Source organism: Asparagus officinalis, chromosome 3, assembly GCF_001876935.1.
Source record: "Asparagus officinalis chromosome 3, Aspof.V1, whole genome shotgun sequence".
In the NCBI taxonomy this organism is placed as follows: domain Eukaryota; kingdom Viridiplantae; phylum Streptophyta; class Magnoliopsida; order Asparagales; family Asparagaceae; genus Asparagus; species Asparagus officinalis.
In genome coordinates, this window is record NC_033796.1 from 94,686,294 (window position 1) to 94,751,192 (window position 64,899).

The 64,899-nt window shown below is 35.9% G+C and overlaps 1 protein-coding gene across 4 annotated transcripts; it reads right to left on the minus strand.

Moving 5' to 3' along the window:
- LOC109834483 (chloride channel protein CLC-d) lies at positions 33,000–60,636 on the minus strand. 4 transcript variants are annotated; one of them, XM_020402508.1, is made up of 24 exons: positions 60,227–60,629; positions 60,075–60,147; positions 58,654–58,875; positions 58,529–58,575; positions 58,339–58,437; positions 58,165–58,245; positions 52,220–52,294; positions 46,686–46,774; positions 43,238–43,378; positions 43,084–43,154; positions 42,897–42,976; positions 42,604–42,753; positions 40,775–40,834; positions 40,600–40,674; positions 39,390–39,541; positions 37,312–37,447; positions 37,111–37,242; positions 36,939–37,016; positions 36,800–36,855; positions 36,571–36,651; positions 36,337–36,493; positions 36,150–36,251; positions 35,977–36,015; positions 33,000–33,375 (listed from the first exon to the last, which is right to left on the minus strand). In XM_020402508.1, exons 1-24 carry the CDS (start codon positions 60,380–60,382, stop codon positions 33,358–33,360), a joined length of 2,370 nt encoding a protein of 789 aa, XP_020258097.1. In that variant the 5' UTR covers positions 60,383–60,629; the 3' UTR covers positions 33,000–33,357. The 4 variants fall into 4 exon arrangements, 3 of the variants coding, with proteins under 3 accessions (XP_020258097.1, XP_020258096.1, XP_020258098.1); XM_020402507.1 differs by having other exon boundaries at positions 35,972–36,015; XM_020402509.1 differs by lacking the exon at positions 58,165–58,245 and having other exon boundaries at positions 35,972–36,015; positions 60,227–60,626.

Genomic DNA, 64,899 nt, shown 5'->3' on the forward strand with positions numbered 1-64,899 from the left:
GCTACCTAGCTTGCACTTCATAAAAGATACAATTTGTGAGGATTGTGCCAAAGGTAAACAAACAAAGTCTTCTTTCAAATCCATCCATGAGGTATCGACTTCTAAACCCTTGCAATTACTTCATCTTGATTTATTTGGTCCTATGCGTGTTACCTCTCTTGGAGGCAAACACTATGTTTTTGTGATTATTGATGATTTTTCTCGTTTTACATGGACAATATTTCTTGCTAAGAAAAATGATTGTTTTGAAGAATTTGCTAATCATGTTAAAAGAATTGAAAATGAAAAGGATTTGAAAGTTGTTAAAATAAGAAGTGATCATGGTGGTGAATTTCAAAATGAATTTTTCTATGATTTTTGTGCTCATCATGGTATAACTCATATGTTTTCCGCTCCTAGAACACCACAACAAAATGGTGTTGTTGAACGGAAAAATCGTACCATACAAGAGATGGCACGCACTATGTTAAACTCATTTGATTTACCAAAATATTTTTGGGCGGAAGCCGTCAATACGGCTTGCCCTGTTTTAAATCGTGTTTTGATTAGACCAAAGCTTAAGAAAACTCCTTATGAACTTTATTATGGAAAAACTCCTTTCATTGGTTATTTTCGTGTCTTTGGTTGCAAATGCTTTATTTTAAATACAAAAGATCACCATGATAAATTTGATTCCAAAATTGATGTTGGTATTTTCTTGGGTTATGCACCTCGAAGTAAGGCTTATAGGGTCTTCAATAAACGAAGCCTCGTTGTTGAAGAGTCTATAAACGTTACTTTTGATGAGACTAATGTTGGCTCTCAAGTTGTGTTGCCTAGGAAAGATGATGATGATGATATTGAGGGAGGATTGGACTTGTTGCAAATCAATGACACTCCCTCTATAGAAGTTCAAAAGGATGTGGATAGCACAAACGCTCAAGATCAAGTTGAACCACCTAAAGCTTGGAAATTCACATCAAATCATCCAAAGGAACAAATCATTGGGAGCCCTTCAAAAGGAGTTATAACTCGCTCAAAAGCCTTGAGTGAATGTGGTAATGTTGCATTTCTATCTCAACTAGAACCTAAAAAGGTTAATGATGCTTTAAATGATGAGTTTTGGGTTTTGGCTATGCATGAAGAATTAAACAATTTTCAAAGAAATGAAGTTTGGAAGTTAGTTCCTAGACCTAACAATGCTAGTGTTATTGGTACAAAATGGGTTTTTAGAAACAAACTTGATGAACATGGCATTGTAACTAGAAATAAAGCACGTTTGGTTGCCCAAGGATACAATCAAGAGGAGGGCATAGACTATGATGAAACCTTTGCACCGGTTGCAAGGTTGGAATCTATTAGGATGTTTTTGGCATTTGCTAGTTTTAAAAATTTCAAACTATTTCAAATGGATGTCAAAAGTGCTTTCTTAAATGGTTTTATAGAAGAGGAAGTGTATGTTGAGCAACCCCCCGGTTTTATAGATCATGCTTTTCCTAATCATGTTTACCGGGTACAAAAAGCTTTATATGGGTTGAAACAAGCTCCTAGGGCTTGGTATGCTCGCCTCTCTAGTTTTCTTATTGAAAATGGTTTTTCAAAAGGAACAATTGATAACACACTTTTTGTGAGAAAAAGGAAAAATGATTTCATTTTGGTTCAAATATATGTGGATGACATTATTTTTGGTGCTACTAATGAATCCTTGTGCAAGGAATTTTCTAAAGTTATGCAGGATCACTTTGAGATGAGTATGATGGGAGAGCTTACATTCTTTCTCGGGCTCCAAGTCAAGCAAACTAAGGATGGGATCTTCATTTCACAAAGCAAGTATGCGAAGGAATTGGTGAAGAAATTTAAGTTGGAGAATTCTAAGCATGCGCCTACTCCCATGAGTACTAGTGTTAAGCTTGATGCGGATGAGAGTGGTGAAGATGTGGACCAAAAACTATACCGAGGTATGATAGGTAGTCTTCTTTATCTCACCGCTAGTAGACCCGACATCATGTTTAGTGTATGTGCTTGTGCACGTTTTCAAGCCTCTCCTAAAGCATCTCATTTAATTGCGGTTAAAAGGATCATTAAGTATGTTAATGGAACTTTTAACCTTGGTTTGTTTTATCCAAAAAGCACCACTTTTGATTTATATGGTTTTTGTGATGCCGACTTTGCCGGATGTAAGGTAGATCGCAAGAGTACTAGTGGAACATGCCAATTCTTAGGAAATTCCCTTGTTTCTTGGGCTTCCAAGAAACAAAATTGTGTTGCATTGTCCACTACGGAAGCGGAATACATTGCCGCCGGCCTATGTTGTGCTCAAGTTTTATGGATGAAACAAAGTTTAGTTGACTATGATTTGAATTTTCAAAATATTAAAATCTTTTGTGATAACACAAGTGCCATAAATATTTCCAAAAATTCGGTTTTGCATTCTAGAACTAAGCATATTGACGTGCGCCATCATTTCTTACGCGATCATGTAGAGAGACAAGATGTATCCCTAGTATTTGTTGACACCAAATCTCAACTAGCGGATATATTTACTAAGCCTCTTGGAGAGGATGATTTTTGTCGCATAAGAAATGGTTTGGGCTTATGCACTATGTGACCGTTCTACATTGCTTGCTTGACTAGTTGTATTTTGCATTTAGTATTTCTCTTTACCCCATTTTTGATGGTGACAAAGGGGGAGAGAAATCTCCTCATTTGTTGCATATATTTAGGGGGAGCTCATAGATAGGGGGAGCACCTATCTATAAGCTATTTTATTTTTGCTCTTATATAATGGTTGGTTGTCATCATCAAAAAGGGGGAGATTGTTAGCCCTTATGTTTTGATGATGTTCTTACAACCACCATTATCGGTACTAATGGCTTATTGAGTGTAAATGTAGTAAAATCATTTGTCAAGCTCGTTAGTGCCATTAACGGAGGATGGATGGAATATACGCTAAAACGAAGACATCTAAAGGAGGAGGAGGCCAAAAAGATGAAGCAACGTTATTTCAAGAACAACAAAGGCATATAAAAGCTTCATCCGATTCAAGCTATATCAAAGCTCAAGTATATTGCTCTTTATATGAGGATATTAGCTTTCTTTTATTTTTCTCTCTAGTGCTAGAATGTAGGCAAAGAGTTACTGAGTTTACTTGAAGCTATTGGGAATCACACACACGTTTTTAGACTTGTGTCTTTTAAGCGTTTTTCACAAAACACTATTTTTCACAAGTATGAGTACCTATCTGCAAAATTCTTTTTCCAAACAGTTTGTTTTTAGTATTAAAAACATTTTACAAAGTTTCAGAATTTTCAGAGGTCAAATGAATATCTTGCAAATATTTCAAGTTGGTCAAAAACCTGTTTTCTGGAAAATATCAGAAATCGGTCGACCGGCCCGGTCGACCGATCCTATGACCTTTCCTCAGTATCTTTCCAGATTGTCGTCGGTCGACCGATACGGTCGACCGAATTTTCAATCTTCAAATCGGTCGACCGTTCCGGTCGACCGAAGAGGCTCTGCTTGGTTTTCCAAATTTCTTTAGCTGTCAGCGGTCGACCGAATTTTTCGGTCGGTCGACCGACGGTATTTTCGGTCGACCGATTATTTCTTCGGTCAACCGATTTGGTCAGCCGCGATTTTTTTAAACGGTCGTTTCTCGCCTCGACTCCTGTGCTTTCACTTATTAGTGATTGGCACAGTCTGAGGTCAAAACCTGCAAAGTAGATTATCTTCCTAAATAGGAAGATTGGGTTTTTGTTTTTATTGTTTCAAACTCTTTTATAAAAACCCCCAAGCCTGCTTCTTCTTCTCCAAGCCTAACGTTTGAAAGAGAACCAGAGAGCTCTGTTTCTTCCTGAGAAAATTTTCAAATCAAATTTGTTCTTCTGAGTTCTTGTGTGTGCTTCACTTCCCAGCTTCAGTACTCTTCTCTTTGCTATAGGGGCTTGTGTAAAGAGAGTGTCTTGCATTTATCTTCTGCTGCTGTGAGTGAGATCTTGTGTAGATCGACTGTGAGGGAGTGTGATCTGTGAGATCAACTGTGCAGTGAGAGAGAGATCTTGTGGGATCATTGTGTAGACGAAGTTCCGGCTTCCAAACCGGATGTGTTAGTGGATTTCTCCTCGAGAGTGGGGAGCGGGGACGTAGGTCAGCGGGCCGAACCTCGTTAACACATCGCGCGTCAAGGATAACAATTCCTATCTTTATCTCTTTCTTTATTATTGCACTTCTGTTACTGTGGTTTGTTTGTACTGTTTTTTAATTGCATATTAGAGCCTCTTGACCCTAATCACCCCCCCTCTAGGGTCCTTCACCTACCATGTGAGTCTCAACTATTTTGCAAAGACAGTCAGCTTGTGAGTATTTGATGAATCTGAATTGGTGGTAGCGACCTCATGGGGCAACCAGTTTGCGGAGTCATTCCTATCATACATTAATGAGGTGATGATGTGAGATCGGGGTATCGAATTGAGCTAGACGTGAGTGGTCTCAGAGTATCAGGATGTCTTTCAGGACATACCAGGTTTACATCCAGTGAGAGAAGTCAAGTTTTGCATCGAGTTGCAGCCAGGTACAATACTGATTTCCTGAGAACCTTATCGTATGGCGCCGGCTGAGATGAGGGAGCTCTTGATCCCATTAGATGAGTTGTTATCTCAGGGTTTCATTCGCCAAAGTCATTCTCCGTGGGGAGCGCCGGTCCTTTTCATGAAGAAGAAGGACGGTATCATACAATTATGTATAGATTATTATGAGTTGAACAAGGTCACCATCCAGAATAGGTATCCACTATCGAGGATCGACGACTTATTTGACCAGCTATAGGGAGCGCAGTATTTCGTGAAGATTGATCTTCATTCCAGTTATCATCAGTTGCGAGTTCGGGAGATGGATATTTCTAAGACCGTCTTTCTGACTCGATATGGATCCTTCGAGTTTTTTGTCATGCTATTTGGGCTGACCAATGCACCCGCTGTATTTATGGATTTGATGAATCGGGTTTTTCATCCATACTTGGACCAGTTTGTGATCGTATTTATCGATAACATTCTTATTTATTCGAGATCGTAGGTAGAGCATGAGCAGCAATTGCGGTTGGCATTACAGACTTTACGGGAGCACCAACTATACGCTAAATTTAGCAAGTGTGAATTTTGGTTATCTAAGGTCATATTTTTGGGCCATGTTATCAGCCGGGAGGGCATTGCAGTAGATCCAGCTAAGGTGGAGGTCGTTCTTGATTAGGAGCCGTCGAAGACCGTTACAGAGATTCACAGCTTCTTAGGTCTGGCAGACTATTACAGGAAGTTTATTCAGGACTTCTCGAAGATTATGACGCTACTTACATGCCTTACGAAGAAGGGTATACAGTTTGTTTGGGGCACGGAGTGCCAGGAGGCCTTTGCGACTTTGAAGGCTAAGTTGACTACATTACCGATGTTGATCATTCCGAGTAGTAATAAGACTCTTATTGTCTACATGGATGCATCGTTACCAAGTCTCGGAGGTGTTTTAATGTAGACCCAGAGAGTAGTGGCTTATATTTCAAGGCAATTGAGGACTCATTAGAAAAATTATCCCACACATGATTTGGAGTTAGCAGCAGTGGTTTTTGCATTGAAGACATGAAGACATTATTTGTATGAAGGGCAATTCGAGCTGTTCATAGACCACCAGAATCTGAAGTACCTTTTCTCCCAGAAGGAACTCAACCAGAGGCAACGACGATGGGTCCAGTTTATTGAGGATTATGAGTTTGTGCTTTAGTATTATTCGGGAAAGGCGAACGTGGTAGCGGATGCATTGAGTAGGAAGCGTCGTCACAGACTTACAGCTTTGAGATGCTGATTGTATAGTGATCTTTACACCCTCAGCCATTTTGATTTAGGCTAAAGATTAGCGGGAGCAGCGTTTCCTTAGGAGCTTTATCCGTGCAACCATCTTGGAGCGATAGAGTGGTTAGAGCTCAGCTAGAGGATTCTTGGATTCAAATCCGAAAGGGGGAGATTTCCAAATAGTCCAAGGCTGATTGGACTATTGAAGCAGATGGAGGTCTTAGAATGAAGAGCCGGCTAGTCATGCCGAACAATCCACAGCTGAAGAAGGATTTATTTGATGAGGCGCATCGTATCAGATATACAGTGCATCTAGGCACAACAAAAATGTACAAGGACCTGAAGAGGCATTTTTGGTGGAGAGACATGTGTAGAGAGATTTTGGAGTATGTAGCTAAGTGCTTTACCTTCTAGTAAGTAAAGGCAGAACATCAGAGACCTGCAGCAACCCTACAACCTTTACCTATTCTGGAGTGGAAATGAGCATATATTTCTATGGACTTCATTGTAGGATTGCCGAGATCGAAGAAGGGAAATGATTCTACTTAGGTGATAGTTGATCGGTTGACAAAGTCACCATATTTCTTACCCATGAAGACGACTTATACGGCGGAGACTTATGCGAGGATTTTCATCAAGGAGATAGTTCATTTGCATGGAGTCCCAGAGACGATTGTATCAGATCGAGGCTTAGTCTTCACATCATATTTTTGGAGGAGTTTCTAAAATTCGTTTGGCAGCCAGTTATCATACAGTAGCATTTTCCACCTACAAACAGATGGTCAGACAAAGAGAGTGAACCAGGTGTTGGATGATATACTGTGAGCATGCGTTATAGATTTACAGGGTAGCTGGGAGAATCACATTCCATTGATTGAATTTGCTTATAATAACATATACCAAGCTACTATTGGCATGGCACCGTATAAGACACTGTACGAGTGGCCTTCTAGATCGCCTATTTGTTGGGTAGAGCTAGAGGACAGCTTTTTGCTTGGGCCAGAGCTCGTAATACAGACCATGGAGAAAGTAGCATTGATTAGAGAGTGTATTCTTGCCGCTCAGAGTCGGCAAAAGAGCTACACAGATCAGAGATGATGACCTTTGGAGTTTTAGATTATAGATTTCATCATGTTGAAGGTATCAGCGATGAAGGGTGTTCAGTAATTCGGTAGACGGGGAAAGCTTGCCCCGAGATATGTGGGTCCATTCAAAATTGTTGAGCATGTTGGAGCTGTTTTATATAGATTAGATCTTCCAGCATCGATGTCGAGTGTACACGATGTATTCCATGTTTCGATGCTCAAGAAGCATTTGCATGACGAGGAGTAGCAGAGGGTGATTGATGCACCCGAGATTGAGATTCGGGCAGATTTGACTACCGTTGAGATCCTGGTTTGTATTCTTGCTAGAGAGGATAAAAAGCTTAGAAACAAGGTGATTCATTTAGTAAAAATTCAATGGAACTAAAAAGGGGCTGAGGAAGCTTCTTGGGAGCGCGAGGAAGATATGCATCGCGACTACTCACACCTGTTCGAGCAGGTGACATGTTGATGTTAAGTATGCTTTATTCATTTATGATTATGTTATATGTTCAACCACATTTATATTTAACGCTAGAATAGGGTACTAACACTTAGCTCTTAATCATTCAGAATATATGGTATATACATGTGGGGTTTCTTGTTTGGATTTTTCGTCCGACGTACTAGTTCCGTCTAATTAGGGGTTAAGTGGTAGTATACACATTTTAGATTGTTAAGTTTAAATATTTGCTTATGGTTCATATCTGGGGATTAATGGTATGAGATGTGTATGGGAGGATTATCTTGTCTAGATTACCCCCTCTTAGTGCTTTTCTAGTATTATTAATCTTTAAGATACGATTACGGAATTTTGAGGACGAAATTCTTTTTAGGGGGTGAATGTAAAACCCTACAAATTTGAGATAATATGTGGTTAATTATGATAAATAAATTATTAACATGATAAATATTATTAAATGGTGTATGAGTAAGATAGCAAGTGAATTGAGATCAAACAAGTTCATATATGTGAAAGAATCAAGTTCAAAACATGTACAAAGCCAAAAACAGGCACATCTGAAAATACTCTGTCCGGTCGACTGCCGCACAAGGCTCGGTCGACCGACGTCAGATTTTTCAGAAACCCAGTTGCGGTTGGATTTCGGGTCTTTTGAGACCCAGCTACACACATATGTATAAATACTACTTTTTCACGAATTTTTCACATCTTTTAGTATATCCCATGAACCCAAGCAACCACCATCTCTCTCATAAGCCCTAGATCCAAGTTTTGTGAATTCAGGAGCTTTGAGAAATAATTTTCAACGTGAAGGCGAGATTGTTATCTTGTGGCTAAGGGATCTCAGTTGGGTGTGCACTATCAGCCTTTCAACAAATTTTTCAGGCGAGTTTCATCTCTGCTAACCCTACACCTATGTTTTAAATTGTGATAATGACATTTGATTTGGTTTTATTGAGCCTAAAACCTATTTTCATGCATAAAAATAGTTCTTTTGTAATATGTGAGATAAAGATCTAAACTTTTTGTGTTTAAAGGATTTCAAGTGAATTTTCTGATGTAGATCAAGATCTGAAAGTAATTAAAAATGAGATTTAAATGAGTTTTGATGGTTTTCACGACGTTTTGATGCTTTTGTACATGTTTAGGGTTTGTACAAGTCAATTAATGTAATAATTATTGTTTCATGTGCTAGATGTTCTTCAGTAATGATAATTAAGTATTTAAAATGTATTTTACATATTTTACAACAAGTTAAACAAGTTAGAATCACGAACATGATACATGAACACAGCCTGCAAAACCAGGTTCCAGACTTCTGGCTGGTCGACCGACAATGCATGCTGCGGTCGATCGACCCATATGGTATTATGCTGTGGCAATTTTTTGTGCAAATTGGTATTTAATCGAGGGATTTTCTGCGATCAACCCATATTTGTATTATGTTGTTGTCATTGCTTTTATACACTTGAGATTGTTTGTGAACATGAGATAGTAGATCTGACATATCAGAGATATCATGCACAAACACTTAAGATATCCATGGTACTTAGTTGAGTTTATATGCATAGTCGGGATGCGTAATACATGATCGAGTTAATTGTGTTTGGAATAACACTATAATAAACTAAGTCCGTCAGTGGTGAAGTGCTATAGTGAATTGACATTTTCGCCCGGCAATAAGACCGCGAGTGTACCGACACTTAGAGTTGGACGTTTTCCCGTAATGAGACGCGGCTGTACATACTCAAAGATGATTAAGGTTTTCGAATTGGGCTGATATGCTTACTTTATTGTACATCATATGAATGCATCATTTCAGAATAGGGTGATTTACCTATCTCTGGCACGACGATTGAGTAAGGATGTTGTTTCCACATGATATCGTGAGTACTTACAAGAGTATGCATTATTAGCATATGTGTGTGTGTGTGTGTGTGTGTGTGTGTGTGTGCGTACACAGTTATAGTGTTGATCTCATGTTAGATTACCCTAGAGTAGGGTATATTTATGGATGCTTGGCATGATCTATGGAGATGTTTATGTTGGGTGATATTTTCCTTATGACTATACCAACTACCTGAGGGTAGTCCAAGATTATGATATTGGTTCATCATGGTTGAGGTTTGGAGTTGTAGTATTTCTGGTATGTATTGTTTTTCATTTATAGGATTGGAATTGGTATTTAGCGATTCACAATTTAAGACATGGTATATACATGAGGGTTTCCTTGTTTGGATAATTTCACTCGGCGTACTAATTCTCGAGTTATGGGTTTCTAAATATCAATTTCCACTTAGTGTAGTATCGATGATTTTATATATGTATGTACTAATAGTATTTTCTTATATACTCCAACCCATTCCCCCTGGAGGGCGGTGGAGATGATCTCGCTAGCACTTTGACGCTAGTTGTTTCCCCTCTTTTCACGCGGTGAGTCAGGTGCTCGGAGAGTCGCAGGTTGATGGAGTTGCATCTTAGCTTTTATCTATTTTATTATATTTGTAGTTATTTTCAGAGCTCCACAGTAGCTGTTTATTTTTTCAGACATTAGAGTTTGTATTTTTATTTTGTAGAGGTTGAGCGCCTTAGTGGGATTTCATTTGACTCTTAGGTTGAGACATATTAAATTGATTCGGTTTCAGAGATATTTTATTCTATTTTTAGTTGGGTCTTGATGATGGTTATTTATACACTTCTTCTGTGATTATTATGTTCATTGTACTACTCTATTATTCTTTGCATGTTTTGTACATTCACATGTTTGTTGATTTCACTAGAGAGATAGTAACTGTGATGGTGAAACATATTGTTGCACGGTGTTGGTGCATGACAGGTTTGATATTTTTGGATTCACCTTGGACTGCAACCTTATGTGAACCTAGGGGCGTCACATAAACGCTCATCCTAATTTACAACATCCAAGTTTTAGCATGGGTGAAACCTCATCTTCTAATCAACAATGTCAAAGCAACAAGAAGAATTCTACTATTGTTGAGGTTGATGAAAGTACATCCCCCAACCCAAAGAGGAAAAAAGCGTTTGCTCATAAAAATAAAAATAAAACCACATGCACGGGGAGGGCTAACCAATTATGGGAGAGAAAACATGATGATGTGCTAATTTCTTTTCTTGCAAACTGTGCTAACCAAAGGATGAAGGCCGATAAAAAGTTTAAGAAGACTGCTTATCATTCGGCCGCTACTGAGATCAACAAACAGTTTGGCTTAGGATTTACTGGAGAAAATATGGAGAACCGTATAAAAACTTGACGCAATAGATATTTGACATGTAAAAATACTATAACTTGAGCAGTGCAGGTTGGGATAATGTGAATAAATAAATCACTATGGATAAAGATTGCTTTGATAGATGGCTTGAGGTAGCAAACATTTAACATATTTTGTATTGAATATTAAGTGTTATTTTTTTTAAAGAAAATTAGAGTTAACATATATCCTTAACCTTTCAGGACAAAAGTATTCCTGGTTCAAGCTTAGGGAATACATCAACAAGCCTATGAAACATTTTGAAAATCTTGCAATTATCATCTGAAATGATCAAGCAAGAGGAGACTATGCAGCGGATGTGATTGATAAATTTGATGGTAGTTCACATTTTAATGTTGACGAGGATGATGATGATATTACAATGTCGAAGGACACCCGTAGCTATGTATCTTTAGATGATGATGACATTCCACTACAGAAGGACACCCCTATGGCCTCAAAACCTATTTCAGCTTCTAGTGAGAAGCAATCGAGTCATGATTTGTCAAGGATGCGTAAGGGAAAGGGACAGAAGACTAGTGAGGACACTATCCTTATGCATGAGATAATAAGTGAGGTCAAACAATTCACATAATCTATGAGAGAGGTTAATATGCATTGGATAGAGAAGTTGACCAGAGTTATATTTGCACACGAAGTGAATTTTAGCTTGAAAGTTCTTGATATGTTTTATCAAGAATTGCATGAAAATGAATCACAAAGTAGGCTATTTATGAGGCAACCATCTGTCATTCAAAAGAAGGTGTTGACGGAGTTCATGCAGAGGCAACAGTGAATTCGGTGGAATGATGATTTTGAGAAACTTTTGTAAATCTACGTATGAAACTATCTTTATAATTAACATAAGAACTTGTAATGGCTATTTGGTTTTTAGTCTTTAATTTTCCTAGTTTATGATACACGTATAATTAAATGATTGGTTATATTTTGCATATGATTTGGACTTTTATTGTTGACATATTTCATATGCAATATAGATTGTGTACACATCATCCAATCCAGGCCCGATAGTGATGAGGTCCTCTATGATCATTCTCGACACCATTCTCAAAAAATATCATTTTCGGAGATAACCGATTCGTTAAATACAAGTAAACTATTATCTCCATTACTATTTTATTTACATCTAATAATATATTAAATAGCTATGCAAAGAGGACCTGAGTTAGTCATGGTTGATCATAGTTTAGGTCATTCTCGATGGACACTTGATGATGAGCGTATGATCGCAACGGTAGCACGAGCTGATTTTCTTACATGCTCCAATCTAAGATGGATGAAATTAGATTAGTCGCTTATTACTACTTTGATAGATAGATGGAGGCCAGAGACAAACACATTCCACCTGCACCTTAGAGAATCGACCATTACTCTTCAAGATGTATCAATCATACTAGGTCTTTGTATTGATGGTCCGTATGTTAGAGGCACAAATAATCGTGCATGGCGAAAAGTATGTGACAATTTGTTAGGAGAATCTCCACCCTTGTTGACCGAAGGGTATATCAGACTGAAATGGTTGAAGGAGAATTTCTCCGACCTGCTGCCAGCTGATGCAACTTAGGAGGTGATTGAGCGCCATACACGTGCTTATATTTTGCACATGATTGGGATGATTCTTTTTTTCGATTCCAATAAAAATAATATATATTTAAGTTATGTGAATTGTTTGTTTTAAAATTTTATATAATTACATTGGAGACTTGACCTTGTCTTTGACTATTTTTTAAACATGCCTAGGTGGTTATCAATCATTGAGGACCTGGAAATTTGTGACACTATCATGGGTAGTGCTATTTTAGCATACATGTATCGAGAAATGTCAAAGGTAGGTTTGATTCAAAATAAAGAGCTGAAGGGGTGTCTTACTTTGTTGCAAGTTTGGGCGTGAGAGATACTTGTTCTAAGACTGAGATTATGTGAGGCTCGAGTTTTAGATGGACATAAACTGCTCGGGTGTAGGTAAACACATCTAAATCTAGTCAATGCATTAATATTTTTCAACTAAGAATTATTTGAATCTTGAATAAGTTTGAAATTTATACAGATGGAACATCCAAAAATATTATGAACAGACCCCAGCAATACAGTTGAACTTTTACAGAAACGAGCTTGATCGAATGAAGATTTTCTAGGTTTTTGAATTTAACTTCAAGAAATTCAATCTTAGATGGAACTAACACAAATCTAATCTATGAAATACTAACACATGTAATGTTATCTAGTTTTCCTAGGAGCCATATGATACACTTCCGCAACTACCACTAATCTGCACGAAAGACTAAGGAATATGGAGAGCAAGAGTTTCACTAATATGCTTTGAAATAGTATAGATGCATGTATCAGATTGTGTGCTCAGGCAAATTAGAATGCCGCAACATGTTCCAAAAGAAGTTCAAAAATAGAGAGAAAGATCACGAAAGGAGGTCATCATATAGACTAGGCAAATAGTCATGTGCGGTATATAGAGAAATGGAATGATCGCCATTTTTGTGTTGTACAACTGTTTGATCCACCTCTTTAGGAATCAGCTTACATTACATGGTATTGGAAGATTACTGAAATATGGATTATAAATGAGACTGATCATCCACTCGATGATGATCAACAATGTGCCCTACAAAAGAGATACGTGCCCAGGGGGTCAGATCAGAGAGAATTTGTAAGTTATTTGGATGGTAAGCTCATCACTTGTTTTGTATTGATAAAATTGCTTAAGTGTAGATAAATTCTTTTGATGATATTGAGGCCATTACAAACGAGGGTCTGGCACAATCAGGAAGAGGTCTATCACGACCACTATTCAAAAAAATATTATGGAGAATTCATAGAGCTATGAATCGAACTCATGAGGATCTTCATGATGGTCGAGAGGTGATGGTTCAACCAAGTCAATAGAGATGACAAGGATCTTGTGGGAACGATGATGATGCTGGTCATTCACAACATGTTAGTGGTACATCTCAAACACACCCAACCAGACAACAAACTCGTGCAAAGTCAACTTCCTATAGGATGACAATGAACTTCTCGGGTGACTGGAGCGAGACAAAGGAGATTGAGATGATTTCTAGGTTATGTATTCTCTCCTACTTGTCATTGAGCCATAGAAACAAATCTTGTGGATTGATTACAATTTAGAGCTATATTTGTTGTTTCACAGATCTTAGAAGAGATTATGTAGGTCCACCTACTAAAATATCTTTCTTGACTTAGTTATTAGAGTTCATGATGAGGGGATGACATTAGAACACTTGACTCCTATGATTGTGATGATATGTAGTTTTTTGATACTATAACTTTTTGATTTTGGTTATTTTGTTTTGCTCACGTATTTGTATGCCCTTTCTGCTGATTTGTGTGTTTGTGATGATATGGAATGCATTGAGAACTCATTTATCTAATAGGATGAGAATTGTGTTACTAGATGTTGTGTTATTGAATCTAAGGTTGACAACTCGATCAGTAGTAGCAGCAGCAGCACTCAGAATGATAATCTCTCTTTTTCTTTTTCGATTGTGGTTCTTTTGGAGTTAGACTTGAGTTTAGTTTGTTGTATCTTTAAATTTTAATTTGTTTTTTGATGTGAAATTGGATATGCTTGGATTTATGAGGAGCAATTTTGGGGGAAAAGGCGTCAAACTTTAGTTGCACTGTAGAGAAAGGCACTAACATTGCAGTTGTTCGGTGTTATAAATTTGTAAGCATTGTTATGATATTTGGACTTTGATAATTGAGCTCTTAGATTTTATACAGCAAATATTGCTGGTTATTAGATGATGATATTGTTGCGTTGAGTTTCCAGGAAATCCATGCGACTACTACTCCTATGGATTATATTTCTGCATTTTTCACGGGACTAGTGGTCCCGTTTACTGTGTGTGCTCATTTTTGTGCACACCTAGAAAGTCAACAGGCTACTAGTCCTGTGGATTTCGTTTTCTGTAAAATCTATTGGACTTGCAGTCTCGTGAACTCTCAATTTTTAAAATAATCTTCATAAAAACCCCTCAACTTCACAAATATTGATATTAGTCGGTCATTATCAAATTATTTGCACTTATTTCTTCAAATCCTTTCAAAAAAATTTAAAAAATTACTACATCAAACTTAATATTAGTCTATCAAATCTTTAGAGATTTTGATTTACCCTCCTAAATGTCCATAATTAGTTGAAAGTAGTCACTAAAATCTCTAAATATATCACAATTTACCTCTTAAATTTAAAAGTAGACCCCCAAATCTTTAAACAATTTCAACTTCCTCTCTTAAATATTCATATTTTGAATTTAGTCTCTCAAATGGGTTTATAAAAACTTAAATTGGTCTCTCGAATAATTAAAGATTTGGACTTACTCCCTTAAATCGTTCATAATTACTCCCTTATATTTAAAAGTGGTCACATTTCAGAATTTTTGACCCTCAAATGGTGGATATTCTCACCCCACTTATGTTTGACAAAGATTTTGTCCTATTTGAGCGGTAAGCATACTGTGACCACAACCATGATTTCTTCTATTTTTTAGTTTGAACCAAACACTATAAAATGAGGAAATTAAGTCACACATCAACTATCTTATTTTTTTTAATTTGAACCAAACTAAAAAAGTGATGGAAAGAAATTATTCTCCATGTTTCTTTACAAAACAAACACAAGAAATAATTTTCCAAGAAAGTGAGGAAAGCATCAAAAAGTGAAGGAAATGGGGTTTTGAAAAGTGAAGGAAAGTAACCAAACAGCCCCTTAATGGAATTGATAGCCTACTGCTCAACATTTTGGTAAAGCGTTAAGGAAGGCGGCCAAAAGGGTTAAGGAAGGAGGATGAACGAGAATGATTAACGTTTTTAGTCCATTTGATAACTCGAAGGTTTAAATTATTAATCCATTTAATAAGTTTTCTTTTAGCCTTATTCATTTTAATCTTTCTAGAGAAGTTAGCTTAACCATTCTACATTTGTTATGTTTGGCAAATTATGGAGAATTAATTCATTTTAAATTTTGCATGGAGTTTTTGTATTTGTTTTTGACAGGTTAAGAAAAGGTTAAATCTCTTTATTCTCACTCAAGACGTTACCAAACGGCACCTTTTAGTTTACTATTTTAGCGTTTGTTGCGTAACCATGATGAATAATATCTTAATTTACTAGTTTACCCAAATAATACAAAAAGAATGCAGTTATGTATAAACATCCATCAAAATTGATGCTTGCAACGTTATAAGAGTATATACACGTATTCTTTCCGTTAACAAAGGAGGTGATATTGATGACCAAATCTGAATATCACTGGTAAAAATTGAAGTATTCGAGATAGAAATTTCCGTCTAGAATAGACTAATTTTCATCTAAAATGATCAACCCAGATGGAATTCCGTCTAGGATAGTGGTCTAGTCAGTTTCCGTCTAGGATGAATCATCCTAGATGGAATTCCGTCTAGAATAGTCATCCTAGATGGAAATACAATCCATACGGATAAAATAACCGTCCAGGATGTTTCGGGCATCCTAGACAGAAATTCCATCTAGGATACTTACTAGACGGAATTGCCGTCTAAGTTATTTTGGCATCCTAGACGAAAATTCCATCTAGAATGAGTATCCTAGACGAAATTTTCGTCTAAGATGTTTTGGCATCCTAGATGGAAATTCCGTCTAGGATACGCATCCTAGATAAAATTTCCGTCTAGGATTTTTTTATTTTAATTTTTTAAAATATATTAAAATCTATTCCATATACCAATTAGGTTTTTGCTTTCAAATTCAATCACATTCATATGTATCACATAAATTATTTAAGAAAACATAACATGAACACAAAAATATTCATTCAAAGATAAGAATAATTGCATAAAAAATAGAAAAAATATTATTAAAATAAACAATTACAACATTGAAGTAATTATTCACTCTAAAAATATTTTTCCCTCTTAACAGTACAACTAATCCACTCCCAATTCAGAGATTCTCTTCACAAGCATCTCCCCCCAATAGCCTGCATTCCTAAAGAGTGATTGCTTTATCTCTTTAGAACCCATCAATGCCCTCTGCTCCAAATCCCCGATGAGGTCAGGCGTGAGGCCCCTCGGCCGTAGGCCGGAGAAGAGGAGGAGCACCCCGGAGTAGTCGCAGAGGGAGAGGGAGAGGTGGATCAGGTTGGTAGAGAGGACAAGGTTCCCTCGGAGCGAGGGCAGTGGAGGGCGGATGTACGGTTGACGGTCATCGAGGAGGCAGGAGGGAGGGGAGAGTGAATCTCTGCAGGAGGAGGCCGCATGGCGCAGGGGAGGTTGGTCGGGCGTCGGGGGAGCGGAGGCGAGTTCCGCGTGGCAGACATCGAAGCAGGGGGTAGGTGGGCGGGTTATGCGAGGCGACGGAGATGCACTTCCAGTCGTGATGGTAGGAGAGGGAGGGCTCACCATGGCCGCAGCGGGACAGCTAGACCATCGGCCCCATCCTAGCCCCACCGCCGCCACCGCTCTCGGAGGCCTTAGGTAGCGCGGCGACATGACGGAACGGATGTCATAGTGGGTGGGTTGAGCGCGAGCGAGAGGCATGGAGGCGGAGGTCGACGCCGTGTGGTGAAGGTCGACGAAATTTTGAGATTTATTTGGAGGCGGACAATGTGTGGACATGATTTATTTGGAATGTGTCAGGGTTGGGAAAATTTGGGAGCCCACCCACGAGAAAACTAGGGTTGTGTTTTCAAAATTATCCTTAACAGACTTCCGTCTGGGATACAATTCTAGACGGAATTCCGTCTAGAATAGTAGTGCCTATAAATAATTTAAAAATTAATTATAATAATCCGTCTAGAATAATATTCTAGACGAAAATTCTATTTAGGATAAACATATTCTAGACGGAACATCCTAGACTGATACATTTCGCCTAGAATGCTTGCGTTCTAGACGAAAAAAATTCTGTCTAGGATAATCCATCTAGAATACGTAGTTTTCTACTAGTGTATAAGTATCCATTATTTTTTCAACTAAAAGGAAATATTGATGCACAAACCTGAATATGGTTATGTGACGCCCCTGGTTTCAACAAGGCTGCAGTCCAAGATGAAACCAAGAATGTCAAACTTGTCATGCACTATACCGTATATTAATATGTTTCATCATCATAATTACTATCTATCTAGTGGAATCAACAACAGATGTAGGTACAAAACAGGAAAGAGAGAATATACAAAAGAAATACTAAACAACAGATATTCTAAAGAAAAATCATCACCACTGATATGAATGGATAAATCTCTGAGAAAAAAATATATGAACTGATACAACTGTCTCACAATAGGAATTCAAATGAAATGACATTAAGGCACATCGCATTTACAAAACTAAAATGATTACTCAAATGTTCATAAAGACATCCACTGTGGAGTTATAACATAACTACTAATAATATAGATAAATAACTACTAGAGCAGCTCTATCAACCTACGGCTCTTCGTGCACCTAGCTCGTTATCTGAAAGGGGGGAAACAACGAGCGTCAAATCGCTATAGCGCGTCAAATCGCTATAGCGAGTAACATCTCAACCAACCATAGGGAGAAGGGCTAGAAGGACAAGAAAATAGCTACTAATATATATAAATAAACAATCATCTACTCTGAAATAAAAGGAGGTTTGATATTTAGAAATTTACAACACGAGCATGGTACGTCGAGCGAAATAATCCAAATAAGGAAACCCTCATGTATATACCATATGTCTCAAATTATAAATCCCTAAATACCAAATCCAAAAGCTACAATGTGGAGCAATAATGAAAGACAGCTCCTCTAAATACCAAATATAAACTACAATGTGGAAATATAACTTCATCTCCAACCATACTTTCAAAGACCTGTCATATATCAATACGTAAATCTGCAATAGCTTAAAGTCCAACACGAGGACTGTAGTAGATTATAGTCCAACACAAGGACTTCAATAGCTTATAGTCAAACACAAGGACTTCAATAATTTATAGTCCAACACGAGAACTTCAGTAGCTTATAGTCCAACACGAGAACTTTAATAGATTATAGTCCAACACGAGGACTTCAGTAGCTTATAGTCCAACACGAGGACTGCAACATGTAAATAATATTAAAACCACCATATTTACTATTCACTCTAATATCCCTGTGAATAAATCTAAGACTCATGCCTGTAGTCAACTCATGTACACAAATCTCAGTGTATATCAATCCCATACAACCTAGGTATCTCGCCAGCCACACAAACACATGTAACAACATGCACATGCACAAAAGTGCCCAGCGATCGACTGCCGCCCACCACAATCGACCGCGCAGAGAGCAGAACACTTCTGATCCCCTGCACGCTCGATGGTCGATCACAGAAAACAAAAACTTCTTGTTTCTGTTACGTGCCCGGCGGTCGACCGCCACGGTCGACCGCGCAGGTACAGAAAACCTTCTGCAGGTTTTTCTGCTCTGAGGGTTTTGATTCAAAAACTTTTATATGAAAATATTAAACACTAAAAATCCTACATAGATAATATTGTTCAGCATTTAATATTTCTAAAGCATATGAAATAAAATCTAATCACTATAGATAAAACGAAAACATTCTTGGATACGTGTAAACATGTCGAAACATATAAAAACCAAGAATTTTCATTTAAAACTCTTGTTAGGAATAAATTTTAGATCTAGATCTTCATTTAGAAAATTCGTGGGTGGATTTTTATAAACAAAAACTTGATCTTTACATCATATACTATAGAGATTCAACTTTATACACAAAATAGCATTTAAGGCTCAAATAAACCATGTAAAAACTCAAATAAAATCATTTAAAAAGTGGGTGTAGAGTTGGGCGAGATAAAATTCACTTGAGGGGTATTGATGAACTCCCAAAAATGTGTGAGAATGATCACTCGATGCCAAACGTCGCAAATCCTGCCTTCTCCTTGCTTTTCGCCTCATGAAACTCCCCCGATAACACAAGTTTAGGGCTAGGGTTTGAGAGAGGAGGAGAGGGGCTGCTAGGGTTTGGAACACAGGAGAAAAAATGTGTTTTTCATGTATAAACATGTGTATATATGACAAAAAACACGAAAAACTATAGCCCAAAACCCGAAACCCGAAACTGAAAAACCCAGTCTGACTAGAAACATACTCTTCGGTATTTTGACTGTAACATTTGCATCCGATCTCGGAATAAGGTGATTAAAGATTTGTTAGAAATCTGCTAAAGATAAATACAACTTTGGTATTTTACACTTTCTCAGATTCTAACTGTATCGGTGCGTAAAATATAGAAATTCATAACTGGTCATTATTCTCAGATTTCTCTTTTGGTCTTTGTGCATGTTTTGCACATTTGCACTTATAATTTATCATTATTTATCATAAAATATTTAAATTTTTGGGGTTTTACATTCTTCCCCCCTTAAAAGAATTTTATCCTCAAAATTCCATAACGTATCTTAAGAGTTATTAATATGAGAAAAGTACTAAGAGGGGATAATCAAGACAAGGAAACCCTCTTGTACATATCTCATACTATTAATCCCTAGATATGAATCATTAGCAATATCTATGCTAAATAATCTAAAATGTGGATACTGCCACTTAACCCCTAACTAAACGGAACTAGTACGTCGGGCGAAAAATCCAAACAAGGAACCCCCATGTATATACCATGTGTTCTAAATGATTATGAGTTAAGTGATAATACCTCCATTCTAGTGTTAAATATAAATATGACTATCCAAATCGTTATAAACCATGAGAAAATTATAATCAAATCAATTTACATGTTCAAAAAGGTGTGGGTAGTTGCATATCCTCTTCGTACTCCCAAGAAGCCTCCTTAGCTCTTTTCCGAAACACTTAAACTTTGACTAATGAAATCACATTATTTCTAAGTCTCTCATTTTCTCATAACAAGAATACGAACATGAATCTCAATCGTAGTCAAATCATCATGGAGCTAAATCTCCGACGCGTCTAATACTCGTTATTGTTCCTCAACAAGTAAATACTTCTTAAGCATCGAAACATGAAAAATATAGTGTATACTCGACAATAATGTAGGAAGATCTATTCTATATGAAACTGCTCTAACACGCTGGAAAATCCTGAATTGTCCAACATATCTCAGGGTAAGTTTTCCCCTCTACTAAATCGTTGAATTCCCTAACATGTAAATCTATAACACATGCCCGCAACATGTCCTTCAACATTTGGTTTACTCTCTCTGCCTGCCCATCTGCCTGCGAGTGAAATACACTGCTATAAGATAATTTGCTACCGAAAGAAATTTTGGAAACTCCTCTAGAGATGTGAAGTAAAAACCGAGTCTCGATCTGATACAATCGTTTCTGGAACTCCTCACAATCTTACAGTCTCTTGGAATGAATATTTTCGCATAAGTCTCCTCTATGTAAGTCATCCCCACTACTATAAAATGTGCTGACTTCGTCAACTGATCAACTATCACCAAAACTGAATCGTTTCCTCTTCTTCTATCTTGGCAATCCTTTAATGAAGTTCATAGAAATAACTGCCCACTTCTACTCCGGAATAGGTAAATGTAGTAGGGTCCATGTTCTCCTCTAATGTTTTGTCTTCACTTGCTAGCAGGTCGAGTTCTTAGTTACATACTATGTAATTTCCCTAAGCATGTTCTACCAAAAATGTCCCTTCAAGTCCTTGTACATTTTTTTGTGTTTGGATGCATTGTATATCTGGTGCAATGGGCCTAAAAAAAATTAGACTATCACCTGAAGTCCCACATCGGCCCTAACGGTCCAAATCGGCCTTGGGTTCTTCAGAAATCTATTCCTTCCGAGATTGAATTCAAGTTTCCTCCGACTGAGCTCTAGCCACTCTATTACTCTAAGACGACTACAATGGCATAACTCCCAAAAAAAATGTGCTTGTCCCGCCAATCTTTGGCCTAAATTCAAACTGGTTAAGAGTATGAAGATCTTGACAAAACAGGCACCTCAAAGTCGCCAATCTTTGGCCTAAATTCAAACTGGTTAAGAGTATGAAGATCTTGACAAAACAGGCACCTCAAAGTCGCACTCCAGTATCGACGCTTCCTGCTCGAAACATCCGCTACGAGACGTTCGTCCTTCTTGGATGGTACTGAATTGCGAACTCATGATCCTTGATAAACTCAATCCATCGTCGCTGTCTCAGGCTGAGTTCCTTCTGAGAGAAAAGGTACTTCAGACTCTGGTGGTCTGTGAATAACTTAAACTATACTCCATACGAGTAGTGTATCCACGCCTTTAGCGTGAATATCACCGCTGCTAACTCTAAATCATGTGTGGGGTAGTGCTACTCATGCACTCTCAACTAATGATATGGCCAAGGAATCTGACCTCAGAAATCTAAAATTCATATTTGCTGAACTTAGCATATAACTGATGCTCTCGCAAGGCCTACTAGGTTAAACGTAGATGCTGCTCGTGCTCTCCTCCGATCTCGAATAGATAAGAATATCATCAATAAACACAATCATGAATTAGTCCAAGTATGGATGAAAAATAGCAGGGTTCATCAAATCCATGAATACCGCGGCGCATTAGTCAGCCCAAATAACATAACCAGAAACTCGAAAGACCTATATCGAGTCGGAAATATGGTTTTAGGAATATCCATCTCCCAAAATCATAAAACAACCAAAATGAAGATAAATCTTTGAGAAATACTGCGCTCCCCGTAGCTGATTGAACAAGTCATAAATCCTATCTAATATGGATAATAAACTTATTCAACTCATGAAAATCTTTACAAAATCATAAGATATCGTCCTTCTTTACGAAAAGGATCGGTGCTCCCCACGAAGAAAGGCTCCGGCAAATAAAACTCTAAAATAATAACTCATTTTTCTAAATCTGTAGCTCCCTCATCTCAATAGGTGCCGTACGATAGGATGCTCGGGATATCGGTACTGTGCTCTGCTGCAACTCGATGCAGGACTCAACCTCTCTCACCTGAGGTAACCTAGGTATGTCCTGAAAGACATCCTGATAAACTAAGATAACTCTAGTCTCATACAAATAAGCACTCCGATCCCTCAGCATCACTTCCTCGACATATGCCAGAAATGACTCCAAATTCTGATTACCCTATGAGGTTGCTACTATCTATACAAACCCAACAAATGCTTACTAGCTGACTATTTTAGTAAAACAGTCGATATTAACATGGTATGATGATAGCCAATCTATACCAAAAACAACGTCGAAATCCGACATCCGCAACATGATCAGATCTATGAGAAACTCGGACTCATCTAGACTGATGACACATCTCCTACAGATACTTCTCTTATAGGGATACCTCTCCTAGAGGAGCAGAGACTGATAACAGAACACCTAAAGAACGTGCTACAAGCTGAAGCCTATCCACGAAGGCATGAAAGATAAAAGAAAACAAAATTCCTGAGTAAAACAAGGTCTGAGTTTGAAAAAAAATCACGAAGAAAGCTCTGCTCGCACCATGATCACGTGGTATAGCTATATAGACTCTACCGGTGATGAAAAAATATATGGAACCATCTGTCCCTCAGGAAATATCTTGGATAATGTAAATATGGTCTACCGGCCCCTCAATCCTTGGAATAAGAACTAATACTTCTATTCTCTGTTGCTGGCTGTAATAGTAGCTCTGAGACTGTTGACCCTAACATCTGTCATGCTGGTCTTCTATCGGTGTATTGCGACAATCCTCCGATCTATGCTCTATCTTGTTATAAACATTATATGTATCCGAATTCCTACGCTGCTACAACGTTCTTGAATCATTTTGTGCTCTCTTCTTATACTGTCCTTATGCTGGTGGTAATTGCTGCTGGGGTCTTCTAGATCTTGCAATAGCCCCTTTGCCCTTGGTATCGTTACCATACTGGTTTTGATTTCTTCACTAACTTCAGGCATATCCATCTGCTTCAATTGAACTAGCTCTAACTGCTTGTTGAAGGAGTAGACAAAATTCTCCCAAATAAGTGATATTCGTTGCTCCTGCAAAAATATGAAGTCTTTACTATCCTTTGTTGTCATTCCCTGATGATGTCCTCTATGATAAAAACGTTTAACCTCTGGTTTGGTACTGAATCGATGTTAAGAAATCTTCACACATTCTTTTTATTTATACACTACACATGAATCTAGTGTGCCCTGAAACTATAATACTCTTCGTGTCTGACTCCTTTCTTATCTTACATAACCAAGCCTCCTGCTCTACGGCTCTATCAATAGCTGATTGTGATAGTGGTGTACTCATTAGTATTACCTCTTCGATAGGCACAACTGGTACAACGAGTGGTGGATCTCTAGAAAGTGATACTAGTGGTAGAAATGGATAGTCTCTCGCTTCCCGAGTGTTCCAAAATCTTACTGCAAACAGTATTATGAAGTCGATCAAATACTGTGAAGCTTGTTGCGGCTCGACTCTGCTTACCCAGCTCTCCAGGTATAAGTTTTACCTCGACTATATCCTCGTCCCGATATTTGTAATATCAAGAGGAGAGCTTAAATGACACAGTAAAGGAGATCACAAATATATACGCATATATGACATAACGTATCATAATAAGTATTCAGGAAATTTCTTTTTAATCAAAGTAAGGTAGTCATAATTTTTTTTTTTATAATTTTCAAACATACGTATATAACGTCCTCACTCACTCTAGAAATTCTTAGCGGACTCTATACATGAATCCTAAGAAACTCTATTCTAGCTCCACGACTCGACTCAGGATGATTCTAAGGATACTAGAACTAGAGCTCTAATATCAACTGTGACGCCCCTGGTTTTAACAAGGCTACAGTCCAAGGTAAAACTAAGAATGTCAAACCTATCATGCACTACATCGTACATTAACACGTTTCACCATCACAATTACTATCTATCTAGTAGAATCAACAATAGGTGTCGGTACAAAATAGGCAAGAGAGAATATACAAAAGAAATACTAAACAATAGATATTCTAAAGAAAAATCATCACCACTGATATGAATGGATAAATCTCTGAGAAGAAAACATCTGAACTGATACAACTGTCTAACAATAGGAATTCAAATGAAATAACATTAAGTTACATCGCCTTTATAAAACTAAAATGATTACTCAAATATTCATAAACATATCCACTGTGGAGTTTTGACATAACTACAAATAATATAGATAAATAACTACTAGAGCAGCTCCATCAACCTACGGCTCTCCGTGTACCTGCTCGTTACCTGAAAGGGGGGAAACAACGAGCGTCAAAGCGCTATAGCGATTAACATCTCAATAAACCCCAGGGAGAATGGCTAGAAGGATAAGAAAATAGCTACTAATATATATAGATAAACAATCATCTACTCTGAAATAAAAGGAGGTTTGATATTTAGAAATTTACAACACGAGCATGGTACGTGAGAGAAACAAGGAAACCCTCATGTATATACCATATGTCTAAAATTGTAAATCCCTAAATACCAAATCCAAAAGCTATAGTGTGGAGCAATAATGAAAGACAGCTCCTCTAAATACCAAATCTAAACTACAATGTAGAAATATAACTTCATCTCCAACCATACTTTCAAAGACCTATCATAAGTCAATACGTAAATCTGCAATAGCTTAAAGTCCAACACGAGAACTGTAGTAGATTATAGTCCAACATGAGGACTTCAATAGCTTATAGTCTAACACGAGGACTTCAATAGTTTATAGTCCAATACGAGGACTTCAGTAGCTTATAGTCCAACACGAGGACTTCAATAGATTATAGTCCAACACGAGGACTTCAGTAGCTTATAGTCTAACACGAGTACTGCAACATGTAAATTATGTTAAAACCACCATATTTACTGTTCACTCTAATATCCCTGTGAATAAATCTAAGACTCATGCCCGTAGTCAACTCATGTACACAAATCTCAGTGTATATCATTCCCATGCAACCTAGGTATCTCGCCAGCCACACAAACACATGTAACAACATGCACATGCACAAAAGTGCCCAGTGGTCGACCGCCGCCCACCACGGTCGATCGCGCAGAGAGCAGAACACTTCTGCCCACCTGCACGCTCGACGGTCGATCGCAGGAAACAGAAACTTCCTATTTTTGTTATGCGCCTGGCGGTCGACTGTCACGGTCGACCGCGCAGGTACAGAAAACCTTCTGTAGGTTTTTCTGCTCTGAGGGTTTTGATTCAAAAACTTTTATATGAAAATATTGAACACTAAAAATCCTACGTAGATAATATTCCTCAGTATTTAACATTTCTAAAGCATATGAAATAAAATCTAATCACTATAGATAAAACGAAAACATTCTTGGATACGTGTAAACATGTCGAGACATATAAAAACAAAGATTTTTTTACATTTAAAACTCTTATTAGGAATAAATTTTAGATCTAGATCTTCATTTAGAAAATTCGTGGGTGGATTTTTATAAACCAAAACTTGATCTTTACATCATATACTATAGAGATTCAACTTTATACATAAAATAGCATTTAAGGCTCAAATAAACCATGAAAAACTCAAATAAAATCATTTAAAAAGTGGGTGCAGAGTTGGGCGAGATGAAACTCGCCTGAGGGGTACTGATAAACTCCTAAAAACGTGTGAGAATGATCCCTCAATGCCAAATGCCGCAAATCCTGTCTTCTCCTCGCTTTTCGCCTCATGAAACTCCCCTGAGAACACAAGTTTGTTAGCCCTTATGTTTTGATGATGATTTGTAACCACCATTATCGGTACTAATTGCTTGTTGAGTGATATTATAGTTAATATGAATATCAAGCTCATTAGTACCATTTATGGAGGATTGGATGGAATATGAGCTACAACGTCAATATCTAAAGGAGGTGGAGGCAAAGTGATGAAGCAATGTTTATCAAGAATACTTAATGCAATGAGAAGCTTCATCAACTCTAAAGCAATATCAAGACTCAAGAAATGTATTTTTATGTGAGAGATATTTGCTATTTTATTTTCTCTCTAGTACTTAAATGTAGGCAAGTAATTGTAGATTTCATTTGAAGCAATTTGGGATATCACACACACACACACTTATACATTTTCAAAACTCATATTTTGGTACTTGTGTTAAAATGATGTCTTTCAAAAATACGAGGACATTTTTGCAAAATTTCTTTTCAAACAAGTTTGTCAAAATGTTTATAAACTATTCTCAAAGTTTTATATTTTTCTGAATTGTCAAAATGTTTATAAACTATTCTCAAAGTTTTATATTTTTCTGAATTTATTTGATAATTTTTAACAAGGTTCAAAGTTGATATTTTCAAAGTTTTATATTTTTCTGAATTTATTTGATAATTTTTAACAAGGTTCAAAGTTGATATTTTCTGTGTGTATGTTTATGAGTCGACTCATGAACAGTATTGAGTCGACTCACAAACTGCTGCATAGTTTTCAATTGTTTCTGATAAGTCGACTCACAAATCATGAGTTGACCCATCAGGTTGAGTCGACTCATGCATGTCATAAGTCGACTCATAAACTGTGCTGGAAAATGTGTTTTGTTTCTACTGAGTCGACCCATGACTTCATGAGTCGACTCATACATGATGAGTCGACTCATGAATTTTATGAGTCTACCCATAAGTTTATTTTTAGCCTGTAACGGCTACTTATGAGTCAACTCATAACACTGTAATGGCTATTTTTGTACAGTTTCAGAAATCCTATTTTTTGGGGGGGATTTTGTCTGATTATTTGGGGCTTTGGCTGTTGTTTTCTTTCCTCATAAATACCCAACACCCCAACTACTTCAGACTTAAGCCTTAATTGCAAAACTCTTATTTTCAAGTTTATTGTTTTCAAAGAGCTTCAACTTTCATCCTATCATTCACTGTTTCGTTTTCACATCCCAAGCTTCAAGTGCAATCTCTCTTCTTTCCATAGGACTACTGTAAAGAGAGACTTTTTCCTACGATTGATACTGTTATGAGTGTGATCTCGTGGAGATCAATTGTGTGGTTGTGAGATCTCGTGGAGATCGTTGTGTAGAAGAAGTTCTGGCTTCCAAACCGGGTTGTGTAGTGGATTCTCCTCGAGAGTGGGGAGCGGGGACGTAGGTCAGCGGATCGAACCTCGTGAACACATCACACGTCACTTGGATAATGATTTTTAACCTTATCTCTTTTATTCTTATTTTTCATTTTGTGGTGTATTGCTTGTCATAATTTTTATTGCACTATTGCCTTTAGACCCTAATCACCTCCCCCCTTAGGATCCAACAAAGTTTAGGGCTAGGGTTTGAGAGAGGATGAGAGGGGCTGCTAGGGTTTGGAACACAAGAGAAAAGAGGTGTTTTTCGTGTATAAACATGTGTATATATGACAGCAAACCCGAAGAACTACAGCCCAAAACCCGAAACCTGAAACTGAAAAACACAATCTAACAAGAAACATACTCTTCGATATTTTGGCTGTAACTTTTGTATCCGACCTCGGAATGAGGTGATTAAAGATTTGTTAGAAATCTGCTGAAGAGACCTACAACTTTGGTTTTTTACACTTTCTCAGATTCTAACTGTATCAGTGCATAAAATATAGAAACTCATAACTGGTCATTATTCTCAGATTTCTCTTTTGGTCTTTGTGCATGTTTTGCATATTTGCACTTATATATATTCACAAATATATATTAAATTGATCTCAAATCAATTCTTATCATATTCAAACATCAAAATATATTATTCTTCATCATATAATATATTTATCATTATTTATCATAAAATATTTAAATTTTTGGGGTTTTACAGGTTATCAATTATTTTTTCAACTACATTATAATAGTATAAATAGAATAATATATTAATAAATACTATTAAGAATTATACAATAATTCGTTGAGCAATAAAATAAATAGAATAACTTTTGAATCACATAAATAGTGTAATTATTTTAATAATGTAACAAAAATTACAAATTATACTATTTATTAAGCATTATATTATTAAATAAATTAAATAAATAATTTAATATTATTTTAGAGTACTTTCTCAAAGATTATTATATAATACTGAATAATCTATACTTGGTAATGATTGCAAACTAACCTTTTTACAAAAAATATTTAATATTAATAATATTACTATTAATTGTTAATGATAGAATAATAAAAATTTATAAAATATTTATAGTACTTAAAAAAAATTAAATTAGATAAATATTTTATAGTTTAATGTTGAACTAAGAATTATAATATTAAATAAGGTAAATTATAGTAAGCCGCCATGAACTTTCAACATTTTGTAGTAAATATACCATATGAACTTTCGAAATCACACTAAACTCTTAATAACTTTTGTAGGAAGTCACCAATATCTTTTAGATAAATTTCACCTAACGCCAAAAACTTTGAAAATGCCTTTTTATGGCACTTTTTGGTTCTAATTTATAGGGGTTATCTGCAAAATTTAGAACATTATTGCTGAAAGTTCATAAGGGTTTAATGTAATTTACCCTATTAAATGATTATAATGAGAACTAACTATTGTGATATGTGCTAGGTATCAAGTGTAACTATATAGGGAACATCCGGAAAAAGCTAGCAAAATTAATACATCTTTGAGTTAAGTTAATAATTTTCAACTTGGAGAGGCATATTTAAGAAAACTTATAAATTTGACAGTTTTATTTAAAAACAATTTTAGATTTAGGGACTTATTTAAAAAGAGGTTGCCACTAGGTGATCATTATTAAAAAAAATTTAATTACAATAACTACACAATAATAACTGATTCATATATTTTTTAAGTAATCTTATTATACAATTTTATTTATTGACACATAGTTTTACTATTCAATAAAAATAAATAAAACTCAAACCATGTACATTCACGTGCAAAGAGAAATTAGAACCTTTGATGTCTGATTTCTTGCTTATTTTCTTCAAAAATTTATTGTGAGTTTTTTTTTTAAATTTTGTTCGTACGTACGTGTTGTCTGTGACCTAGTTTATTGTGAATTCATAGTTGTTTATATGTTTGCTCGATCACTTATTGAATTTATATTGAGAAGGATTGATTATGAATTTTTATCTCTTAATTCTCTTTTAATGTGAGTTGCTTTAGGTGTGAAAGATTTGTTCGGGCAGTCTTGAAATGTGGAGGTTATTGGAGGAGAACAGAAAACAAAGCTCAAAGTTGATGGAGCTACGTACATCGGATTAGGATCCTCTACTAAGGCATAGTGTCTCCTAATATCTCCTAATGCATCTCCACCTTTCATTTTGTGCATAAGCACAAAATACGAGGAGATACTATGTAATGAAAGGTGGAGATGCGTTAGGAGATATTAGGAGGCACTATGTCTTAGTAGAAGATCCCAATCTACGTACATCATGAAATGTTTTCGATATGCGTACAAATGTAGCGCTATGGACGGTGGGAAGTGTTCCAGCATTATCAGCATTGGTTCTTGGCTCCTCCCCCAAGTTTTACTAGCAAGTTCAAAGTGATGAGAAGGTAAGATAATTGCTATTGAAACTGTTGAATAACTGATTCAAATTTGTTATTAGGTTGTTATTTTGTTAGTGGAGTTGTTGCTAATTAGTTTAGATTTTTATGGGATTAAGTTGTTTTGTAAGCCTATATAAAGGCACTTTTAGTTGATGAATTATATAGCAAAAAAAATTATCTCCTCATCTACTCTCTAATTTCCAACATGGTATCAGAGCTCCAAGTTTCTTGGGTTTGTGAGGATTTTAAAAAAAATATAGAGTGATGTCCTCTTCAAAAACGAGGAGAGGGGGGATAAAAACCCTAGCCCTAAAATCAATGGCGGAGGCGATGATGAAGAGCAAGGCAGCGGCTTTAACCGTCGCCGAGAGATGCAAAAGCATTTTGGGTGCAAATTCCCAAGCTCACCTCAACACCATCAAAGTCGACTCCAAAGGCAGCAAGAGTGAGATTCACACTTCGAAGGTGCACTATATTTTCAAGAGGGGAAAGCCTTACCTCTGGGTTCATGAAGGAGACTTGCATAATACCAACATAATCATTGATGAGCGAGGTTCTCTTTCTGTCAGCAATGTCGTTCCAGGTCCACTTACAGGTTTGCTCAAATCTATAAGAAAGCTGCCAGCTTGTGCTGCTTTAGCGGGTGACGTTATACCTCTTAAAAAATAAATTTTATTCTAGGAATCATGGTGAGATGTGCGCCATGGAGAGATTGAGAGAAGTGCTCCTTTAAGAAATGTTGGTGATTATGTGCGTCAACAAGATTGAGATGAGAAGTGCATCACAAAGTGGAGAGAAGTGCTCTATGAAGATTCAAGAGGAATGACAAGAAATTTTGAATCAAGGGGGAATGTTGAATAACTGATTCAAATTTGTTATTAGGTTGTTATTTTGTTAGTGGAGTTGTTGCTAATTAGTTTAGATTTTTATGGGATTAAGTTGTTTTGTAAGCCTATATAAAGGCACTTTTAGTTGATGAATTATATAGCAAAAAAAAATTATCTCATCATCTACTCTAATTTCCAACAGAAACGCAGAAAAGAGAAGAAGAAACTCGAACTTTTTTATTGCGACGAAAGATCCTCCTCCAAGAATAATTGTCCGATTCAATTCTAATAATTTAGGGAGAGGGAGAATGAGATCCTTGTCGAGGCATAAGTTTCTAGAGGATGACTTCGCACAAATATCGACTATTTAAAGAGAAGAGAACAAAATTTGAGACACAAATTTTTTAGATAATGAAGATGATGAAGCAGAACTTGAGAGATACAGTGATGATGACGGAGACGATTCTGATGTTGGGTTAGATGAGGAGCATTTACTACCTATCACTATGTCTTTAGTTAAGAGAAGAGAGAGCCTTGAACATGCTGACAGGATTTATATTGAAAATGAAGAAGTTGTTGACAATGAAGTTCACTCCTCAAATGATAGCAAAGATATTTTAGAAGAAGAAGATGAAGCCGAGGTAGCGGCTGAGGGTAATAATATGTTTGACACAAAATTTGAAGACCCTATGTTGGTCCGTGTGGCCAAATTTGCTAACGCAGATTAGCTAAAATATTGTATTAAACAATATTGGATTTTATAAAGCTTTGGCATCTTCGTGGTATGATTCTATGTTATTATTGATGCAGAGGAAGTTCACAAAGTTGGTGATGATAGAGGGTGGAGTATATTGAGCAAGGTTAATTATTCTGAACGGGCTTCATCCAAAACTTTCAAAGTCGGATAAAATTGGTTAGTTCTTTTTTTTTTTCCTTGTGATATTTGGAGTTTATATTTGTCTTGATTAGTAAAGACTTACTTGTTATTGATTCTTGTCCTTATTTAAGTGTGTGTTTTCCTGAATAATTTCTTCTCATGTTAGTTGGTTAATATCTGAAATAAATATTGTGCATGGAGTTCTTTGCTCCCCATATATCTTTTTGTTTCTCTCAACATATCCATCATTCAGGAACATAATCCTAAAAAACTAATACCAAATATAGCATTTTTTATGGTTTCAAATTTGGATTATTTCCATAGCTTCTCAAATCACACTTGTCTATTATTTTATAGTACACTGAACAATTATAATTCGTTGCAAATACAAGTATTATTATAGTCAATAATGTCAAAAAGTACCAGTCTACTTCTTTGATCACAATCATCCACCGTAAATGGTTATGATCCATCCCAAATGTTACACTTACCACATTGTTCATTATTTGAACCCGTTAACATTTTTGACGCAAGACTAATTAGTAGTTTGCTAAATAATAGATGGTTGTGATTAAGAAAGTGTGCTCTTTATTGCTTATTGACAACAAAGAGGATCCAAATGCCAAATTATAATTGTATTTCTCCATGTAATCCTACTTTCCCTCATGCAGTATCTGTATACAGCAAGCAGTTCCACAATGCGCTGCAAGTAAACAGAGACGACTACCTCTCTTGCAGCACGAACCCCCCCATCGCAATCTACACAACCGGTAACGACACAATACCCGTCGAGAGATATGGCCGTTACTTCTTCATCTGCAGTGTCCCTGCCCACTGCGCTGCCGGTGAAAGCGTGGATATTTGGGTCCCGAAGCTCGCTTCTCCGACACAATACCCGTCAACAACACCCCCACAGTTACAAACTTATCAAAGCATCGACCCCCCAACATAAAGTCTCAATTGCACTACAAAGGACCAAGATAAATCCCAAATTTGAAGTTTGATAAACTCATCCAAATCACCTCCTCAGCAACAGGCCCAATCAAGTTCAACCCAGGAAGACTTGTGTCAAGACCGGTCCTGCAATTTGAACTGAATAGACAACATAAAGAGTTGAATAACCAACACCACACTAAATTTCAATCCAGCTGAACACACTTGATCATACTCCCATAACATGCAACAAACGTACACAATTTGGAAAACATTAAAATGACAGCAGTTATACATTTGATTAACCAATAACATCTTTTCAAAGAAATCCAAAAATTGTCTCTTGGAACCAGTTAAGCTTTGACAACAGAAGGCACCATTGACTTGGGCTGCCCCAATACCCTTTACATATTCACACTCTGTATATATTGATACAATTGATGATGGGGCGTGTATATATCTAGTGCACATGATTTCTTAGCCTAAGCAACTTAAAGAATTGCTGATTTTCATATGATGAATGATCTAAAAGATACAAGGTCCTACTGGATTAGAAGACTATCAAGAAGGGGCTCAGTATGTACATCTCGACCAACTGATCTTTTATTCAGCCGTTGATCCCTGCAACAAAATATAACAGCTTCTTTGCATTATGAACTTCAATATAAATTCATGTAGCAAGAGATTATATATGTTCTGCCATGCTACCAGTCTAACAGTAATAGTACACATTGAACATGATTGGTAACGCAACATCTTCATGTTCAGAATAGACATGTGACAAAGAAGTGGAGAGTAGAAACCGTAGAATGAAACATAAATAAAAAATATTCATAAAAGTAAAGGTCAGTGGAAATGATATTTCACTTCAAGTACCATATTTGGGAATGTCGTGGACAGTCATGATGATCTCTTTCCAATCAACCATCATTCACAGGGAATTAGGTTGAAGTGAAGCATATAGTTTTCATATCTATGTTGGCTTAAGCACGTCCACAAGAAGTTGCAACACATACATGCAAACTAGGTGTTTCCCGAAAAGTCAAAAACACGGATTAATATGCCCCACTTACCTAGCACCAATATTAATATTATATAAAGAGAACCAAGAGAATATAACAAGGACAAATTTTCAAAAGAGACCTTTTTGATTTTTTATTTGTAAAAAACAACTCATTTTCAAAATATTTGTAAAAACCGACCTGGTTTCAGCCTCAGCGCTGAAACCAGGTCGGTTTTTGAAAAAAAGTTTCCGAAACTTCACGGGAGTTGAACTCCCGTGAAGTTTAGCAGCTTTTAATTAAGCTGCTAAACTTCACGGGAGTTCAACTCCCGTGAAGTTTCACAGTTAAAAAAAAAAAATTGAACTGTGAAACTTCACGGGAGTTGAACTCCCGTAAAGTTTAGCAGCTTAATTAAAAGTTGCTAAACTTCACGGGAGTTCAACTCCCGTGAAGTTTCGGAAATTTTTTTTCAAAAACCGACCTGGTTTCAGCGCTGAGGCTGAAACCAGGTCGGTTTTTGCAAATATCCTAGAAACAGGTCGTTTTTTACAAATAAAAGCTGAAATGGGACGGTTTTGAAAATTTGTCCAATATAACAATATACTGCCAGTCTGCATGAACTGAACCTAGAATGCTTATCAATCTCTCTCATGGGAGACCCTTGTCCGAATAGTATAGGAAGATGTCATTGCAGTAGTAGGAAACCTAGAGAAGATTGTTTAGTCATACATTGGAAGATTTTCTAATTGTAGTTTGTTTACCAAAAACAAACCTTCACTATCCCTTTCTACGATTAAGCTACTTTCCCAACGTAAAATAGCATCAGGGAAAAATTCCTAAAGGTTTTGTAATTATAGTTTGTTTACCATAGACAAACCTTGACTATCCCTTTCTATGATTAAGTCACTATCCTCTTTCTTGAAAACATACATATTGTGATACATGTGCGCGTGTGTCGCGCGTGAATACTTGGATGCGTGTTTGTCGTGCACACGTCTGTGTTCCAGCTGCAACAAGATTGTTAGTCTCATGTTGAAGCTTATGTAAGTTCAATCTTTGCTTTACTATAAAAATATCTTGACTATCTGACTTTGTAATAGTTAAGACCAGTCTATTCAAACAAATCTTGAAAGCGCTATCATGCTAGTCTATTCAAACAAATCTAAAAAATGTCATCATGCTAGGAGCCTGGGATACAAGGGAATAACGCACAATGCGTATGCTCTCAAGCATCTTAGTTCTCCTGGATTTTTGGGACTACAATTTTCATATATAGCTCATCTACAGCAAGTGCATCCAATGAAGCTTCAAAGTATTGTGGAAGAGACAATGACAATATCCAAATTCTAATAGCCATCTAACTATTTCACCACGTAACTAACTAATACCTGTGTAAAATTATCTGACTTATCTTATAAATAACACAGTGGAGAGTCGGCCAATAACCATCAGATTCTAGAAAATAATTCAATCCATATACCATATATAATGAGTATTTACATGGATATATATAAGAGGAAGGTAACCATGTTGGGCTTTTGGATGTTCATTATGAGGTGAGAGGTGCCCTCAGGAACAAGTGGAAGAAACCCCAGTTTTACTGTCTGAGAACATAACCATAAGTACTTTCTAGTGACGGAAGTATCAGGTGGTCTATACTTCTCTATCGTTTATATGCTATGTTAATACTAACAGATGCTTTACAATATCTCAATGAGAATAGACATCCTCATCCTCATATGCCTTAATTTTCAGTACTCTAGCTATTAGACAAATTTCCTAACTATGGGTGACCTTTTCCTTCAAATCTGCATTTTTATAGATGCCTAAGCTTTGCATAGGTCCCAATTTTGTATCCAATTCCAAGAACAGGAATGAAGAAGCAAACTATATAAAATAGCAGGTCTACATAGAAGAAAGGTCAATCACAATATATAGACATATCCTCATAAATTAATCCACAAATGCTAGGATGCAGATATTTTTTATAGTGATTTTTCTTGTTAAAAAAATTCAAACATGCATGGGCAAACGTCAAATACCCTGAATAAGACCAGAATCCCATTAATAATAATGTTACAGATTCAAAATTTGAATGGCCAGTTTTCTTTGTGGACTATATGAATTTGTAGCTGTATATGCATATATACATTATAAATTTTATAATAATTTTATATTCTAGAGAAGATATAATATGGGTGAAGGATCAAGACCTTACAGTCGATTGGAGCTCAACAGTATCTATATTGTCATTCTCCTGCAATTCCAACAAGTAGAGTTATTAGTTAAGGAAATTACACTTCTTTTTGGATGATAAAAGGTTTCACTTAAGGAAGTATAATTAACATAACCAAACGATTTCCTCCAAATATCTATATCTTAGTCAAGTACCTCGAGCAACAAATCCTTTCTAGTAATCAGACCGATAACGTGAGATGCACGAGGGACTACAAATATATGCCTTAGACCCAATTGTCGAAAAAGATTGTACACCTGTCACATAAGTGTGATGAGACAAGTTACAAAATGGCTAAACTCTTCATAAAATAACTACCAGATTATGGAAAAGCATATTCACCTTTGACAAAGACATATCTTCTGGCACAATATACGGGCATGGGTTCAGAAAGGGAGAAAGATCTAAGTACATCTCCTTTTCATCATCAGTCAAATGAATTTGATCTATAGACTTTCCTTTGCTTGTGGCAGGTTTCACAAAATCGCTAAGATTGTGCCTTTTAGGAGAAGATAAATGTTAGTAACTTCTTCAAACAATGTTACAAGATGAAGACTTTAAATGAAAATCACACACCTGTTGGATGCACCACGAATATCACAAGGAAACGGGCTATCTTGAAAATCTACCTTAGACTGTAGAAGAACCAATAAGTGACTGCATCACCAAATAGCAATAGTCAGCATTCCATTGCAAGATTTAACAATAAAAGCCTCCATATGCCAGAGAATACATTTCAATTAGGCAAGTCAACATTTCAAATAATAATAATAATAATAATAATAAAGATAAATATTTGACACACCTACGAAGTATGAGACCTATCACTAGTGTTTCACCATTTCGTCCATGATCTATCACCTGACTTCCGCATCAAAGAGAAATTGCTTACTAACAAGAAAATATTTATCATGAAAAAAGATAGCACTGTCGTCGTCACTCACTGGAAAACCATTGTGTGTGTTGCTCTGCAGAACTGATAGTATGTCTGCAACTTTGACAATACGAGAGAAGAACACAACCTTCCATGACATTAAAGAAACTTCTCAATAAGTTAACAACTAATTTAATAGAAACAACCATAGAATCCATTCAAAGGTCATTTTAGAAATATACCCTCTGATTCTTGCAAGCCTCTTTTGCTGTCATATTGCGCATATATTGTTTAGGCCGAGACTCAAGCAAAGGAATGCCCCTCAACTGGGCTTGCTCTTCATACAGACCCTCATTGAAAAAGTCACCAACAGCCTGTGAAAGGCTAGTTGTATTTCCATTTCGAGTACCAATATTTCAAAATGACTGGAAATGAATACATACCTTAGATATAAGAAGAACAAGCATGATTAAGGGTAAAAGCTTCAAGTTATTTGTGATCTCAACCATAATGACACATAAAGAAACAGTCATTCGCATAGAACCTCCAAGAAATGAAGCAGCACCAAGAAGAGCATAACTGGATACAAAGACCATGTACAACCATGTGAGTTTTAGTAAATAGTGTCTATTTCCTATCACATACAAGAGAAGTATAGAGACCAATAATCCAGGCACAACGAATAGGCTAAAGAGTAAAGAAGAAAATGAAAAATAGAAAACAGCTAAAAAATTGGGAGCAGGCAACAATTGACTTGTCTCTAATCTACTAAAAACAGATAGTATGACACAGGGTCATGGTGAAGGTTCGTAATACGGTGACAATGGTCTGGTGTAAGGTGACCAGTATTCGAAGCTTACAAAATAGCTTTCTGGATCCTTTTTTAGCTTTGTCCATGTTTCACTATTCTCATATCAATCTATAAATCTTTAAAATCGTTAAAACACCATTCATAAGAACTCCTAAGGTATTTGCAGAGCAGGTTGGTGCGATTCAAGTTGATTCCCATCTCATTTAACACCAGCCAGTAAGACTCCTGCAAATTTTGACTGTAATCACATCTAAAACTGATAATAATATAAAAGAACCAAGGTTACGAAAGCACAATGCGGCCTGGGCACCAGAGACTAGGTAGCACCTAGGCAGTTATCCCTTTTTTTAAGTTACAACAATTAACATATAAAAGCCAATATTATAGAAAGCACTAGGCACTGCTAGGCACTGGACTGACACCTAGGCGGATTTCTTTCTTTGTTTAAGTGGTGATGGAGAAGGTTTTTTTTTTGAAAGTCGGCGGAGGTGGAAGCGCTCATAGTTATTTGAGGTCGGATGAGGTTGGAGGATGTGGAGGCTACAACAGAGGAAATATGATTAAGACCTAAGCGCAGTCTGCATAAGCAGTCCATGCTTCCCTAGGCACTCCCAAGACCTAGGCGGCCAGTCTAGGTGCTACCTAGGCCTACGCGGCGCCTAGGCGAGCTAAGTGCCAGCTTTTTAAAACATTAACTGGAAGAAGCATAATCATAAATTCATAATCTTAGGCCCTATTTGCACTTCTCTTTAACAGATAACAATTAAAGAACATACATCAGTCTTTGGCTTTGGACACAAATATTTTCCATAAATGGCTATATTAAGTGTCACTTCCTCCTTTGTGATACTAGAACAAGTGTAATCATAACCTTAGGCCCTGTTTGCACTTTCTTTGACTGACAGCAACAAAAAAGCATTTACCATGTCTTGGTTCTGGCCACGTAAATGTTTAACACAAATGGCTATAATACGTGCCAGTGCCAATTTCTACTATATATTGAATGCAAATCTCTCTCTCAATACGAACGTTTGGTATAGCATCTCTCTCTCTCTCTCTCTCTCTCTCTCTCTGACTGACAGCAACAAAAAAACATTTACCATGTCTTGGATCTGGCCACGTAAATGTTTAACACAAATGGCTATATTATGTGCCAGTGCCAATTTCTACTATATATTGAATGCCAATCTCTCTCCCAATACGAATGTTTGGTATAGCATCTCTCTCTCTCTCTCTTCAACTACAAGCCTACAGTCTCCAGTTTAGCATCTTCAACTACAAGCCTACAATCACCTTAAGCAGCTCTGACACCACACTTTATGCACAACATATCCAATCCATCTCAAATAATTTGTTTTCTTCATCTCACCAATANNCCCCCCCCCCCCCCTCTTTTCAAATAAATAAACTTGTTCCTTATTAATGAAACACAGTCAACATTCTTTCAGTACCCATAATGATATGTTTCTTGATTACACACATTTTGATCTGGAATGTCTTGTAGCTATCTCATAAAATTGTACATATAACTTGAAGCTTATTCTAGTATTGTTATTAAACAAGTAAAGAATTTCATTTGTTAAGAACATAAAATCACAGTGATCAAGAAATTTCTAATAAACTAACTGCAATGTAGGTGAACAAGAGTACTAGGCAGCGAAGAAGAGAATGCCATTCAAAGGGATAGCGCAGAAGAGGATGAGCACTCACGTTCCCTCTTCAACATTAAGTCTGCTGTAAAATTTAACCACAAACATTCCAACAAGTCGGCCATAAGTTGAACCGATCATTATTCCGGGAACAAACTGACCAGCAGGAACAGCAGTTCCAAATGTCACTACTGCCAAGGAATAGAACATAACCTGAAAATACCATGCAAAACAAAAGAAAGTCGTTGCATGATGTACACCACCTTTAGAACAAATTCTGAATATCATTTAGTGTATTAGAACATTACATCATTAAGAAGGAATCAAATGAACTGAAATTTTATAACCACATTGCCCACACCATCATATGAATGCACATTCCTTCACAAAAATTTATACTAGTCATGAAATGGAAGCCACATGATCACTCTAAGAAAGCTGATCCCTTGAACATGGAAATTAACTGGATATTCCTGTCAGAACTTAATTATTCGTGCATAATATAAGATTAACTATCCCGAAAGCCACAAAAACTCATTAAACAATCAAGTAATCAACACTAGCTTTACCTTATACATGACAACATTAGTCTACCAAAGAGCATGGACCTTCAGATGCAATTGGAAACTATATAACATATTGCAGTTAAATACCAGCTTGCATACTCCAGAACAGAATTAAGGCTTTTGTAAACCTAAATGACTGGAGGCAACTTTGTTGCTTCTCAATCTTTCTATTTTTGTTTCTTCTTACTTTCCTCTACTATTTTTCTTCTTTCACATTATTAAATGATCAATTCTATCCATCTGATATCTAACTTTCATCGCTTTATGAATGTGTTCTCCTTGAAACTCCTCCGATAATTCTGCAAGTTATATGCACATGAATTTTTTTCATAATCAGGAAAATCTGTATAGTTATTCCTTGGACAAATTATTTTACATTTTATTTGCTAATGCATTTTAAGTCTTTGATAATTTATAAAAACTTCTGCTCATAAACAATGACAAATAATTGAGTGGAGCACAATAACATGCATCTTCTTATTAAGGTTGTTTAACGGGAGCAACATGTTGAAGTGCCAATTCAACTTTCAAAATATGAGATTTGCCATAAACAGTTACAAGAGAACGCAAGATAAGTGGAAAATTATTGGGCCAAAAACCCTTCATCAAAATAATATATGCAAGTACCATAGAAGATCTGTGCAAGACAAATTATCAAGTGAAATAAAATAAATTATCAATTACAAGAGTTGTTATGATTCATACCAAAAATGTGAGAAGGCTCTTAGCACTATACTCATGAAATGTCTTTGCACTAAATAAATTGCGTATAGCATCATCCTGCACAAAATTATATCTAAGTTGTTAGAAGCTAAAAAGAAAATTGGCACGCAAAAATATGTAGGAAAGAAGGGCCCAGAAGTTTTCAAAGTCAAAGAACCTGAGTATTAAAGAAAATGGTTGCCAAATCATTGTATTCCTTGTCCTTCGCACAAAAGAACTACACATGGAATAAAAAAATAAGCAAGGTCTTAGAAACGGAACAAAATTAGTAATAAGACAAGAAACAAAGAAAGCATGCAAACACACACATGTAAAATGTGTGTATGAGAGAGACTTGAGCTACAATCTACTAAAGTGAATGGGAGATTTTTTTTTTTTCCACCTAACTTTTCATCCTTTGGTTTTGTGATACACATTAATAATGTATTCCAGATGCGATGCGTGCCTTGATGTGTATCACACATTAGTATCAATCTCAAAGTAAAACCAATGGATAAAAGGTTAGGTGGAAAAGAGCTCATATCCATCCAGCTTAGCGCATTGTTAACATCCAAACCCCCCGCCGCCCCGCCACAGCACACACACATATGATCGTACCAAAGACATAGTTTTGTGGCTTGATAGTGAAGATGTCTATTGTCATCATCGCACTCCAGTCCAAACCACATGTGAAGTGATCCTACAACACATTTGAATGATTTGTGTGTATATATATATAGAGAGAGAGAGATGAAGTTAAGTGCAACTTAAGTGATAGCAAGTTTTTGTCCCACGCAAAGTTTATCCACTATATATTATATACTATATATATGTATATAATATAAATAATATATATTAATATTATATATTATATATATATAACGTGAGAAAAATGGGTAACATGGTACCCTAAGTGATCCTTGTAATTGATGTGACACATCTTTCCCATACATCACACGCTTGAGATGGAGCGCTCACCACTCAAGGTGTGATGTATGGACAAGATGGTCCACATCACTACACAGGATCCTTGGCCAAGTATATCCCGATATCCTCTATATATATATAGTATATATATATATATATATATATAGTTTATAAATATATATATAATAATTATATATATATATATAATATATATATACTTATAAATTCTTATGCACTTACAGTGGACGGCCTCTACTTACTGTTCCTGTACTCATTGATGTTGCCATTAGGATCATCGAGAGAGATGAAAGAGAGTAACTTATATATGATATATACTATATCTATATATAGAGCATGAGAGAGAGAGGAGAGAGAAATGTGGTATGACTTGGTACAGCACAAATTTTGTGCTTGGTAGTGAGGTGCAGCATCCCCTCTCCCTCATCTGCAAATGGAGGGGAACCAGCATTCAACAATGATTGAGGAGTGCAAGGGGATATCCAGCACATGAATGAGAAAGGGATGTTGACACTTCACTAGCCTAAGCACAATTTTGTTATGGCTTGGTATCCGGCAAGCATACCATCTTCTCTCTCTTCCTCTCCTCTCTTCTCTCTCCTCTCTTTCTTCTCCTCTCTCTATATAGTATATTACTAATATATATATATATATTAATATATAATATATATATATATATAATATAGATATTATATATATATATTAGTGTGTGTGTGTGTATACGTGTGTGAATAGATATATGGGTTTGATGGTTGTGAGTTGGTCGCTCATTTAGCAAAATAAGCTACTAAGAAATAGTGGGGTGGGTCCACACCTTTTGATGTGAAGTTTCAAGTGAGCCTTATCACATGGTTATCTCTTAGTAGCTCATTTAGCAAAATGAGTTGCCACCTCATACACATTATTTACTATATATATATATATACCGTGTGCATACACACACACACACATACACGTATGTATGTAAGTGTGCATGACTTGTAGTTCAGAGACTGATTAATTTAACATTTTTTATTAGAAATCAGAATTGCGGAAACAAGCACATGATGATGATGATCTCACATTTACAAAATTTCCATCTATTCCTGGTGGGCGAGGGCATTCAATGCCAGGATTAGTTTCTGGATTGGGGCATGGACTACATTTCCTCAGGAGTGGTAATCCGAATGAAATAGCTGAAGTTATAAAAGACAGAAGGCATACTTCAAATATCTGCACAAATAATTAAACAAGTTCACATATAAAAGATTATTGCTTTTTCAAAGATAATAAGCTTCTAGAAGTATTTACGAAGTAAAGAAGGAAGCCTAAAAAAATTTTATTTCTACACTAAATTCCATAAAATTGTTACATACCTTCACTCTGTTTCCTTTCTTATGCAAATATTTCCGACGCCAGCTAGTTATATAAAGAGTAAGCTGGTTAAATAAGGCTCCTGGAAAAAGAAAAAGGCACACCAGTAGAAGTCACTGAACTAATCTATTGCAACCTTAAATAGGGTACAAGACTGTAAGAATTTGACAAAGCCAGTGAAATATGTACCAAGAAGACCGCCAATAACACCAATAATGGCCATCGGGAGTAATTCCTGAAAAGAGTAATCCTCTTGACCACTATGAGGTTATTGTAAGAAAAGTTAGAACACAAATGAAAAGAAGCAAATTATTAGAACTAACTAAAGATTTGAAATACTAACTCTGAGATGTCCCAGATTATGAAACCCCCAGAACCAAAATGTCCACATTTCCCACTCTTGCACCAGTTCATTGCAGACCGTACAACAACAGCCACAACAGCAGATGTAAAGAAAACTCTCCACATAAGCTGACTTCTCCACCTTGAGAAAGATAAAGTCAATAGAATAAGACATCCATTCTCACGAGTCTAACATAATGAAATAAGTAATTCAACTCAGACAGAAAATGAGATTCTGGAACCAAGAGAAAGACTCTACACAAACTATACAAACCAGACTGAAAAGAACCTTTATGCTACAGGAGCCAGATATGTCGTTTCATCAAATTCTATTCATATTTCCTTGGTACATGGAGATGCGCTTGGAGATTAACAGGCATCATTTGCAGAAGTTTGCTAAGAATCACAAGAGTGATTGTAGCCCTCGCAATTTAAAAAAAAAGGAAGAAAGTGCTAAATGAATTCTCCTTTTCCTACAACTTTCCTACTATCCAGAATATCTGGGATAATGATACACAGATTATTAAAAAATTCAAAAAAAGCTGCTGCTCAGATATGTATGCATAATTGTAGGATTAGGAGATTTATAAGCATGCACAACTCAAAAACGATTCATAACAAATAAATAAATAAATAAATAAATCATTTACAGACACTCAATAAGGTAAACCCCATCAACTAGTGGTTCATTAGAAAGAACTTTCATTTCTAGACACTCTTTAAGGTAAACTGCATCAGCTAAGTTTACCCCAACAATCATCGCCTCTAGCTTTAGGTTTTAGGATAGTCTTATCGTCACCTTAATCACTCCCTAATCAACCCCCTCTCTCTTAATCACTACTTAACTCGTCTCTTTTATCTCATACTTCTCTGTAGTCCTCTATCCCTAACCATGCCCACCTCTTCTCTACGCCCCATCTCCCATTCTTTCAAATTCACCTTTCGGCCTATCTTCATATGAATCTCTAACTCGTCCTTCTACCTAACCCTGCCTCATAAATTAGCCCAGCTCATCACCAGTAATTCAACAAACCCATCCTTTTTTTTTTTATGGAATCTCCATATATTCTACTGGCCATCTTGCAAGGGATTGATAAAAGAAAAAGTAGTTTATTGAGTGCCTCTTAAAAGATTATGTTTTTTAACCAAATTAAAAATGAGTTGAGAAATTGAATCAATATGTCCTGAGAATCAACTAAATAATAATGTGATCTGTATTCTTTAACAAATGAAGTTGTTCTTACTTTATTTTAAAATAGAGGGTGGATAAGATCATTTCCCATAGATCTCAACAAAGGTAGTTATGCCCTACTAGAAGTCTACACGCACTGGCTTACACATATTCCACGCACGTAGACACATACTAGTTAAATTGCACGTGCATGATGCACATGACGAAAAAGACCATTACAGTGTAGTTGTAAGAGATTTATTACAAAATACTTCATCCAAAAAAAGTAATATTCGTACTATTAAGAGACATTCTTAAATAAAGAAAACATTAGAGCTTTGTTGGAGCGAGATATATAGAACAACTTTGGCACAATATTATTCCATATAATTTATTTATTTATTTATTAATAAGTTTAAAGCAATGTCATGCATTTTTTATACCTTATTTATGTGGCAAGGAAAAAATTTACTTCTTTAATTTTGTACCTTTATTTCCACGTTTCTATATCTTCTAAATATCATTAATCTAAATGCCAAAAGACTCTTTCATGATTCTTTTCATAACTTCTCTTTAACCAACCTCGACCATTACAGCTACTTTTTAATTGGTTGTATTTCAGGATGTAATACTGCTAATACTGCTCTGAATCCATCACTTTTTGTTTTCACAATCTCCTATATTCAAGATCTTATTTGTAGTTTTGGATGTAAATATCAACTGTTTGTAGGTTTGGTTGCAAAGAATTTGTAGGTTTTAGTTTTATTGATTGTGAGAGAAAGGGATAATGAAGTGCATTTAATAAGGGAAGGATGTGGACAAATGTCCGTTTCTTCAAAATTTTATTAAAATATACCAATCACTGGAGAAAACGTATCTAAACCGAATAGTCGACCAATAGATCGTTTCAATTCGGTTTGGAGTAAAATTCTTTGTATCTAATTGAATTTCGCTTTTCAGAATCATTCTTTTGATTCAGTTTGTATCAACTTGTATTTTGGTTTTCAGATTCACCACCTAGAAATCAAAAACCAAGTAACATTTTTCTCAGTATAAAGATCTCAAACATAGTTGCATATGCCCTATCTACTCTATTAATGGGTTGAGACAAATTTACAGATGGATTTCAAGAGACCTCTCTAATATCTTTTTTCTCCATTAAAAAAAATCTCCTCTCCTTGCCACTCTGACCTGAATCAAAGTACCAAGCACCAATGTTATCCTGATCTCCTTTTCCCCTCACTACCTCAAACCATCCCCACTATACATAAAAATTCCTCTCCAATGTGATATTCTAGTGACCTTGCAAGGAGGGAGGAACTAGCTTAAAGTGAGGAGGCTGGTGAGCCGCTATAGACAGAAGTCTTCCCTCTCATTTTCCTCTTAGATTTGTTTCGCTCCAGTTGCTGCAGTGTGAAAAAGAATAGTTTAGGTGTACATGAGGTTCATTCTTCTGGTATTGTTGGTTACTTGGATCTGGGAATTGATCCAATTTGGTGTTAAGACAAAGAATGTCATAATCATTTCACTGTAGTCTATAACACTACTTGATTGAATTTTCTTATTGGAGTTGTTAATACAAAGAATGTTATAATCAGGTGTTTTACAACTTGGTATAAGTGGAATTTAAATTTGACAGATTATTATCTTTGGATTGTTCTTCTATGAAATTGTTAGTGCTTTTAAGATTTCATACTCTGGACCTGTTAGTGTAAGTTCTATTTTAAGCAATATTTTACCTTCGGGTGTCTTGTTTCCTCCTGATCTGGTCCAATCTACTGGGGCTTCAAAATATTTATTATGAATTATACATTTTGTTGGGTCGGCTAGAAATTTAGTGAACTGACCAAACAAATTTTGTTTTATTCAAACTCAGTTCTGAGCCTAGTTTGACTTAGTTAGATGATCAGTTTTGAAAAGGAAATTCTGTTCAATTCCATTTTGCGACGAACATATAAATCCAAGCCAAACTGACCGACTGTGTAGCCCTGACCAACATAGAATGGACTGAATACCTTGATATGAATGGAGAAACTAAAGAACAAAACAGTTTCAACAGAAGCACAGATAACGGAATAAAAATTTGAACTGACATATCATGATTTACAGATCAAAGTCGCCATGTGAAGGAAGAGAATACCCTACCCTATCTTCACCCGACACTACCGACTAAGTCATAAAAGATAAAATATGCACAAATTGATCCTCTTAATCAAAAAATGCAGGGTGGTTTTTCATGTAAATGTTGTGTATAAAGAAATTAATTACGCCTCCTTACCAGGATGTAACTTCTTCCAATGCAAAGAGTACACCTCCAACAGGAGCTCTAAAAGCAGCAGCAACACCAGCTGCACAGCCACATGTTACCTTTAAACGATGGAAGGAGTTAATAAAAATTGTAGCTTAGACGGAAGATTGAAAAAATGAATAACATAAATAAGCACGATGATAAACACAAAACCGGTGTATTCACGCGAGTATATAAAAATGAAAAAGTGATGTTCCCTCCTAAACAATCCATTAACTTGCATCATTGCCCATGTGCCATGTCAAATATCTACCTTCACATTCCCGCTCACTGTAATCTAGAAACCAATGGATTAGTTCTTACATAATAGCCAAAGCTATTTTCTTAATTCTTTTATCGTCACAAGTCCTAAATCTCACTTAACAACACCTCTTACTAGAATAACTCAAAAAATTTAACCTCTATACTTAGCATTTGTATTACATTAACCCTATTTCTTGTTGGAGGCATAATGGCATGCATTATTGGACTATTTTACCCTCCTATCTTCACTTTACTAATGATCATTAACCATAAATGTTATCAATACTAATCTAACTTAAATTAACCCACAATTCAAATTTTTTATCCTATACAATTTAGACCGCAGATATAACGTTTATATTGGTTCATTACCAATTCTTTCTCTTTCTAACTAGCAGCCTCCTCCAATCATGGATCATATTCTTAACCTAAACACATGCTAACCAGTCATCACATCATCCTCCAATTAATTAATGCCCAACCATAGAGAAATTTTGAACATTTTCTTTCCTATCTTCCTTGTCAAATATTACAACAACAAAAGGAGCAAAAAGAATATCAATAGTCGATCTGAATAGAACGATTTCTTAGTTAAGAGATGGAAAATGGAAAGAAAAAAGTGCAGGAAGATTAGACGGCTATTTAGATTGATTAAGGTTCAATAAAACACTTCTGATTTGAGGTGATAAAAGTTGTCATATGCCTTCAGAAGCCTAAAACTTAGGGAGGGTTATTGATCATTTTTAAGTTTAGGAAGTTTACGCGTCTCTAGTGAGAAGCTAATGGTGGTTTATTGAAATTTTCCCCATTGATAAATAAATACAAATATTAGTAGCTATAGGCCCATTAATTTCCAAATGCATTTTGTTTTTTGAAAAGGTTGTTCACACATTCTGTTGTAGAAACATAGGGTGTTGCTACAAGGACCCAAATAGGGGACCCAAGGCATGAGACAGGTGAGGTGTCACTATCCGGTTGCATGATGCACTGTTCATGAATAGTGTATCATACAACCGGATGGTGACACCTCACATGTCCCATGCCTTAGGTCCCCTATTTGGGTCCCTGAGGCATTAATGAGAAACATATGTTCTTTACATTATAATAATAGCACATGCATTAGAGGACTAAAAATAGTCATTGAATAATATGATCTAACCCATATCAAAGAACTAATAAAAAGTATAATCATGTTGAGGGATATGATCGACAGTTAAGGTCACTGACAAGTTGATCCAGATCTTTATTTTTCACTTTCTTGGTTTTGATGTAGGCTTGGGTTGATTGTTGTATCTATTAAATGATTTATCTAAATTATTGTAGAAATTAACATAATCTCACTTCTCACAACCCAAATGAACTTAGCTTAGATGGCATCATCTTACTTTTAGGAGGTGAGCTTGATCTCTCCATCTGCAGCAAGCAAGGGGATTCCCGAACTAATATGTAAGGATGCATCAACACAAACTAATTACAAAAACCAAAGTCTATGATGCATGAAGAAAACATGTCATGATTTCATGAAGGCTCATCATCATTAATATGTTCAACAAAAGTTCTTTCCCTCCATGGTCTCCCTTCATGAGAGCTCTGCCCATGTCCAGGTTTATTTGGTTAAATAAGGTCCACTAAGTAAAGTGGCGGTGACTATAACTTTAGTAAACTGCGTGGTTACTGATCTCTCAGTTTTAAGGTTTTTAGCTGTGTTAGCTGTGTTTAGTAAGAATTAAATTTGACTTATGTTTTTAAACTTGCACATAAAATGACTATAAGTAGCACTAGTTTAGAAGATCGTAAGCCCCAAATTATTGAGTTTCTTTAAATGAGATTAATCTCTTACCTCTCTCCTTTCTCCTCTACCTATGACATTGAAAAAAAAAATCATATGTTTTCCCACTTCAAAAAACAAACAAAGAGTTTCTTTGCAATCCCTAATATTTGGATGCATAACAAGTCTCACTCCGAATGTGATGAAACAATCACCGAGGGCAACTTGGTTTAACATTAGCAAGAACCTATACCTAATAGAAGTTGGAACAATTAAAAAGTACAAAGAAGTACACAAGAATAATATGAGCACAATTCAGGTCCATTATTGTCATTTGTACTTATAAATCCAAACATAAATAAAACACTAGCATCTGCATCTCATATAGCTTAAGGTTAATATGTAGCAATCATCCAGCAGCAGAGCCAGAAAAGTTCTTCAAGAAGGCTGAATATCACTATCGAAAACATAATATAAAAACATAATATCATACAATAATCAATAAAAATAAGAAACATGCCAACAAACTAAATTTTAAAATTCTACGCATGTTCTTATTCTTCCCTTAATTAAATTTCTTTTGTTAATTGGTATCTAATAAGAAGATAGACTAAAAATCACGATTCTATGTAAATCATAAATGTTTTTGAAGAACATAAAAATTGAAGAAACAATTCCTTTTCAGCAAAAGATATGATCAAAAATAGCATAAATCACATTAAAAATACAAAACTCAATAAACTACTATTTTGAAAGAGTAAAGATTAGGGGGGATCAATGGATTGAAATGCTTGATGAAAAAATTTGTTAAATTAAACCCAAATTGTTAAACAAAATTCTTGTTTATATAACATGCTAAAAGGTCACTAAAATTAATGTCTCGCTTAGTACACGAGAACCGGATCAAGTGAGAATGGAATGAAGCAAAGAATGGAATGGAATGATGAAAATGTAATGCTCATTCCATTCTCATGTTTGGGTGCATTTAGAGAATAAAGTGGGAATGAAAATCTTTTTATTTTAGTACAGGTAACTATTAAAAAATATTAACATATTTGGTATTTAATTTAATTTTTCATTCTCATTTAAGTGGGAATACTCATTTCCTACCAACTCATTGGAAAAGACCATTTCTGCAAAATTTCTGCAAAAAGTGGGAATGACCATTTCCGCGTAAAAAAGAGAAAAGAATTCGTGTTTGGTATGCATGAATGAGAAATGGGAATGAGCATTCTATTCTCACCAATTCCCGCATACCAGACGAGACCTAAAAGTTACTATTTGCTAATAACATGCAAAGAAAAACAGAGATGAGTAATTACAATATTGAGGGATTGCAAAAGTGCAAAGATGATCATTGTTTCTCTTTGATTCTTCTCTTAGTTCTCTGTTATTCCAATCTTTTATTTTATTCATAAAACTTTCAATGAGAGTAAGAAAAGGACGCCTGAGGCTCAACATAAATGTTTTTGAAGAACATAAAAATTGAAGAAACAATTCCTTTTTAGGAAAAGATATGATAAAAAATAGCATAAATCACATTAAAAATACAAAACTCAATAAACTACTATTTTGAAAGAGTAAAGATTAGAGGGGGAATCAATGGATTGAAATGCTTGATGACAAAATTTGTTAAATTAAACCCAAATTGTTAAAACAAAATTCTTGTTTCTATAACATGCTAAAAGGTCACTAAAACTAATGTCTGGTTTAGTACACGAGAACTGGATCAAGTGAGAATGGAATGAAGCAAGGAATGGAATGGAATGATGAAAATATAATGCTCATTCCATTCTCATGTTTGGGTGCATTTAGAGAATAAAGTGGGAATGAAAATCTTTTTATTTTAGTACAGGTAACTATTAAAAAAAATTTAACATATTTGGTATTTAATTTAATTTTTTTTATTCTCATTTAAGTGGGAATACTCATTTCCTACCAACTCATTGGGAATGACAATTTCTGCAAAAAATGGGAATGACCATTTCCGCGTAAAAAGGAGAAAAAAGAATTTGTGTTTGGTATGCATGAATGAGAAATGAGAATGAGCATTCTATTCTCACCAATTCTTGCATACCAGACGAGACCTAAAAGTTACTATTTGCTAACAACATGCAAAGAAAAACAAAGATGAGTAATTACAAGATTTGAGGGTTTGCAAAAGTGCAAAGATGATCGTTGTTTCTCTTTGATTCTTCTCTTAGTTCTCTGTTATTCCAATCTTCTATTTTATTCATAAAATTTTCAATGAGTGAGAAAAGGACGCCTGAGGCTCTTGTTCTCCTGCCAGAACAAAATTTATGCTAATTCCTCATATTCCTAATATGTTATATATGAGAAGATGATATCCCTTCACTTATTTCACCGGTCCTAGTTATTCAAATTCTAGTTAATATTTACACCCAAATTAGGTGGTTTGCACCACGAATTAAAGAGCTGAAATTTCCAAACTAGCCTCCTAACTTCCTGTGAATGGTATAGATCATCCATTTATAGGGTGTTCTGATAGACTCTGCACCCATCTACCCCTTATACTATTGAAAAGAATCATAGTAGTCATGAGTTCCGAATCAAATCAAGCATTCGATAGGCAAGTTGAGGGTTTATATCACAAACATTTAAAAACATATAATATTGACTAACACCTATGTGTTGTGGCATGTCTCCTGAAAAGAATGTCATATGATTATCAAATGGAGACAAAGTAAATTTCATGGTTATAATTAGTGGGGCATTTACATATAAGATGAAGTAGTTTCTTTACAGGGTACAAACATGATAATAGAGATTTGATAATAGTAAGAAATTAAGAATAACAATGGATGTGGTATCCAGAGTTGCATTGCATCTAATCTTACTAAGAGCTATTAATTAAAAAAAGTGCATGTGAGAAGTATCAGATTTGGTGATGGAATCTCATGGTAGCTGACAATGTATATTGAAGATTTTACATATTGAAGATTTTACCAACCCTACTAGACTAAGAAACTTGATATCATGATTTGCACAATTGCATTAGGAAGCAAACATTAGCGTAAAACCCAATAGGATCTCCACGAAAACAGATACATTAAAATGGATATAAATGCATCTTCGAAAAATTATTGAACTAGCGTAAGACAATGTTTGCATGGATAAAACATAATCTCACCACAATTTCACGTATATTTGCTCAATAACTACAATATTTTCTCTACACTTATTACAAATACACACATGTATTGGATACCAAAACAGTTTGTTGCACACAATTGCATACTTACAGGCATTAAAACATGAACTAAAACAATTTTCTTCATATTTGTGCCATAAGTGCATTAATTTCTCAGTTTATTCACAAGATGAAGTGCGCAAATACAATTTCTCAGTTTATTCACAAAGGTACATCCAAATATATGCATAGGCACACAAAGAAAACTAAGAAAAATCCAACATAGAGATTGCAAATAAATAAGAAAAATCCATACTTCACAGACAGGTTCAAGAAACTCACAAGGTCTCGGCGATCTCGATCACTTTCGAAAACTTGCAACCACCTCGAGTTTAAGTGATATTTTGTCGATCCCCCCTACTTATATCAAATTATATGGGTTAACCATGTAGATAAAACATATAATAGTATGAAATTGAGCTAAATTAGCCTTTTACACAATTTATCAAATATAATGCATTAGGTTGCAGGGAAAAAATGTCTGCAATCAAAACACGGTATAAAAAGATAATTAAAAAAAACAATAGCAAACATGATAAAAATCATTGATGGAACTTGATCATACGTGGATTCTAGAATGGAACTCTAACTAAATTTTGAAAATGATAGAATTACTATAGCTATCTCCAAGTAAAATAAAAGGATAAATTTATAGCTAAAAAGTGCTAACTTATTGGTTAAGTGGTAAAGTGGTCCTATAGTTACATACAGGGTTATCGAGGCGGGCGTGCCTGCACGAGGCGTTGCGGCCTTTTTTAGTTTTTCTCTTTTCTTATTTTCTTCTTTTTTCTTTTTGAAAATAATTTATATGATTACATATTTACATCATGTAATAGACTATTTTTTTCATATTAGACTCTTTTTGAGAATTTTTGTTTAGAACTTTTGTGAGGCGCGCGTCTCGTTGTGCGTCTTGCGCATGGTGCGCGTAAGGGACCTTCGCGCCCCACATTGCGCCTTGCGCTTCGATAACATTGGTTACATATCCAACTAGATACATATTTATGAAATATCAAACCGAATTCAATCATTCTACACGCTTTGGAATAAAACAAGTAGATTTTCAATTGTTTGGACAGTTACTATTTTGTTACGCACTCCTTTATTACTATTTTTCTTCTTCTGTTTTCTCTATTAGGTGGGAGGAGAGACGTTAGCTTGGGTTTTCTAATTTTTATTTTGGGAGGGGGGTTGGAAATAGATGTGGAAAAACAACCGTTTATATTATTTATCTGTATAGCGACTATATCCTTTCCAATGGCACAATTACAAGTAGAGATTGATATTAGAATAACAAATTTCAAATGGAAGCACTCTGGCAGCGCCATCAGATCAACATCACAAGTAATCTTTCTTAATGAGTTTGCTATGAACCTCACTTTCGTGCACTTTGAAGTATAGAAGTGTTACTTTGGTGCACTTTGAAGTATAATGGTGACTATACTTATTCTATCTCCTATGAAGCTTACTCTATCTGGTATAAGGCTTATGTTTGCACTTTGTGCATCAAACTTCAAACATATAACAACCTATAACTACTTTGAAGTATTGCGGTGACTATAAATATCTCCTATGAAGCTGACTCTATTTGGTAATTAGTATAAGGTTTATGTTTGCGCTTCGTGCATCAAACTTCAAAACATAAAAACTATCATAGTGCGACCTTGTATATCTTTGCTTAACATCACCCTCCAAGTGATATAAGGGATTAACAAATTCACCTCCTAAAACTTAGGATTGACTTATTCACTTTCATTGCGTAGTGCCCATCTTTGTACCAAGACATCTCTTATGTCTACTTCCCAATCGCTATCTAACACACCAGCAACTACATGAAGTTTTACTATTGACAAGCCTTATGTCCACTTTCTCCAGTTATCATTAAAAAAAATTAAACAAATATTGTTCATCTTCTAAAGTTGTAAACTATCTTTATGTTAGGGTTAATTGCGGATAGACCCTCTGTACTATCGCCAAATTGTGGATAGACCCCCTATACTTCTTGTAGATATAAATCCCCTCGATTCTCAAGTCCATAAGTTTCATGTTAAGATTGGGCTTCATAAACTGAAATGCATGAGATTCATAAATAAATTCAATTACTATAAACATGCATAATGATCATTGCATATAACTAATTAAGATGAAAAACCAATAAGGTTGTCCAAGAGGTTTATTTACAACAATAGAAGCAGAGGGGTCCACCCGCAATTTGATGATATTACAATGGTCTATCCACAATTAACCCTTCATATTATATATGTCGAAACACAAACAATATAACTTTTAGTGAAAAATGTGAAGCAAATTTTTTATAAGTTGTAACTCTTTTAAGCTTACACCTTCCCTTTGAAGCTTATGTATCATTTTACTTCAGAATCAAGTTGTTCACTTAGGACTATAATTTTTGAGACATTAGTTGTAATACATGGTTTCTATTAAGTAATGTGGAGTAAAAATGGCCTAGTGTTGCAGCTCATTTGTATCAGAGCTAGTGTTACTTCCCAAAATAATATGAACCGTTCCCGGGATCAAGACTTCAATCAGTGGTGGATCCCCAAAAAAATTCTTGGGATGTGGACAACAAATACCTATTTATTTATCTAAAACTAGAAATGTAATGTAATGGGTTTGGGTTTTGTGTTACTTATGGATTTTGAATTTTAGACTTTTGACTTTATAGTGTAGATTTGGGCTTTCAAAGTTTGGGCTCATATGATTTTATTGTTGGATATTTAAATAAGCCTTTACTTTATAATAATAGGCTAATTCAAAATTTGCTACTAGTTTCTTTAATAACTTATAAATGGGTTAGGGTGTAATTTTTAAATTTTCTTTTTTTGGGTAAGGAGAGGGGCAGATGAAAATTTCGCTAGTGTTCATTGCTATTAATAAAAAATTTAGGGGTGCAACTGCACCCTAGGGCATATGTAAACCACTTCTGAGTTCATGATCTTAAAAGAAGACTAGATTTGCTCGAGATTGAGTCATTAGCTTTTACTGAGTTATGTTACATTGGCTTAGTTGAGTCTATATTTCATTTAAAATGATCCAATATATTGTTGACCATTAAGACTTTACGTATTCGTCTAGATAATTAGGACTAATACAAGAGTAATTTTAAACCAGTAAAACCTATATTGCCCATTAAGTCTGTAGACAAAGAAAAAGCAAAGTTCTTATTCATCTAACATTAACTTCTCTTAAGTAGATACTAGGGGAATATTACAAAATAGGTATATGATAAAATCATACCTAACCACATCTCACAATATCTTAATAACATCTCATAATATCTGCTAATATCTACCAATACTATTAATATCTAACACTCCTCAAACTGGAGCATATATACTATATATGTCCAGCTTATTACAGATAGCAACAAAAAAAGTGTTACATTTGCATAGGATACTTAAAGACGTCATCACTCAAAAGTGTGGTTGCAATCAGAGAATATCGAAGCCAAAAGAAACACAGATCACAAGCAAATTCTCGTTTATGTGATCAATGGACAATTAGAAGAAATCCTATGTCGATCAGCTAATAGTAGGTGGGCTAGCCAATGTTCTAAAAAGCGACCTAAGAGGATGCCTAGGCATAGGCCGAACTCCAGCCACCTAGGCGCCGCCTAACTTTTAAAAACAAAAATATAAAATAAAAACTCTGCTATTTGCCCAACCCAAGCCTATTAGAAAACAAAGAAAATGATTTTTATTGTTTTTACCCAGCCTATAAACCCAAACCTGATCCGCTAAACTTAAAACTCAAACCCCCTCTCTCATATTTTCCCCCCAATTCCCAAACCCTAACACCCATAGCCACCACTTCTCTCACCTCCTCTCTCGCCGAACTCAACCAGGCGACCGCCTCCTCCTCTCGAAGAACACCCACAACCACCTCAACCTCTAACCTTCTCTCGATGAATCCCGCACGCAGCCACCACCATCACAACTACCACCTCCTCACTTCGCATGCAACCACCTCAACCTCTTCCTCTTCGCACCACCGTCGCCACCTCTAACAGCTCAACCTCCTCTTCTCTTCAAGGTAAATTTTTAAATTTTCACCTTTTTTTATTTTTTTACTATTTTTTATTTTGTTAATTAGTTAATCTTGTTCAATTTTACTTTAATTTTATATGAGGTAAGATTGCTATTTAGTTTTTTTTGCAATTTTCTATTAATTTAATTCATGTTTTCGTCAATTATTATAATTATTTAATTTTAAAAATAGTTAAATGCCCAGTTCACAATTTAAAAAATAGTCAAACGCCTAGTTCACCTAGCGCTTTCTATAACATTGAGGTCAGCTAATAAAAACCATAGGCAGGTTAGCCAGTAGAAACCATAGGCGGGGTCGCCTAGTAGAAACCATAGGCGAATCACCTAGAAGAAACTAGTTACCTAGAACAAACTGTAAGTGAGTCGGCTAATAGAAATCCTAAATGGGTCAATCAATAGAAACTACAAGTGGGTCACCTAGAAAAAGCTAAAGGAGGGTCACCAAAAGAAACTATAGCTAGGTCACCCAGTATAAATCCTAAGCGGGTCAATCAATGGAAGCAATGTCGGAATCCAACTATTAAAAGAGGACCATTGCAAATCATTGCCAGAAGATGTCATTGGAGTTACTTAGGTTAATTGTTCACTTGGTGAGCAACTTTGACTATTGTTCATGATGTACAGTAACTTTGGCTATTGTTTACGCGATGAACAACAATAAGCCATACCTTTTTGTTGAAGTTAGGATTTTTTTTATGGAGTGTTTTTATGAAGATCTAGAAATCAATGATGTTGAAGCCAAAGTTGTCGTCGAAGCCGCTAAGGAAAAACATAGAGATAATAAAATCCCTCAGCGGCTCCAAGATCTAGAAAAAGCTGAGTTCTCTAGGATCAAGAACTAGGCTTTGATACCATGTAGAGTATAATAAGCAAAATTATTACTCATCTAATCTTAACCTTTCTTAAATATAGATTAGGAGAATATTATAAAATAGATATATGATAAAATCATATCTAATCACATCTCCAAATCTCTCTACAATATCTCATAATATCTACAACTACCTACCAATACTTATAATATCTAACAAAGCCTTTAGGCAGATAAAATTTCACTAGGGTCCATTAAGTCCAAATACAAGAGTATTTGGTGAACCTATAGAACCATATTTCTCTTCCAGCATATTGTGTCAAAAGGCCAAAAAACCTTCAGATCTAGAGAAGAGAGTGGCTTGATAATTATGATGTACAGTTCACTGAAAAATAGCAGGCCAGAATGTAATATAAGCAAAAAAATCACATTTACCAGAGAAAATCATGTAAGAATGTCTTCTTTTAATAGATTAATAAGAAGCATGTAATTTGAATTAAACTGGTTCAAGAAACTCCAACTTCATATAGAAACTAAGTAGAATCTTCCTAAAAGTATTGATTGTAGAATAGAGTTGCACAAAAATTTTCGTATCCAAGGAAATATCTGTATCCATATCCGTTATGTAGTGACATATCTGGATCCATATCCGAATAGGCGAATACATCTTGGTCATACACTCATACTATTGTAATAGTTTTAGTTTTAATCCTTAGAACATTCGATTTAAAGTTAATTTTGATGATCCAGATATCTAATCTTAGTTTTTCAGATATAATGAATATATTAATGAACTCTCTTACCTCACATGAACTATATACTTTTTCCAATATTATCTAGTTTTCTCATATCCATTTTGTATCCGCATGCATATCCATTTATATATCCGCATGCATATCCGTATCAGATTTTAGCATGTATGGATAAAAAAATTTCATACCGAAACATATCGATATCTGTATCTGTATCAGTGACTGGTAAGATGATATGGATTGGTATCATATCTGAGCGTATCCACACCAAATGCACCCCTATCATAGAAGCACTAAACTGAAATGGGTAGTGTACTTCATTCTCAGAATTATTAACATCAGGCACCAAACATCAAAAATTAATTGTCGTCTACAGAATCTGAGTTAATTTATTCTTAAATAATGATTGCACAAACAGTAAGCTAGTAACATGAGGGTTTTTTTTCTTTTCTTTCGTGGATTATCAACCTTCTATATTTAACAATGACAAATAGTACAAACAGAAGAGAAAGTGGGAGGATTATGTCTTTATATAAGCAATGGTGATAATCAACAACATGAAACAGACTGCAATTTTTCAATTTCCTTTTTCACTCTTACAGAACGAATGGCAACCATGAAATTATGATTCAAATACTCAAAAGCCGTCTCTTGGTCGCCTTGGACAATCAATGCATGGACCTTAAGAATTTGAAAATAGAATGGAACATTCAAAATATTAAACTAAAAACTTAAAAATGGTTGCAGCTCATAAAATGGGGACTGCAGGGGTACCTGTCCAAGAAGGGAAGCAATGCAGGCACCAGTGTGAACAAGGGGACCTTCTTTGCCAAGAGCAAGTCCACCCCCCACTGAACCAATGCTTCCAAATATCTGCTCATAAACAGAATTTAAAAATGCAATGTCAGGAATAAATGGAAATCACATTTCAGCATACTGCTAGGAGAAGGATATAGGGACAAACTTTTCCAATCAATGTTCTTAAGAGGAGAATCCCATGTGTATCAACTCCTGCACATTTGCTTAAACACATTACCATCTCAACAAAGGAAAATATTACTGGTGTGCATGAGAATATGAGGCACATACCATTTAAGTACCCTTTAATTTCAGGAATACCAGATCCAGCTGCTGCTGGTGCAAATTGTGTGATGATGTATACAGAAGAAAAGACCAAAGCTAGATTGAACATAACAAACACCAAGAAACCCGCAAAGTAAGAATGCTGTATAATAGAAAAGGTCGCTGCATATTTCCAGCCTGAGAAGTTCTCAACTGCCAGATTAATAAAAACTGCAGCCACACCAGTGCCTACAAGAAAACACAATATTCAAACAAACAATTGCAAAGCCATCGACCTAACATGCTAACAAAGAACCAAAAAAAGATTCAAGTTATGAGCAAGCCTAAGCGCAAAGACAAATGGCATTTAGCAGGGAGAACACAGTTGAATGAAATTTTCAAACTTGTAACTTCCAATTTAAATTTTTTAAGTGGCTTAAAAAGGATTTGATTCAGACAGAGAAGACACCTAATAATCAAGGTTAAAGAAACCTTGAAGCCACCGTAAATTCTGTTAGGACCCATTTAGTCCCATATTGCCAAATAGAGAGTCAATACGGGTTTACAGAAGATTTAGATTGCCTCCGTCTAACAACTAGCTTTTAGGGATAAGTTCTCCCAGGTCTCTTACAAATGGTATCAAAGGCAACTCCACCTACCCAGTAGCAAGCGAGCAACATGGGTTATGATGCCAGCAAGTGTTCGTCGGGAAGTTGTAAATTGAAAAGACTAACACCCGGATTGCAGTGTTCGACTGTAACTAGATTAGTGCAAAGCCCAATAGTGTGGGGGCCCAAACTGCGCAACCTTGGTGGTAAATAAAGGTGTATTTAGTCCCATTTTGATTAAATGAGCATCTCCAACAGCTTCCCTAAAACTTTCTCTAAAATGAGGAAGCAAAAGTCATATTCTCCAAATTATTTTTGCTCCAACTCTAACAGCTTCCTCATTTTGAAGAATCCTGCATTTATTACAATAATAAAAATATTTTACATCTTTGACATGAACTTTAACAATAAAGATTTAGATATGAACTTTTTGTTTTTTGCCCCCTCATTTTATAGTGTTGAGTTGTTTTTTTAGTAGTTGGAGACTTGAAGAACGTGAAATATTTATAACAAAGCTCTTTCCAAAAATTTAAAGAATACTACAGATTTGGAGAAGGCTCCCCTTTTTTTCTCCTCCATCCCTAAAATAGGGGAATGAGATGGGAATCTGTTGGACAAAAAAAACCTAAAATTCTCCAAAAGTGAGAATACCAATAAAATGGGGAAGCTGTTGGAGATGCTCTAAGAGATGTGCACCTCAAATAGCTAGCTTGTATTACGTGTTCCCCTAGGTTTAAATTGTTTGAGAACCAAGCATTTTCCTCCAACAACACTTTTGATAGATACCTAAAATTTCAAAAAAAATAAATCTCTACAAAGACGAGAGAATTGTTCACTAACCAATTCCTATCAACAACGAGAAGAACCATTTCACGACCACATGATACCAAACAAAAAGCTTTCCTCTCCTCGCCTGCACAAGAGACCGAAAAAAAACCATCACCAACAGATCCACGAACCCTGGACTCACAAAACCATCAAATTTCCTCCACCTGCGCTTCTCGATAGGCGTGATTCTCAATAATCTCATAATCAAGGCTCTCCGCTCCGCCGCCGGCGAGGATCCTCTGGTTGATCTCCTCCTCCTGCGCCTCCGCGTCCTCGGCGCTCGGCAAACGAGACCACGCCAGCTTCGCCGTTTCGATCATGGCGGCGATCTGTATTGGATTTAGGGCACGGAATTGGGGATTTGAGATCGGATCGATGAGAGGGAGTGAAATTTGGGGGTGAAAGATCGGAGTTTTCGACTGTTGGAAGAAAATTGCGTAGGTGGGTGAGTCCACAGGAAGGAGAGTGGAGAGGGGAAAAAAGTGGGGACCTGAGAATTGCTATTGAGTTCAATTTGATAAGGGGAGTTTGTTTCAAATCCTAGGATATAGATTTCAGTATGTATTTGAAATCAATAGTTGTTTTTATTATGGGTCGAGATTTTTAAAATGTTGTTTATTTTATTAATATTTTAAGATTTTGAATACTATAATTTGTAATATTTTATTTGTTTCAAGTTCAAATTGTAGCATTATCAAATGCCAAAAATTTGTAATATGATGAATATGCTATCTTGATGAGGTTACCTCCCACAAAAAAAACAAAATTGGGATTTGTCAAATCCTCTCAAATTGAGAGGTAAGCACACCTATTTATGGGATTTGTCAAAATCTTCTCCAATTAATAGGATTTGGAAAATTCTAAAAATTAGGCACTTTTTATACTTTTGGGATTCAATATTCCAAAAATTTTCTTAAAACAAACATCATATATGGAATCCCAAAATACAAAAAAAAACTCACTTTTTGATCCCAAAACTTGCAATCATTACCAAATGCCAAATTTTTTGGTGAAACAAACACCCACTAATTAAAGGGTGTTTAAAGTAAGTCCTCACCTCTTTGGGGGTCTTTTTGACATACCACCATTAATCATTTACTCTCCTTTATTTAATTAATTATTATTACTATCATGTAACATCTTTATGATTCCATAATTTAACCACTAGAACATTGTCATTTTTCTCTCCTTCAACAATCATTACAACGGTTATTTTTCCACATCTAGTTTTATTAAACAGTAAGTCAATTTTTTTTTTTTTTTTTTTTTTGCATTTTCTCCTATAAAAATCTAGTCCTATCAAAATCTAATATTGTTTTCAGAATGAAATGAAAAGGATAACCCTTATACGTGTGTTGGTGGAAGAAAAAGTGCTATTAGATATATTAATGGATTACTTAGGGGACGTTTGGTTTATTGCAAAATAATTGCAGCTAATATTGCAACAACAAATGTTGCATGCAGCATTTGTCGTAAGAAATCAACTTCAAATTCATTGTTTGGATACATGCAATTATATTGTCCGAAATGGATTTTCAAATGCGACTTTAGTATTTGGTTGAAAATAGTCAGTCAAAACCTATAAAATTTTACCATATAAGGAAAGTGTGCTATGGATGGTTTATTTGTTTGGATTTAAAAAGATTTTTTGACGAGGTGGATTTATTTTTATTTTTTAATTCTCTTTTTTCAAATTGCAGATTTTCTTCCTATCAAATAAGGCGTAATATTAGTTGCAAGTTTTTCCTACAAAATGTAAACCCATTTAACTTTCTTCTTAGAGAAACTAACCATATGTAATTTAATAAGGGTTTATTTCACATAAGCCACATAAACAATGGTGGTGTTGCAAATAACCTTCATGTACTTGTTTATCTCACATAACCCCTCTGAACTTTAAGGTGTCCCACAAAACCCCTAAGAACTTTGAACTTTCCTCACAATACCCCTAAATACAATTTGCTAATAGCTAAAAATTTCATTAAGAGGAAAAAATGCAAAATTTAAGATAGGGTGCATATTTGTATGTACATGACAAATGACAATATTTATAATTTTTCTCTCATGAAAATTTTAGTTATTTTCAAATTACATGTAAGAGGTCCAGTGTGAAAACTTCAAAGTGTAGCGGTGTTCTGTGGGATACCCCAAGTTCAGGAAAAGATTATGTGAGATATTCAAAATTCAAAAAGGTTACATGCAAGACCCCTATAGCTAAGGGGTTTATGTGAAATTAACCCATTTGGAAATTAAAGGGCTAATATGAAGAGTAAGTTGGTTGATGATGTGTCCCTCCATGGTGATGATCAATGTGTCACTAATGTAACATACATCTAGATCACTACAATATGCATCATCAATATAATTTGTATCATAATTAATGGTTTGGGTGTATGCTACATGACAAGCAAGGATTCAAATCATCTCCAATTTGGTGGTGTTATGTGATCAAATAACCTAAGTGTTAATCATCACCCACGAGTCAACATGAGTCCCATGTTAACTAATACTTAAATCGACTTTATCCTAGCAAGGACGACTCGAGCAGCATGCGTACAACCCTTCCTGAGAAGGGTCGAGCAGAGAGGCATTCTCACTCGAACTCCTCATTTGAGTCACCCTCGCTTGTTTGCTCTACAAAGTCAGGTCGACATCTTTTGAGGCCGACTAAAAATGTGGTACTTATCGACTCTCTCATACCCGAGTCAAGAGGCATCCTTGGTCGGCCCACTCACATAGCTGAGTCAAGAGTCGGTTTGTCCTCGAAATTCTCGCTGACAGCCATCCCATTAGCATTAGTCAGCATCATCATTGCACCGGCCATGAAAATCTCCATGACTCATCGCCCATCTTCAGCATCATGCCTCCTCAATCGCCATCGCATCAAACTCATAGGTGACTCATCTCATCTACAGTTGACACCTGTGGAATATCTACCGACTTAGTTGTCTGCCTAGGCTAGGCCAAAGTTTCATATTCACCCTTCTTAGTTGGGTCTATATAGGCTCACTGCCTCCTAGCTAAGGTAAATCATCTCTGACTAAATAGAGTAATCTCTTACTGTATAATGCAATTTCTGAACACTTAGAACTTGTTCAGCTTATTGACCCCCTTCTCTTCTCAAGCTAAATACTAACTTAATCATTGGAGGGATCACCAGAGAACCCAACTCCAGTCCTTCAACGCTTTGTGTTTTGGTAGGTGTCTCGTCCTATTAGGGAATCGCCAACCAAAGGGAACGAAGGGACCCTCATCATCTTCGTTGTCAAACATTAACCATGCCGTTGTTCGAGATTAGCCCCTAATTCCACTTTGAGGGCTCAAGCATCAACATTGGCACCTATCGTGGGGCCTCTTCATCTCTTCTTGAGGAAATGGGCGATCCCTGTATCCAGACCTTGGAATTAGAAGCTGTCATCACCATGTGAGCGCTACAACAGTCAAGGAATTCTACCCGAAGATGAATGAAGAGTAAGAGCAAAGACACTAGGTTTGCCACAAAGTACAAAACATTTTAGAGGGTACCTATGAAAAATATAATCAAATTAAGACACTTCCATAAATAAGAGATATTTTTGTGCCATGTACTAATCTGTATGCAATCTTCGCCACTTGATCTTCATCGACTTGATAATATAGACAAAAGACATTAGCATCATTCTCATGAATAAACCCAAGGCACGTACCTTAAGAACTTACTATCGTTTGAGTAAACCTAATGCGTCGAATTTGACACATAAGACCTTTGTACCGATTCGGGATAAAACCATGACACATCATTGTAGGCTGTCTAAAAATCACAACAGATAGCTAATCCCCATCAAACACCAATGATAGAAGTTACAATCTGACGACTTCTAGAATGTTATAATTTGAAGACTTTCACGTAGATCGAGGAAGGTTATAATCTGACGACCTTCACAACAACTAATGAAAGCTCTAATTCAACAGCCTTCACAATCAACATCGGGAGTTACAATCTGATGACTCTCATATTTTCAAGGAGCCAAGACGAAGGTTACAAGGTGACGATCTTTGCAACGCTCTAGCAAAAGAGACTACAAATTGACGGTCTCTTCATATTAAAACACAGATATCTCTCAAACCGTAAGGAATTTGGCAAAACCGACGGAGCAAACCGAACCCTATGGGGTAGGTTTTGTCGGCTCCGTCTCGTCGAGATAGCCGATTTTCATATATAATTCGTCTAATTCTGACTTACGGTTTGAAAGTTATGACCTGTTCTTCGCAGCAAGTTATGTTTTGAAGTCCGTCTGCAAGACTGGACTTCGTCAGAACATCAGACTTAGCCTAAAGCTCACCGAGCCCACCTAAGGCTGACCTCTGCATCCAAGATTCAAAACGCAGAGGTCGTTCCCGCGTTCTAAACTCAAAACGCAGAGGTCGTGGCTGCGTTCCAGATCCAAAACGCAGAGGTCGTGGCTGCGTTCCAAACTCGAAACGCAGAGGTCGTGGCTGCGTTCCAGATTCAAAACGCAGAGGCCGTAGCTGCGTTCCAAACTCGAAACGCAGAGTTCATGCAGAACCCAACTCTGCGTTTCTGCGTTCCAACTCTGCGTCTCAGGTCCAAAACGCAGAGTTCATCTCTGCATCCCAACTCTGCGTTTTAGATTTACAACGCATCACGGCCTATGCGTTCAGCCACCCAAAATAGGCCCAACTCTGCGTTTTTAGTCTAAAACGCAGAGTTCGGGCCCAGAACGCCATTTTCGGCGTTTGACTCGTTCAAACACGAACCGAACAGTTCCAGGAACCGTTTTCCCCCCACGATTTGAGGGATTTCCACCCCACTTAGGAGCGGATTAAGGGGGAAGTT

Coding starts and splice junctions, on each gene's coding strand:
- LOC109834483 (XM_020402507.1), bottom strand. CDS start 60,382: ATGATCGAAACGGCGAAGCTGGCGTGGTCTCGTTTGCCGAGCGCCGAG. Junction 52,295..58,164: donor TCATGGTTGCCATTCGTTCT/GTAAGAGTGAAA, acceptor TGATATAAGTAG/GGGGGATCGACAAAATATCA. Junction 36,652..36,799: donor ATAGGTCTCATACTTCGTAG/GTGTGTCAAATA, acceptor TTGGTGATGCAG/TCACTTATTGGTTCTTCTAC.